This window comes from Cervus elaphus, chromosome 30 (assembly GCF_910594005.1).
Source record: "Cervus elaphus chromosome 30, mCerEla1.1, whole genome shotgun sequence".
Classification (NCBI taxonomy): Eukaryota; Metazoa; Chordata; class Mammalia; order Artiodactyla; family Cervidae; genus Cervus; species Cervus elaphus.
This window is the reverse complement of record NC_057844.1, coordinates 38,148,425-38,220,513: the sequence shown is the minus strand read 5'-3', so window position 1 is coordinate 38,220,513 and position 72,089 is coordinate 38,148,425. Positions and strand designations below refer to the sequence as shown.

The 72,089-nt window shown below is 36.1% G+C and overlaps 1 long non-coding RNA gene across 1 annotated transcript; it reads left to right on the top strand.

Annotated features, from left to right (window-relative positions):
• Nucleotides 1–42,745: 42,745 nt before the first annotated feature.
• On the top strand, nucleotides 42,746–65,565 carry LOC122686862. The gene is made up of 3 exons (XR_006338931.1): nucleotides 42,746–42,821; nucleotides 45,369–45,370; nucleotides 65,484–65,565. It is a non-coding gene; the product is annotated as an uncharacterized LOC122686862 (long non-coding RNA).
• The last annotated feature ends 6,524 nt before the right edge of the window (nucleotides 65,566–72,089 follow it).

Below are 72,089 nucleotides of genomic sequence, written 5' to 3'. Positions count from 1 at the left end.
AATAAATAATTAATGGATCTTACAACTATTCTTTTATAGTATTGTTACACTTTAAAATTGTCATGTTTTGACTTAATAACTAGTAAGTAACTATCATTTTATTTCTAGATAAGATTGCAAGATAAACCAAAGCAAAACTTAATTACTTCAGTTTCATCTTACAATTTCAGGTGAAGCTAAAATAGCCATCATCAATGTAAGTATCTTACCTGCAGTATACTTAAGATTTTCCAGGATATCTGCCTTCTGATAAATTGCATAGATCTTATTTAGAATGATTGTCAGGACACTGTTTCAATGCAATGAATCTTAATGACTCCACCATTGATTAATTGCTTGCCTAATTGTGAAAACTGAATTAAATAAATTAGGAGCAAGAAAAATCAATTTGTCAGCCTCACAGCCCAATTAAGTTATAAAGTTGAAAAATACAGATTCCACGTTTAAGAAAAAAAAATATCTCTTTGTAAACTCTTTTACTTAATTAGGAAGCAAGTTAAATTTCCTTCAGAAAGCAGTAGTCACTATTAAAAAAAATCAACTTGATTCTCCTCTTTTTTTAACATCAAGATCAATCTTTCAAGTTTCTCAGATGTAATCTCTCTCAATTTTTTTTTTTTTCCATTTCTATTCAATTATTCTTTCCCCTGCCCCCTTGACTTTAGTCTTTGAACACTTCAAACTTTCATGCCTACTGTGGCTGACTAGTGATCCAGTGGCTGTCAATTGCCTAACTCTTTAAAGATTATAGTACAGTAACTTTCCAAATATGAGCTTAAATTATGAATGCTAGATTTATCTCATCATTCCTCTATATGTAACTAATGTCATTGCTCACCTGTCAAAATTACTATTTTCCCAAACATGTTGACTACTTCTGCCCTTCTGTTCACCCCATTCACGCTTCTGGGTAATTACATGACATTTCTGTGACTTGCCTGGAAGTCCAGTAGTTAAGAATATGCCTTCCAATGCAAAGGATGCAGTTCCCCGATTAGGAAATTAAGATCCCACTTGCCTCAGAACAAATAAATCCACGTGCAGCAACTACTGAGCCCAAGCACCACAACTACTAGAGGCTGTGTGAAGCAAGGAAGACTCAGTGCAACCAAAAAAAATGACATTACCACAACTAAGGTTTATGTTTTACTTGCTATATTCCAGATACTCTTCCAGGAATTTTACATATAATATTTTATTTAATCCTCATAAATAACCTTCTGAGGTGAGTACAATTATTTTCACTATTTTGTTGATGAGAAAATTGAAGTATAGAGGCTAAAGTTGAACAACTAGAAAAAGGGGGAGCTATGAATTTCATAGGACTTAAGTACTTTTGTTTTCATAAGAACATTCTTTCAAGAAAAAAAATTAAAAATTATGTTTTAGTGCTGCCATGATATAAAGATAAATATGTTGATGTTATATATTAAAACATTTTTTATATAAAAGCCCACTCCCCTTCTACTTTTGCAAGAAATGAAATGTTTTATGTAGTTCTCTAAGATAATTATGGGCCTCAAGTGCTGTGTAATTAATTGTACCTAATCAATGTCATCCCTGACCACCAGTTAAATGCCAAACTGGTCTCCTAAAAGACTATATGTGTTTCCTAGATCTGAAGTTTTAACACAATATTATAGTAATTTTTTTTAATTAATGCAATTTTTGAAAGTTACTTTCCATTTATAGTTATTAAAAAATATTGACTATATTCCCATATTGCACAATACATCCTTCAGCCTATGTTATATCAATAGTTTGTACCTCCCACTCCCACACTCCTCTATTGCCCACACCTGTACCTAGCCTCACTGATAACCACTATTCTGTTCTCTATAAACTGTGAGTCTGCTTCTTTTTTTTTTTTTGCTTTATTCACTAGTTTATTGATTTTTTAAATTCCACATATAATTGATATTATATGCTTATATGTAAATGTCTGATTTAATGGCTTCCAAGTTCCTTTCAAATGGCGAAAATTCATTCCATTTTTATGGCTGACTAATATTCCATTGTGTATATTGCCACATCTTCTTTATTCATTCATGTCTTGATGGACAGATAGGTTGCTTCCATATCTTGGGATTTATAAAGCTGTTATGAATACTGGGTGCATATTTCTTTTTGAATTAGTATTTTTGTCTTTTTTGGACATACATCCATGAGTGGAACTACTGGGTTTTAATGGCAGTCCTATTTGTGATTTTCTGAGGAAACTCCATACTGTTTTCCATAGTCGCTTCTAAAGTTTACATTCCCACAACAGTACACAAAGGTTCCATTTTCACCACATCCTTGTCAATATTTTTTACTCCTTGCCTTTTTGATAATAGACATTGTAACAGGTATAAAGTGATATCTCATTGTGATTTTGATTTGCATTTTCCCAATGATTAACAGTGTTGAACATCTTTTCATGTGCCTCTTGGCCATCTGCATTTGCTGTTTGGAAATATGTCTATTAGGTTTTTCTGTACATTTTTTTGATTGAGTTGTGTTTTTGATAATTGAGTTATATGAGATGTTTACATATGGTGGAAATTAATCCCTACTGGTCATAGCATTTGGAAATAGCTACAATTTTTGCAGTGTTATTATAATTTACCTTTGCTTTTCTTCAATGACATTTATATTGTTTCATGATATAATAGGCTGAATATGCTTTGCTTTCCTTAATAAATTATCAACTTCCTGAGTATAGTAACACTTATGTGTGTGTGTGTGTGCTCAAAATATTTTTGATATCACAGTGCCTAATAGCATCTCACATATATTTCAGTAAATTTCTGTTATATTTTTAACAAAATAGTAAATACTAAATCTTTACTAAGTACTTTACTAGTTCAATACTAATAATTTATGCAAGCATAATTCAACTGATTTATGTATCATTAAATAAGAGTTAATGGCCTGAACTGCCCAGAAATTATTATGTATTCACATTTTTAGTTTGAACACTTTTCCATGCTCTGCATTACAAATTGCATAAATTCAATTTCAAGGAAGCAATAAACAGTTAATACCTTGTATGGATTTATTGGGTCTTCCCTGATGGCTCATATGATAAAAAATCCAAAGTTCCTTGCTGAAATTTTTCAACTTGAATTATCAGACTTAAGTCATTTTTCTTGCATTGGATATGCGAAATAGCACATGCAAATTATTCAGGAAAATGTAGCTCAAATTTTATATGTAAGACTCTCTTTCTATACTAAAATAATAGCATGTTTCTGAATTGTCTTTAAAGATACAGATGTCCCTTTTCTACTTTAAGCATTCCTCAGTCTACTGAATGTTTAACTCATGTCACATTCATACTATATTTTTGTGGGGCCTATCAGTTCAAGTCATACAGAGAGATACAGTTTTTTGATTGTGTGTTTCAATTCATACTGTTCTCACCCATTTTTAGTTTCAGTGGCAAATTTGAAAAAGAATTGCTAAATACCTGATTGTAGGTATTTCCTTCCTCAGATGCATTTACATCTTAGCAGAAAACAACCTAAAAACAGGTAAAACCTTCTGAAAACCCCTTTTCTAATTCTAAGAATGTCTTTATGAGGTTTTTTGAAAGATCTTTGTACATAGAGATGGAAATATATTAACAGTATATTGTCTGCTCATTTTTTTTTTTTTTGCCTTTCACCTGTTTTCCCTGCTTCTATAGTATACCCAGCAAATTTTGTTGCCACTCTTGAAAAGAATATAGTGTAAAATCAAATTTCTATCACAATAGTCAGCATATCACTTAATGGGCAAATTTTTGCTTCAGTGCCAATTAAAAATTTGCTGTAATTTTCTTTTTTTAACATGCATACTCAGATCATATCTCAACTTCCATAAACCACTCATGAAATGCAAGTATTTTCAAACTCAATTAAGTCTTTTTATGCTTCATTAGATATAAATGCATAAGCCAATTCTTGTTAAGCTTTATGGACATTTTTAACTGGCTTAGGCTTTGTTAGTGGTATTTAGAATAGTCTTGCCTACTCTGTGATGAAATATGAGGTAAGAACATTTTTAGTAATGGAAACTTTTTAAAATTTTATTTAAATATATAAATTTAAAATGTTTTACCCTAATGGACATTTATTTTAAGATTTATTGCATTAAATCCTTTAGAGATCAGTAGGTATTGCATGGTTCATGAATTGTTCACTCTTTTGTTTTCTGATTTTGATTTGCCCTATTATAATATTTAATCTGGAGAAGAGTCTATATTTCCAACAAACGGGGTACTATCATATACTGAGACAAATGAAGAATTACTCAGCAATGCTACTTAGTTATGCATTTAAATGTGATAGCAAGACATTTCAAAACATGCTAATTTAAATATGGTCTCATAAGATGATTTCTACCATTGACTGATGAAGATAATCATTCATTAAAGTGTTTGAAACAGAGATTACCAAGCCACACACTTTTCTAAATTAATTCTTTTCTAAAGATGTAACTGAGGGAAAACCATGTTTTTAAATATTTCTTAAGATAATTTTAATGAGATTAGCTTTCTCTTTAATATAAATGATACAAATACTCTCTAAATATGTGTTTTATTCATAGGCAATCACTTTATGCTAAAATAATATTTTAAATGTATAAATGAAGGAAATAAATGACTGCCTAAAATTAAGAAGGAAAAGCCAACAAAAAGAGAAGGAAATTTCAAAGAAAAACAGTTCAGAAGGATCATGGAAGCGAAGTGGAGAAGAAGCTCCAGTAGGAAACCAAAAAAGTATTTATACTTGACAGGAGTAGAGAGAATTTGAGAGTTATAAAACATCTCAGGAATCACCTTAGAATTGATGAACTTTTTGCCAGTTACCTATCAGACACACACACACACACACACACACACACACACACACACACACACACACACTTAACTTAGAGAAGCCAAGACTAAGTAAAAGTCTGAAATTTGAGTTGAAGTTTGTGCTGTTCTAACATGACCTCCATGATGCTTGCTCCTTGGAATAAAAGTTATGACCAACATAGACAGCATATTAAAAAGCAGAGACATTACTTTGCCAACAAAAGTCCATCTAGTCACAGCTACGGTTTTTCCAGTAGTCATGCATGGATATGAGAGTTGGACTTTAAAGAAAGCTGAGTGCCGAAGACTTGATGCTTTTGAACTGTGGTGTTGGAGAAGACTCTTGAGAGCCCCTTGGACAGCAAGGAGATCCAACCAGTTCATCTTAAAGTAGATCAGTCCTGAATATTCATTAGAAGGACTGATGTTGAAGTTGAAACTCCAATACTTTGGCCACCTGATATGAAGAACTGTCTTTATATGAAGACAACAGAGGATGAGATGGTTGGATGGCATCACCGACTCAATGGACATGAGTTTGGGTAAACTCCAGGAGATGGTGTTGGAGAGAGAGGCCTGGCATGCTACAGCCCATGGGGTAACAAAAAGTTGGATACAACTGAATGACTGAACTGATCTGAACTGACCATGACCTCATTAAGATCAATTAGATAAAGATGTTCTTAAGACATTTTGACTCAATATTCTATGCTTATCTTTAAATGCAGGATGGTTTTAATTATTATTTAACCGAAATTCATAATTCCATAGCCTATCTGAAAAAAATTACCATAACAATAATAATTAAATTTCATTTAAGAGTAATTTTTTTTTATAGAACCACTCTTAAAAAAATAGAATTTAAGTAATCATAGATTATTATTACATGGTTCAAAATGGTATTAAGAAAGTGATGTGATTGTATAGAAAAATACCTTAAGGTAATACATAATGTAGTTGTTGGTGTTTAGTTGCTAACTCTTGTCCGGTTCTTTGTGACCCCTTTAACTGCTGCATGCTGGCTTTCCTGTCCTTCACTATATCCCAGAGTTTGTGCCTACTCATGTCCATTGATTCAATAATGCTATCCAACCATTTCACCCTCTGTCACCCCTTTCTCTTCCATCCCTCAATCTTATGCAGCTTCCGAGTCTTTTCCATTGTCAGCTCTTTGCAACAGATGGTCAAAGTATTGGAGCTTCAACTTCTGTTTCAGTCTTTCCAATGAATATTCAAGGTTGATTTCCTTTAGGATTGATTGGTTTGATCGCCTTCCTGTCCAAGGGACTCTCAAGAGTCCTCTCCAACAGCACAATTGGAAAGCACCAATTCTTCAGTGCTCAGCGTTTTTTATAGTCCAACTCTCACATCCATACATGACTATTGGGGAAAAAAACAAAAACAAAAGCTCACAAACACAACTTTGACTATACAAATATTCAAATATTTGTTGGTAAAGTGATGTCTCTGCTTTTGAATATGTTGTCTAGGTTTGTCATTGATTTTCTTACAAGGAACTAATTAATTTTAATTTTAATTTAATTTTAATTTCATGGCTGCAGTCTCCATCCATAAAGATTTTGGAGTCCAAGAAATTAAAGTCTGTCACTGATTCCACTCTGCCCCTTTCTATTTGCCATGGAGTGATGGGACCAGATGCCATGGTCTTGGTTTTTTGAATGTTGAATTTTAAACCAGCTTTTTCACTCACTTCTTTCACTTTCAGCAAGAAGCTCTTTAGTTCCTCTTCCCATTCTGACATTAGTTTGCAATTCTCTGCATATCTGAGGTTTGTATTTCTCCTGGAATATTGATTCCAGCTTGTGATTCATCCAGTCACATTTCACATGATATACTCTGCATTTAAATTAAATAAGCAGGGTGACAGTATACCACCATGACAAACTTCTTTCCCAATTTTGAACTAGTAAATTGTTCCATGTCTGGTTCTAACTGTTGCTTCATAACCTGCATACAGATTTCTCAAGAGATAGGTGGGTAAAAGTGGTCTGATATTCCCATCCTTTAAGAATTTTCCAGTTTGTTGTGATTCACACAGGTAAAGGTTTTAGTGTAGTTAATGAAGCAGAAGTAGATGTTTTTCAGAAATTTCCTTGCTTTCTCTATGATGCAAGGAATGTTGGCAATTTGATCTTTGGTTCCTCTTCCTTTTCTAAATCCAGTTTGTACATCTGGAAGTTCTCGGTTCACATATTCCAGAAGCCTACTTGAAAATTACCCTGCTAGCATATGAAATGAGCACAACTGTGCAGTATTTTGACCATTCCTTGGCATTGTCTTTCTTTGGAATTGGAATGAAAAGTGACCTTTTCCAGTCCTGTGGCCACTGCTCAGTTTTCCAAATTTGCTGGCATATTGATTACAACACTTTGACAGCATCACTTTTGCTCCTATTTCTTTCCTTTATTGTACTTATTCTTGCATGAAATAACCCCTTGAGATCCGCAGTTTTCTTGAAGGGATCTCTAGGGTTTCCCATTTTATCATATTCCACTATTTATTTGCATTGTTCACTAAGAAAACTTTCTTATCTCTCCTTGCTATTCTCTGGAAGTCTTCATTCAGTTAAGTATATTTTCCCTTTCTCCCTTGCCTTTTCTTTCTCTTCTTTCCTCAGCTATTTGTAAGGCCTCCTCAGACCTCCAACTGTGCTTTCTTGCATTTCATTTTCTTTGGGATAGTTTTAGTCCCTGCCTCCTGTACAAGGTTAGAAACTTCTGTCCATATTCTCCAGGTACTCTATCAGATCTAATCCCTTAAACCTACTTGTCACCTCCACTGTCTAATCATAAGGGATTTGATTTAGATCATACCTGAATGGCTTAGTGGTTTTCCCTATTTTCTTCAATTTATTTCTGAATTTTGCAGCAAGGAACTCATGATCTGAGCTAGTCACCTCCAGGTGTTGCTTTTGCTGACTGTATAGAGCTTCTTCATCTTTGACTGCAAAGAATATAATCAATCTGATTTCAGTATTGAACCTCTGGTGATGTCCATATGTAAAGTCATTTTTTATATTCAAATGTGTAGTCTTAACAAAACTCTGTTAGCTTTTTTTGTCCTGCTTCATTTTGTACTTCAAGGCCAAACTTGTCACTCCAGGTATCTCTTGACTTCCTACATTTACATTCCAATCCTATAATGATAATAATATCTTCTTTGGTGTTAATTTTTGAAGATCTTGCAGGTCATCTTAGAACCTTTCACTTTAGTGGTTGGGGCATAAACTTGGATTACTGTGATGTTGAATGGTTTGTTTTGGAAATGAATGGAAATCATTCTGTCATTTTTGAGAGTGCACCCAAGTACAGCATTTCAGACCTCTGTGTCTCTTTTGTTGCCTTGCATATATGATAATCATTACGGTCTTTCTCAATTCCATATATATATATGTGTTAATATACTGTATTGTGCCTCTCTTTCTGACTTACCTCACTCAGTATAATAAACAATAACTTTGATACATGTATATGACATTCAAAAACACTGAAACATGTATAATACATGTAAAACAGATGACCAGTGCAAGTTCAATGCATGGAGCAGGGCACTCAAAGCCGGTGCTCTGGGACAACCCAGGGAGATGGTATTGAAGGAGGTGGGAGGGGTGTTCAGGATGAGAATATTGAAATTTCAAGTATTGCTGTAAATGAAAAAAAAAAAAAAAAAAACAACTATTTTCTTGGAAGATAAATCCTGAAGTATATCTTCCTTTAAAAATTATGTATTTAGGAAACAAAGCCATTTTGTTACAATCAATGTGCTTTTATAATGGTAATATATCAAATAAACTCCAGACTTTGGATATCCAGAGTATTTTTAGTATCAAAAATTATTTTATTTTAAAAATTATAGGACATAATTGCAAGAAGTCTCAGATACTAAAATTTTCAGAACTACCCTTTGCTATTTCTAAAGAAAACAACATCAAGAGTTTACACAAAGGACAGGAAGTCCTTAATACTATTACTTAATATTTAGTTATTTATTACTTAATACTACTCTTATTGAAGAGTACTATAAATGTGAAAAGGCTTTTTTCCTCTATTACTGCTTTTTATTATACTTAGGAGTGGGAAAGATTAGTCAAATTTGTTAATAGAAATAAAGAGTATGTGTATCCCTACATACAGGAGATAGTTCTGCTTCATAGTTCTGTGTATTATAACTACATGAAAGAGGTATGTCCTGTAAACTGATCAGAAGAGAAAAATAGACTATCTCAAAGTAACTATTTCCACAATTGAAACCAGCATATTCTAGTGTTTGTAGTAAGAATACACTCACAGACAATAGGGAACCTATTTTCTAAAAGTAAGAAGAGACTAGGTAATTTTTCTTATTAGATAATATACTCAATGCAGGATGTGTTTAAAGCTTTTAATGCATGTCCAATGGGCCTCAGACTTGGGCATGATAGGTGTATTCAAAATACGTAGTTGTAGGGTAGAGATTTCCATGTACCTACGCTCTATATATTTTCTCGAAGCCCTAGGTTCCTGCTTCTCCCCCACCTTTGTCTCTCTGGAGTAGAGTACCTATCATCAAAGGAACTTTAGATAATCAATTGGATGAGAGCAATTCAACTCTGAAGGGATTCAAAAAATAATTTCTTTGAAGTATTGTTTAAATAATTGTTTGATTGTTTTTCTTCATATCATATCAGACAAACAAGACAGGTATTTGCTCCGGGAAAATTTTCAGTCTGACAATGTTGTTTGTGTATTTTTAAGTGAAAATTTGCTATTAAAGATGCTGCTTGATTCATGTTCATATAGAAAGTTCATTAAAAAATTGAAAGGCTTCAATAATTTTAATCATTCTGTATTGCTCATAGAGATTTAAATATCAGTGCTAATTTTTATTAGCATTTTAATCTGGAAGGTACCAGACTTCTACAAGTTTTAAAATTATTTGAGCATTTCAAATTTTTATAAGCTTTCCAGTAAGGTTGTGGCTGTGATTCTGGGCTTATAAAGCACAATTTAAAGTTAATTTAAATTATTTAAGTGCTGTAGATTTTAGGGGAATTGTTTTGTCTATCAAACTGGAATTCATAATAGATGGTTAGAATAATGTTATAAAGAAAAAACACCCTTCTAATAATATAGTAATAGTTGTTCATTTAGAATGCCATGTATTCATTTTCATCAATTCAAGTTGACTTGCATATGGATAATACTATCATTTTTGCATTGTTAATTTTTAAATAATTTTAATCAGACTGTGTTTCTCAATGATTAGCATCAAGTTAGATTGATATCCCTAGTGACAGATTTCAAATCTCTGTCCTTAGTCCCGTCTTGTTCAACAGTATGATGATAATTTGAATAATGTTCTAGAAAAATGCTTATTTATAGTACTGTATGAGAGAAAGAAGGCAGGGATTAACTGAGTAAGTAAATATATTGCTACTCAGGACCTTATGACAATGGATTTTCTGTAAAAGAATGCATTTTAAGAAAAGTAAATAAAAACACTTTCACTTGAATACAAATACCTAACTGATCAAATCCAAAATTAAGGTTAATAATTAAAACTATTAACATATTTAAGGAAGATTTTTTTTTTTTCCTTTTTGGAGGAAGCTTACCATGAGTCATGGTGAAACAGCAAAAATCCTAGATACAACTATAATCAAGATCATTATATGTATAATTATGTGCATAAAGGAAGTAAAAATTCCTCTCATGTATAGGATAAGACCAGAGAATTAAAATGAGTTGTGATTCTTTCAAATATTTTTGGAATATTGGAATATGCTCATAAGATAAAGAATTTCAAAATACAAGATATAAATCTATCTGAAGAAACCCATCAAGAAAAAAAATTGATGTTTAAGTATTTTTAATAATTGAAAGGCCATGCCATCATGTGTAAGTGGAATTTATTTTGTTGTGTATTTATGTGGAAACAGCAAACCTCATTCTGACAACAATCAAGGGTCAGAATTCAGCTACATGGCAAGATTACCTCACTACAATGAAGGCTAGAAAATAAGAGTCTAGTGGAACTGGGTCTCCATAAGGAAAGGGAGACAAGATTTGTGAACAGCTAAGTACAAGAATTTTAAGTTAGATACTTGAAAATAAGTTGACCACATGACTTTCAAGCTTCTCTCCAACTTTGAGATATAGACCATACATTAAAAGGACTAAAAAACTTATGATTGCTAGTTAAAATGCAATGACTTCTACACTGGCCAATGTATATTTGAGAGCAACCAGATATTAGTAAGATATAACTGCTTAACAATTTACCTGAAATTTAGTAGCTTAGAGCAAGTTACAAAATTACACACTTTGTAGTTAAAAATCTGTGTCTGGTTTATCTATTTGACTCTGGATCAAGTCTCTCATAAAACTGCAATCAGCATCTCACTGGGGGCTATGATTTCATCTACACCTCAAATGGAGATTAATTGTTTAGCTCATTCGTGTTCTTATTTGCAAACTTCAAATCCTCAAGATTTTGTGGACTAAACATCACAGTTCATCTGTAATTTCCCCCCAGAACCTCTCATAGTTCTACATCCTCTATGGAGCAGTCATCACTTGGCAATTGGCTTCATTTAGAGAAAATAAGAAAGCAAACAAAAACATACAGCTAAGACAGAAACCACAGTTCAGTCCAGTTACTCAGTCGTGTCTGACTCTTTGTGACCCCATGAATCGCAGCACACCAGGCCTCCCTATTCATCAACAGTTCCCGAAGTTTACTCAAACTCAGGTCCATCGAGTTGGTGATGCCATCCAGCCATCTCATCCTCTATCATCCCCTTCTCCTCCTGCCCCCAATCCCTCCCAGCATCAGGGTCTTTTCCAATGAGTCAACTCTTCGCATCAGGTGGCAAATGTATTGGAGTTTCAGCTTCAGCATCAGTCCTTCCAATGAACACCCAGGACTGATCTCCTTCAGGATGGACTGGTTGGATCTCCTTGCAGTCCAAGGGACTCTCAAAAGTCTTCTTGAACACCACAGTTCAAAAGCATCAATTATTTGGTGCTCAGTTTTCTTCACAGTCCAACTCTCACATCCATACATGATCACTGGAAAAGCCAAAGCCTTGACTAGACAGACTTTTGTTGGCAAAGTAATGTCTCTGCTTTTAAATGTGCTATCTAGGTTGGTCATAACTTTCCTTCCAAGGAGTAAGCGTCTTTTAATTTCATGGCTGCAGTCACCATCCACAGTGGTTTTGCAGCCCATAAAAATAAAGACTGACACTGTCCCATCTATTTCCCATGAGGTGACGGGACCAGATGCCATTATCTTAGTTTTCTGAATGCTAAGCTTTAAGCCAGCTTTTTCACTCTCCTCTTTCACTTTCATCAAGAGGCTTTTTAGTTTCTCTTCACTCTCTGCCATAAGGGTGGTGTCATCTGCACATCTGAGGTTATTGATATTTCTCCCAGCAACATTGATTCCAGCTTGTGCTTCTTCCAGCCCAGCGTTTTTCATGATGTACTCTGCATAGAAGTTAAATAAGCAGGGTAACAATATACAGCCTTGATGTACTCCTTTTCCTATTTGGAACCAGTCTGTTGTTCCATGCCCAGTTTTAATTGTTGCTTCCTAACCTGCATACAGGTTTCTCAAGAGGCAGGTCAGGTGGTCTGGTATTCCCATCTCTTTCAGAATTTTCCACAGTTTATTGTGATCCACACAGTCATAGGCTTTGATGTAGTCAATAAAGCAGAAATAGATGTTTTTCTGGAACTCTCTTGCTTTTTCGATGATCCAGCAGATGTTGGCTATTTGATCTCTGGTTCCTCTGCCTTTTCTAAAACCAGCTTGAACATCTGGGAGTTCACAGTTCACATATTGCTTAAGCCTGGCTTGGAGAATTTTGAGCATTACTCTACTAGCATGTGAGATGAGTGCAATTGTGCAGTAGTTTGAGCATTCTTTGGGGTTACCTTTCTTAAGGATTGGAATGAAAACTGATCTTTTCCAGTCCTGCGGCCACTGCTGAGTTTTCCAAATTTGCTGGCATACTGAGTACAGCACTTTCACAGCATCATCTTTCAGGATTTGAAATAGCTCAACTGGAGTTCCATCATATCCACTAGCTTTGTTCATAGTGATGCTTTCTAAGGCCCACTTGACTTCACATTCCAAAATTAGGCAGACGCTTTACCCTCTGAGCCACCAGGGAAGTCCCACAGAAAGCACTATCTGTTAGTAATGTTTTCCCAGAAGAGACATCCTTCATTCTTGTCATAGTGTATTCATTAGAGACGAGTTGATAGATCCAGACCAAAACAGAGGTGGGGAGCGACTACACTAGGGCATGGATAGCTGGAGTTTGCATTCATTGGGGGCCATTTTATATGCTGTCTTCTATAAGCAGATACACTAATTTTGTATACTAAGTTTTATTTGTTTTTTTTTTTTTAACAATCAAAGCCAATCTAGATTAAAATATGGAGTAATTTTTTTCCCCTAAGTCACTGCAGATGGTGACTGCAGCCATGAAATTAAAAGATACTTGCTCCTTGGAAGAAAATTCATGACCAACCTAGACAGCATATTAAAAAGCAGAGGCATTACTTTGCCAACAAAGGTCCATCTAGTCACAACTATGGTTTTTCCAGTAGTTATGTATGGATGTGAGAGTTGGACTATAAAGAAAGCTGAGAGCAGAAGAATTGATGCTTTCGAACTGTGGTGTTGGAGAAGACTCTTGAGAGTCCCTTGGACTGCAAGGAGATCCAACCAGTCCATCCTAGAGGAAATCAGTCCTGAATATTCATTGGAAGGACTATGTTGAATTTGAAACTCCAATACTTTGGCCACCTGACGTGAAGAAATGGCTCATTTGAAAAGACCCTGATGCTGGGAATGATTGAAGGCAGAAGGATAAGGGGACGACAGAGGTGAGATGGTTAGATGGCATCACTGACTCAAGGGACATGAGTTTGAGTAAACTCTGGCAGTGGGTTATGGTTAGGGAGGCCTAGCGTGGTGCAATTCATGGGGTCCCTAAGAGTCAGACATGACTGGGCAACTGAAATAATCTCTATACAAATTTTTAAATACCTATAATGTTGTTCAATGACTTTTAAATGGCCTGTGACAAAGACATAAACATTTGCTTCACATTCCCCACCCCCCCCCCCCCGCCCCAGGAACAGTTTCAAAGGCTATTTTGAAAATACTTAGATTGATTCACTTCTCTTCCTCTCTTTTACAATCTTTCTACATGTCAGGGTCAGGACACAGGTTTGAAGCAGCAAATCACTCATTCAGAGCTAGAAAAAAAACTTATATCAGCTTTGTATTTCTCATTACAGCAAATTTTAAGAATACTTATGTTGTATTGAAGCACCTAGTAGAATTATGTATCTGGAAAAACATTATAGAAAAATAACAGGAAGAAAAATAAGTAAAGGAGAGAGGGTTTTCCTTCTTTGTTCAAACCTTAGAATGTTTTGGACATCTACTTTAGCCCTTTATCACTGGAGAAGCTGAGGCTTACCTGCAAAATATTTCAATATATTGTAGAAATAAGGAGATTATTTTGTTATTTAATTGAGTAAAATTTCATATATATGTATGTATATGTATGTTTTATTACATGAACATGATATATAAACATAATGCACATAAGTATAGGTTATATAATACATACTATATATGTGTAATATACATGTGTACATTATGTATATATAATGTATTAATGAACAATGTATATGTATCATGTATATTATTTTACTTTTACTTATTCTTTATATATTTGCAATATTTACAGCTTAGGAATACATGGGGTCACAAAGAGTTGGACACGACTGAGTGACTGAACTGAACTGAATAAACACTACGGTTCTTACTTTAGGAAATTTAAAAGATGTGAATCAACATCCTAAGATTTTTTTTAAACTTTCTACAGTCATACTTAAAAAAAAAAAAAAAAACCTTTATATTTTAGTTTTTGAGTAAATGAAGCCCTAAATTATTTTGTGTAATGTCTACAGATCAACACACTCCTATGTGAAGCTTATCCATCCTTTTCTTATGATTCTATTAATATGGATTAATTGTACACAGTCAAAGGCTTTGGGGTAATCAATAAAGAGGTAGATGCTGTTCTGGAATTCATTTGCTTTTTCTATGATCCAATGAATGTTGGCAATTTGACTCTGGGTCCTCTGTCTTTTCTAAATCCAGCTTGAACATCTGGAAGTTCTCGTTAAACTGTACTGTCGAAGCCTGGCTTGGAGAATTCTAAGCATTACTTTGCTAGCATGTGAGATGATTGCAATTGTGCAGTAGTTTGAACATCCTTTGGTATTGTCCTTATTTGGGATTGGAATGAAGACTGACCTTTTCCAGTCCTGTGGCCACTGCTGAGTTTTCCAAATTTGCTGGCATATTGAGTGCAACACTTTCACAGCATCATCTTTTATGATTTGATATAACTGGAATTCCATCACCTCCACTAGCTTTGTTTGTAGTAATGCTTCCTAAGCCCCACTTGACTTTGCACTCCAGGATGTCTGGCTCTAGTTGAGTGATCACATCATCATGGTTTTCTGAATCATGAAGATCTTCTTTTTGTATAGTTCTGTGTATTCTTGCCCCGTCTTCTTAACATCTTCTGCTTCTGTTAGGTCCATACCATTTCTGTCCTTTATTGAGCCCATCTTTGCATGAAATGTTCCCTTGGTATCTCTAATTTTCTTGAAGAGATCTCTAGTCTTTCCCATTCTATTGTTTTTCTCTATTAGGGACACATACTGTTTAGTAAATGATAGTTTTTAAACTTACTCTTAATACTGTTATTTCCCTCTCCCCTACCCTGTTCCTCCTACACAAATTTAGAATGTCTGGAGGTTAAAGAATAATTAGGTTAATCTTGACCTGAGGTCATTATCTTGTAGACCACCAATTGATAAGTTCTAGATAGGACTCTCAATTCAGAAGTGAACAACTATCTGTCATTCCTGCAGTCTTTCATCTGAGAGGATAATCATGAAGACCACACTTGCCACCTTCAAAATACATATATCATTCAGAAAAACACTCAAAAGTTCACTGAACTTAAAATATGCTACATTTAGTGCTTTCTTCTATCCACAAAAACTGTCATTCTATCATGGATGGAATTTAGATTTATTCATATTTTTCACTACTTGTCCTCCTAAATCCATGATGGTTTTTATTTTGTAATATATGATTTCTTGGAATATGTAAGTTTATTACTTGGCTACCCTTCCCCTAGTTGCTAGCAAATGATACAGATTATAATTTTTAGCATGTGGTCATCTTTAAGTAGTAATATAATTATACAAAGTTAAAGAGTTTCTATTAAAAATATTTCAATTTTTCAATGTGTCAAATTATCCTCTAACACTAATAAGAATCTTTATTCCTAATTTTCCAAATACACATGAGTACAGTCTCATAATGAGGCTCTTTTACTTTATGCTTCAAATTAAAGCAATATATTCACTCACTAATTGTTGGCTAAGTGCCTGCCTTGTGACAGATACTATATTATGCAGCATAGTTACATGGAAAGAAAACCATTTCCTATTTGCAAAGGAATAGACATGTGAAAGAGACAATACTGGTACATATTTATTCAGAATTCCAGACCATCTATAAAGAAAAACTTTGGTATAAGTTCAATTAAAAAATTGCAAGACTACAAATAGGTAGTAATTATTTTGCTAACTTTTATTGGAGTATAATTGATTAACAATGCTGTGTAAGTTTCTGGTATACAGCAAAGTGAATCAGTGAATCTTAGATTATTTTTAACATTGAGTTTTCAAAAGAGATGTTGAAAAAAATAGTAACTTTTAATTTGAGATTTGAAGAAGGATTTTGATAGGCATAAAAAGATAAGAAAGTCTGAACAGAGATGTCACAAAGAATTAAAGTACAGAGTACAAGGTGTATCTGCTTTGTACAGAGTACATTAAGGGTCTTATCTTTATTATATGGCCAGGAAAACTGTGAGGTGTCCATACAAAAACAACAGAAGAATCCCAAATGATAGATAAATTTGGAAGGCTTGAGGAAGTCTTCAAAACTACTTCATATGTAAGAAGCATTATTGGGTTTTGACAGGTGGGTATAAGATGCTTGACAATATCAGTAACCACAGAGAAAATGCAAGATAAATATGGGACAGGGTCTCTTGAGAACTTAATATTGAACAAGTATACACATAAAGGATGAATACATCATAAATGCTGGTGTAAGAATTTTATTGATATATAATTATGTTCTGCATATCCACATTTTTTGTTTGTTTTTTTTTTCCATTAAAGTCTAGATGTTCTTGAGTACTTTAATCTTAAATGAAAACATTTTCCAAATTGATTATTTACTCATAAGTGGTCTTCTACAATAGAAAGTCAGTTATATGATTATAGTTTTAGGAAGGAAATGGTGATATATGAAAGCAAAATGTGTATTTGAACTATATTTGTAGAAGTTTATATTGAGTTCTTTTTGCTATATCTGCCCAACACATGATATCCATTTTATAAAAACTCTCCTGAGAGGGAGAAGTTTGACTCCATTGTTGATTTTATATAAAATTATACTCAACAGATCATAGTTGATCAGAAGAGAAATGAACTGTTAATTTATATTGTGGCTGTCAGTTACTCTTTCCTCCAAATTTGCAAGTGAAGATCAGAAATCAACTTATTTTTTGAGATTTATTTGACCTAAGAATTTGCACAATGTGAGACAGCTTCTTCCCACCATGAACCAGGGAAAATAAAGAAAAATATTTAGACAATTATTCACTACATATTTATAATGAGCTAGACACAAAGATAAAATTGAGAGAATACGTAGGTACAAAAAGATAGACCCAGAATGTATACGCTTTGCTTTCTACCAGCTTTCTAGTTTCTTATTCCAGTCCACTGTTATCCCCCCTGATGTACAGTGTTTTGAATTACCTATGAACCCAGTTATCCTCAAAATATAGGACTACTATTTTAAATACAATAGATCAATACATTTTCCATCATTTGCAGATGAAAGGAAAGCCTCCCTATCTCCAAACAGGCTGAGACTTTTAACACTTATCTCATAGGAACTGGATTATTTAACAAGCACATGCTATTATTTTAATGATCTTACTGATTATTGTCTTACTAATTTTCTTTCTGTTATCCTAAAAGTCTAGTAGTGAAAGCTTTTAATGTAGATTTAAGTAATCTGTGTGAAGATTATGAAAAGAAAAGGGTTTGATGTATATGAGAAAACCGAATAGATAAGGCCATTATAGCTAAATTCTAAAGGGCCAATAGAAGACTAGAAGTTAGATGATACTGGACAGAGGACAGAAGTATATAAAGCATGAACTTTGCAGCTATGGGAAGGACTAACACACTAACTCTTGCCTAAGTCCAAAAATAAGATACTGAAGATTTTAAGTTGAGAGTAGCATGATATATTTTGTTTCATAAAACTCACTCTGGGTGCTAGATAGAGAATATAATACTGTATGGTAGTAATCATAATATGAACTAAGAGCATGTCACTGGATATTAAAATAAATAAATGTAGTTTATATATATTTTGGACATAGAGTTGTGAAGACATGAGGATGGTTCAACTTAACTAGTTTATATATATTTTGGACATAGAGTTGTGAAGACATGAGGATGGTTCAACTTAACTAATGCTGGATTTGAACCACTGAATGAAACCTACTACTATTTGCTGACATGGGGACGTCTGAGAGAAGAACAAGTTAACAAGAGAAAATAAAGATATAATATTGATTACACAACATTGAAATACTATTGGCCTATTGTTGTAGGGCTGTCAAGAAGAAAATCCTATTAGAGAATGTAGATAGATATATATTCTTGAATCACCTATATAGTGTCTGCATAGTATTTAAACACATGTAAATAGAAAAGGAGGAGATTATAGAAACAGAGGATAAGAAGTCTGAAACTAAGGAGCAAGCAATGCAAACTCCAAAATGTTAATTTGGATATGTAAGTTAGAATTAGCAAGAGAGACAGGAAGAAACAATCATAGAGTAGAATGAAAACAAGGATAGACAGGAGAGGCAACTGTTTAAGGGTGAATGATCTACTGCCTCAAATGCTGCTAAGTGGTACAGTAAGATGAAGACTAGATTTTTTAAATGTCTATGCAATTTGGAATTATAAAATTATGATGTCTCAAAATCCATGTTTCTGTTAAATCATACAGCTGGGTACCTGATTGGAGTGTGTTGAATAATGAACAGGACATGCAAAAATAAAGCCAAACTAAGTTGGCAACTAATTATAGAGTTTGGCATGGACAAGTAGCAGAAAAACAGTGGATATATTATGAAGGATAATTTGATGGAAGGATTTGTTTTCTTCTAAAATGAATAATACTGAACACTGGCTTTATGCATATGAAAATGAGAAACTACAAAAAAACTATGGTTTTGTAGCAAAGAGAAGGATAAACTAAAGTAGCAAATCAAGAGATATGGTAGGCAGCTTTCAAGATGGTTTCCCATGATAACTGTCTCCTGGTATTATTTATATATATCCTAATGGAAACCTTTCATATATTTTATCAGGAATGGCCTGAGTGATCAATAAAATATGCAAAAATCATAATATTGTAAAAGTTGGATTGCTGAGTCCGTTATCAGATTTTATAGAAATTAATTTATAAAAATGGGTGCCAGTACGTAAAATTCTTTACAAATTCTCCCAATAGTGCTTTTACATACAAGGAAAGATAATAATTGTTTCTCTATAGAAAATAAATCATTAAAATTCAAGAGAGCAATTAAGTATGTTGCATTGCAACTGTTGCCTCTGCTTGAAATTATTTCTAAAGATTGAATCATATTTTTATCCCAACAAATCAGTTGGTTGTATAAGGACTTAAGTTTCTCCTTTCTGAATATCTTAGACCACACAAAAACCATATGAGATGGTCATAAATTATGCTATCTTTTAATCTGAAGTGTGTATCCTATACACTATACAAGGTTGAATAATTTTTAAAAAACTTAATTTGATAAACTGTACCTTTCAGTTGGATTATTAGCCCATTATCAGTTAATATTATTATTGATATATTTGGATTTATTTATGTCTGCCATCTTTCACTTCGCTTTCTATATGTTCATGTCTTTCTTGTTCCTCTATTTCTGCTTTACTAATTCTTTGTATGAAATATTTTCTAGAGTAGTATTTATTTTGTTTAATGATTTTTTCACTATATTTTCAAATCAGTTGATTAACTCTATGAATTGCCATCTTCAGTTGTCAAATGTTTTGATGTGTGTGTGCTAAGTCATGTCTGATTCTTTGTGACCCCTTGGACTGTAGCCCACAAGGCTCCTCTGTCCATGGAATTTTCTAGTTGAGAATAATGCAGCAGGTTGTCATTTCCTATTCCAGGGATCTACCTGACCCAGGGATCAAACCCACATCTCTCGTGTCTCCTGCATTGGCAGGAGGATTCTTTGCCACTGCGCCAGCTTGGAAAAGCAGTCTACTTCAGATCTAGACTAATTTAATTAGCATAAATGTAATTTAATTTAATTCCAGTGAGATATACATAAACATTATTCCCACATAGCTCTATTTCATTTCTGTCTTCTTTTGTGTGATATTTCCCTTACACCCTACTAGCACGTAATCATATATTTATATTATAAAACAAACATTGCATTGTTACAATTATTTTGTTATGTAATTTTATGCATTTTAAAGAAATTGAGGATAGCGAGAAAGGCAAATATATATTTATAGTTTGTTATAATATTGTAATTTACTGTTCCTGGTTCTTTTGTTTTGTTTTTGTTCCTGTGATTCAAATTATGTCTGAATTTCTGATTCATCTGATGTCATCCCCTCACTTCAATATAGTTTTCTCCCACCACATCCTTTGTGCTGCTGTTGGCAAATATGTTATATTTCTATGTTCCAGGCTTAATAATAAAATTATATACTTTTTTTATTCAATTGCTTAAAAGAAGCGAGAATAAATAGGCACTTGGGTCCTCATTTATAATTGCATTAGTGCCTTTTGCTTTTTTATGTGTATTTAAAATTGCTATATGTTTCTATTTCTTTCAATCTGTAGAATTTCCTTCAGTACTTCTTCTAAGATAAGTTTGCTAGCCACAAATTCCCTCTTCTTTTATTTCCATAAAATTGTTCTGATTTTATCTTTATTTTATAGTTTTTCTGGATATAAAATTCTTTTTTGATTATATTTTTTCTTTTTCTCTGAGCAATTTGAATGTGTCATCTCACTGACTTCTTGCTTCCATGGTTTCCAATAAGAAGTCACCTATTAATCTTATTCTTCTTTTGTAGGATAAAGTTTCTTTGTCTTTTAGTATAATGTATCCAGATGTGGATCTCTTCATGGTTATTCTACCTGGACTTCATCAATCTTTTTTGTTATGTGTGAACCTTCTAAGTTGCTTCAGTGTGTCCTCTTCTTTGTGACCTATGGATTCTAGCCCACCAGGCTCCTTGTCCATGGGGTTCTCCAGGCAAGAATACTGGTGTGGGTTGCCATGTCCCTTCCAGGAGATCTTCCAGACACAAAAATTGAACCTGTGTCTCCTAGGTCTCCTGCATGGGCAGGAAGGTTCTTTACCACTAGTGCCACCTGGGAAGCCCTTTGTTGTATGTATCAATATTTTGAAACAAATGTTGGAAGTTTTCAGCCATTAGCTTTTCTAATATTTTCTGAACATTTTTCTCTCTCTTTCCCTTTTGGTTCTCAAATTTCAAGATGGTGAGCTTAATAGTGTACCATATTTTTGAGTTGCAGCTTCCAATGTTGAACCTCTGCATTTTGAGCAAGGTTGCACATGTGAATTCAGGGCTTCAGGGTTCTCAAAGTTTTGTATTTGAAATAAAGCCTCTGAAGTATGAGTGGTGTTGTGCACAAGAAGGCCCTGACCTGACCATACTCATCATGGATTTAGAGTCTGCAGCTCTAGACAAAATGATGAGAAATGCTGGTGACATTTCACCTACAAGGAAGACACAATTGACCTTGACTAGAAAGCCCTGGATTCTTGAATAGAGCTACCTGGTATTTCCATTATGCTGAACTGTGAGTAGGCAGGAGGGAGTGGGTCTTGTTTCAAACATCACAGACTCTCTTTGTTTTTGTTAGATTATAGCAAAAAGTTTTGAATATTATTTTTTTTCTTTTGAAGAAAGATCCCCAGCAACTTTGAATGTGTATATATATATATATATATATATATATATATATGTTCAACTTATTTCATGAGCACTTCATTTCATTTCTGAGAGAGTCATTTCCTAGGCAGGTTGATAAGAAGTCTAGGGTTCCCCAAGAAGAGAGGGGTATGGAATACTCAAGGAGGAAGAAAGGACAAACTTTTTACTTTTTTTCCTCTACATTCCTTAGGATTATATAACAATGATGCATCCTGCTTGAGGACAGTCTCTGGATTAAACCTTCTGGCTAATCCTGTTATTTTAAAATGTAAATTATGGGAGTAGGTCTGGTGAGGTCTTTACAACCTCAAGACCTTCTTTTGATTCATTGGAGAGTATATAACTCCATTGCTAACACTAGCAAGGGGGCACTCTTTGTGCCCCCTTCTGATATCTATGTCAGAAGCTTTCTCTATCTCCTTTCAGTTCAGTTCAGTTCAGTTGCTCAGTCGTGTCCAAATCTTCGTGATCCCATGAGTCACAGCACACCAGGCCTCCCTATCCATTACCTACTCCCAGAGTTTACTCAAACTCATGTCCATCAAGTCGGTGATGCCATCCAGCCATCTCATCCTCTGTCGTCCCCTTCTCCTCCTGCCCGTGATCCCTCCCAGCATCAGGGTCTTTTCCAATGAGTCAACTATCTCCTTTATACTTTAATAAAACTTTATTACACAAAATCTCTGAGTGATCAAGCCTCGTCTCTGGCCCCAGATTGAATTCTTCTCCTCTGGAGGCCAAGAATCCCAGTGTCTTTGCGTGATTCAGCAACAACCTTTCACTTATACCCCTAACACATATGTATATCTCTGAAATACAAAATCAATTTTCAGTCACAGTACAAATGAAAACTATGAATAGGTGAGAAACATTATCCTTACTGTCACATTTCATGGTAATTATAAATTTATGTCAGTACTTCTTAAGCTATAATTTGCATACTAGTTCCCTAGAGAGACTTATAAAAACCAGCTTATAATTTTTTAAGTGTGAGACTAGGCATAAGACACTGTTTCTAAACAATTTCACAAGTGATACCCTTATGGATAGTCTGCAGGCCATATTTAGGGTAGTATGGTTTGATGTAATTGTATAAAATATATTATTATTACTACTTTTAATTAATTTATTTATTTTTAAATTAAAGGATAGTTGCTTTACAGAATTTTGTTGTTTTCTGTCAAACCTCAACATGAGTCAGCCACAGGTAACATATATCTCCTTCCTTTGGAACCTCTCTCCCATCTCCCTCCCCATCCCACCCATCTAAAGTGATACAGAGCCCCTGTTTGAGTTCCAGATCCATACAGCAAATTCCCTTTGGCTGTCTATTTTACATATGGTAATGTAATTTTTCATGTTATTCATTCCATACATCTTACCTTCTCCTCACCTCTCCCCATGTCCATAAGTCTATTCTCTAAGCCAGTTTCTTCATTGTTGCCCTGTAAATAAATTTGTCAGTACCATTTTTCTAGATTCCATATATATGTGTTAGAATACAGTATTTAACTTTCTCTTTCTGATTCACTTCACTCTGTATGAAAGGTTGTAGATTCATCCACCTCATTAGAACTGACTCATATATGTTCCTTTTCATGGCTGAGTAATATTCCATTGTGTATATATACCGCTACTTCTTTATTAATTCATCTGTTGATGAAAATCCAGGTTGTTTCCATGTTCTAGCTATTGTAAATAGTGCTGCAATGAATAATGGAATGCATGTGTCTTTTTCAGTTTTGGTTTCCTCAGAGTATATGCCTAGAAGTGGGATTGCTGGGTCATAGGATGGTTTTATTCCTAGTATTTTAAGGAATCTCCATACCATCTTCCATAGTGGTTGTATCAATTTACATTCCCACCAAGAGTGCAAGTGTGTTCCGTTTTCTTCACACCCTCTCCAACATTTATTGTTTGTAGACATTTTGATGATGGCCATTCTGACCAGTGTGAGGTGATATCTCATTGACGTTTTGATTTGCCTTTCTCTAATAACGAGCTATGTTGAACATTTTTCATGTTTGTTAACCATCTATATGTCTTCTTTGGAGAAATGTCTGTTTAGGTATTTTTCCCACTTTTTGATTGGATTGTTTGTTTTTTCTGGTATTGAGTTGTATGAGCTGCTTGTATATTTTGGGAATTAATCCTTTGTCAGTTGTTTCATTTGCTATTTTTTCTTTCATTCTAAGTGTTGTCTTTTCACCTTGCTTGTAGTTTCCTTTGCTGTTCAAAAGCTTTTAAGTTTAATCACTTAAACTTGTTTACTTTTTGTTTCTATTTCCATTACTCTAGGAGGTGGGACATAAAGGAACTTGCTTTGATTTATGTCATCGAGTATGTCATTACAGTTTCTGGTCTTACATTTAGGTATTTTATCCATTTAAAGTTTATCTTTGTGCATGGTTTTAGGAGGTGTTCTATGTTCATTCTTTTACATGCAGCTGTGCAGTTTTCCCAGCATCATTTATTGAAGAGGCTGTTTTTGCCCCATTGTTTATTCTTGCATCCTTTATCAAAAATAAGGTACTCATAGGCGCATGGGTTTATTTCTGGTCTTTCTATCTTGTTCCATTGGTCTATATATCTGTTTTCGTGTGTGTGTGTGTGTGTGTGTGTGTGTGTGTGTGTGTGTGTGTGTGTGTGTGTGTGTGTGTGTGTGTGTGTGTGTGTGTGTGTGTGTGTGTGTGTGTGTGTGTGTGTGTGTGTGTGTGTGTGCCAACAAAGCTTTATTTGCAGAAATGGGCCAAATTTGGCATGAGGGCTGCAGTCTGCCAACCCCTGATCTAAACAAGGAATCTCTGCATTCTCCTCAACCTCCTCACCCATGCCTTGCAAGGCAGAGCAAAGGATGAAAAGAGCAAATCAACCTCCAAGAGCAGAGTAAGCCGCCGTAGACTCAGAGAGCTTTCTGACACTTTACAGGTAACCCGCACTGTGTTCTCTCAGCAAACAGAAACAGGAGCATGAGAGCAGGGCGCTCACTTCATCAATGAAGATATGTGTGAACTCCGTCAAGCTCTTGGCACTGACTATCTTCTGCAGCAGGACCCCCGTCGTCATGTAAATTAACTTGGTGTCTTCTGTCGCTATTTTTTCCAACCCTACCTGGTAGCCCACCAATCCACCCAAAACCCAGCCACGCTCCCTACTGATCCAGCGGGCGATGCTGCTGGCCCCGATCTTGCGCGGCTGGGTGACCACGATGTTGCAGTAGTCGGAGCGCTGCAGGGTGTGGTCGAGGACATACTGCGGGAGCTGGTTGCTCTTACCGCTGCCTGTGGCGCCATGTATGATCACCATGGAGTTGCTTTCTATCAAAGAAATCACCTCTTCTTTACATCGGCTTATAGGCAAATCAGGATATTTCTAGGTTGTCTGTGGGATGCATATCACATTGCTTGATTTAGCTAAAGGTGGCCTTGGACCTGAGCCACTGATTAAGTGATCAAGGAAATACAGATAAAATTCTTGTGCTTCAAGTTGTCTGTATTTGTCAACATACTCCATCTCTGCGCTCTTTTCACCCAGGAGCCTCCAGGGTAGTGCCAGCATAACCTGGGCCTGGGCTTGGGCTGGAGCCTGCTCCTGGTTTTGGTCCTGGGCCTCGGCCTGGTCCTGGGCCTTGGCCAGGACTGGAGCCTCAACTGGAGCCTCAGCCTGGCCCTCAGCCTCAGGGTCAGAGCTGGGGGCCGCATCCCTGCGCTGTGCCTCGTCCCGGGCAGCCTCTGCAGGGAAGGCAGGTGGCGAGCCGAGGAGCTCCACGTTGGTCACCGTCTTGCCGATAGTAAACCAATCATTGATTTGGTCGAGGGTGAGCTTGCGCAGCATGTTCGCAGCTGGGCCTCCGCGCCGGCCCAACCTATATATCTGTTTTTGTGTCAGTACCATACTGCCGAGATGACTGTAGCTTTGTAGTATAACCTGAAGTCAGGAAAATTGATTCCTCCAGCTCCATTCTTCTTTCTCAAGACTGCTTTGGTTATTCAGGGTCTTTTGTATTTCCGTATGAAATGTGAATTTTTTTTGTTCTAGTTCTGTGAAAAATGCCATTGATAATTTGATAGGGATATGTAGATTTCATTTAGTAGTATAGATATTTTCACAATATTGATTCTTTCTACCCAGGAACATGGACTATCTCTGCATCTGTTTATATCATCTTTGATTTCTTTCATTAATATCTTATAATTTTCTGTGTACAGTTCTTTTGTCTCCTTAGGTAAGTTTATTTTTAGATATTTTATTCTTTTTGCTGCAATGGTGAATGGGATTAATTACTTAATTTCTCTTTCTGATTTTTCATGTTAGTTTATAGACATGCAAGTGATGTCTGTGTATTGATTTTGTATCCTGCAACTTTACTAAAATCCCTGATTAGCTCTAGTACTTTTCTAATACTATGTTTAGGGTTTTCTACATACAGTATCATGTCATCTGCAAACAGTGAGAGCTTTACTTCTTCTTTTCCAACCTGGATTCTTTTTATTTATTTTTATTCTCTGATTGCTATAGTTAGGACTTTCAGAATTATGTTGAATAATAGTGGTGAAAGTAGACACCCTTGTTTTGTTCATGATCATAGCGGAGATGCTTTCAGTTTTTCACCATTGAGAATAAAGTTTGCTGTAGGATTATCATATATGGCCTTTACTATTTTGAGGTGGGTTCCTTCTATGCCCATTTTTTGATGAGTTTTAATCAGAAATGGGTGTTGAATTCACTCAAAGTCATTTTCTACTTCTATTGAGATGATCATATGTTTTTTATCTTTCAATTTGTTAATAAGCTGTATCACATTGATTTATTTGTGTATATTGAAGAACTCTTGCATCCCTGGAATAAAACTAACTTGATCATGGTGTATGAGCTTTTATATGTGTTGCTGAATTCTGTTTGCTAAAATTTGTTGAGGATTTTTGCATCTATGTTCATCAGTGATATTGGCCTGTAGTTTTCTTTCTTTCTTTCTTTTCTTTTCTTTTCTTTTTTTTTTTTTTGGTGTTTTCTTTGTCTGGTTTTAGTATCAGGGTGATGGTGGCCTTGTAGAATGAGTTTGTAAGTGTTCCTTCCTTGCCAATTTTTTGAAAGAGCTTCAGAAGGATAGACATTATCTCTTCTCTAAATATTTGATAAAAATCTCGTGTAAGGCCATCTGGTCCTGGGCTTTCATTTTTGGGAAGATTTTTGATCACAGCTTCAATTCCAATGCTTTCAATTGAGCTGTTCATAATTTCTATTTCTTCCTGGTTTACTCTTGGAAGATTAAACTTTTCTAAGAATCTGTTCATTTCTTCCAGGTTATCCATGTCATTGCCATATAGTTTTTCATAATAGTCTCATAATCCTTTGTGTTTCTGCATTTTCTGTTGTAACCTCTCCTTTTTCATTTCTAACTTTGTTGATTCGATTCTTCTCTATTTTTTTTATATTTTTCTTGATGAGTCTGGCTAAAGTTTTGTCATTTTTGTTTATCTTCACAACAAAACAGCTTTTTGTTTCATTAATCTTTACTATTGTTTCTTTTCTTTTTCATTTGTTTCTACTCTGATCATAATGATTTATTTGCTTCTCCCCTTTTGGGGACGTTTTTGTTCCTCTTTTTCTAATTGTTTTAGGTGTAAAGTTAAGTTGTCCATTTGATGTTTTTCTTATTTCTTGAGCTAGAATTTTATTGCTATAACTTCCCTCTTAGTACTAGTTTTGCTGCACCCCGTAGGTTTTGAGTTGTCATATTTTCATTGTCATTTGTTTCTAGAAATTTTGATTTCTTCAGTAACTTGTTGGTTATTTAGAAGCATATTGTTTAATCTTCGTATGTTTGTGTTTTTTACAATTTTTTTTCTTGTAATTGATATCTAGTCTCATAGTGTTGTGGTCAGAGAAGATGCTTGATGTGATTTCAATTTTCTTAAATTTACTGAGATTTAATTAGTGACACAAGATGTCGTCTATCCTGTAGAATGTTCCAAGTGCACTTTAGAAGATGCTGTATTCTTCTGCATGTGGATAGGATATCCTGAAGCTATCAATGAGATCCATCTCATCTAATGTATCATTTAAGAACTGTGTATCCTTGTTTTGATGATCTGTCCATTGGTGTGTGGGGGGTGTTAAAGTCTCCTACTATAATTGTGTTACTGTCAATTTCTCATTTTATGTCTGTTAGTGTTTGTCTTATATATTGAGGTACTCCTTTGTTAGGTGCATAGATATTTGCAATTTTTATGTCTTCCTTTTGGATTGATTCCTCAGTCATTATGTAATGTCTTCTCTTATTTTTGTAATCTTCTTTATTTTAAGGTCTAATTGTCTGATATGAAGATTGGTACTCCAGCTTTCTTTTACTTCCCATTTTCATGGAATATATTTTTTCATCCTCTCACTTTCAGTCTATATGTATCATTAGGTCTGAAGTGGCTTTCTTGTAGACAGCATATATATGGGTATCATCCAGCCAATCTGTGTCTTTTGATTGGAGCATTTAATCCATCTTCATTTAAAGTAATTATTGAGGTATATGTTCCTATTGCCATTTTCTTAACTGTTTGGGGTTGATTTTGTAATTCTTTTTCTTATCTTGTATTTCTTGATGATATAAGCCCCTTTAATAATTTTGTGTAAAGCTGGTTTGATGGTACTGAATTCTCTTAACTTTTGTTTGTCTGAAAAACTTTTTTTCCCATTAATTTTGAATGAGATCTTTGCTGGGTATAGTAATCATGGTTGTAGTTTTTTTTTTTTTTTTTTTTTTTTAATTTCAGTACTTTAAATATATCCTGCCATTCCCTTCTGGCCTGCAGAGTTTCTGCTGAAAGATCAGCTGTTAAGCACATGGGGTTTCCCTTGTATGTTACTTGTTGCTTTTCCCTTGTGCTTTTGATATTCTTTCTTTGGGTTTAATCTTTGTTAGTTTCATTAGTATGTGTCTTGGTGTGTTTCTCTTTGGGTTTATCCTGTATGGGACTCTTTGTGCCTCTTGAACTTTATTGGCTATTTCTTTTTCCATGTTGGGGAAATTTTCAACCATAATCTCTTGAAAATTTTTCTCATACACTTTCTTTTTCTCTTCTTTTTCTGTGACCCCTATAATTCAAATGCTGGTGTGTTTGATATTGACCCAGAGGTTTCTGAGACTATGCTCAATTCTTTTCATTCTTTTTACTTTATTGTGCTCTTCAGAAGTTATTTCCACCATTTTATCTTCCAGCTTACTGATTCATTCTTCTGCTTCAGATATTTTGTTTTTGATTCCTTCTAAAGTATTTTTAATTTCAGCTATTGTGTTGTTTGTCTCTGTATGTTTATTCTTTAATTTTTCTAGGTCTTTGTTAATTGAGTCTTGCATTTTCTCCATTCTGTTTTCAAGGTTTCTTTTATCACCTTTGCTAACATCATTCTGAATTGTTTTTCAGTTAGGTTGCCTATTTCCTCTTCATTTATTTGGACTTCTGTGTTTCTAGTTTGTTCCTTCATTTGTGTAGTATTTCTCTCCCTTTTCATTATTTTCTTTTCTTAACTTATTGAGTTTGAGGTCTCCTTTTCCCATGATTCAAATTTGAATTCTTTCTTCCTTTTGTTTTCTGGGCTGGAAGAAGCACAAGCTGGAATCAAGATTGCCGAGAGAAATATCAATAACCTCAGATATGCAGATGACACGACCCTTATGGAAGAAAGTGAAGAGGAACTAAAGAGCCTCTCGATGAAAGTGAAAGAGGAGAGTCAAAAAGTTGGCATAAAGCTTAACATTCAGAAAACTAAGATCATGGCACCTGGACCCATCACCTTATGGGAAATAGATGGGGAGACAATGGAAACAGTGTCAGACTTTATTTTCTTGGGCTCCAAAATCACTGCAGATGGTGACTGCAGCCATGAAATTAAAAGACACTTACTCCTTGAAAGGAAAGTTATGACCAACCTAGATAGCACATTTAAAAGCAGAGACATTACTTTGCCAACAAATGTCCATCTGGTCAAGGCTATGGATTTTCCAGTTGTCATGTGTGGATGTGAGAGTTGGACTGTGAAGAAAGCTGAGCGCTGAAAAATTGGTGCTTTTGGACTGTGGTGTTCAAGAAGACTCTTGAGAGTCCCTTGGACTGCAAGGAGATCCAACCAGACCATTCTAAAGGAGATCAGTCCCGGGTGTTCATTGGAAGGACTGATGCTGAAGCTGAAGCTCCAATACTTTGGCCACCTGATGCGAAGAGGTGACTCATTGGAAAAGACCCTGATGTTGGGAGGGATTGGGGGCAGGAGGAGAAGGGGATGATAGAGGATGAGATGGCTAGATGGCATCACCGACTCAATGGACATGAGTTTGAATAAACTCCGGGAGTTTGTGATGGACAGGGAGGCCTGGCGTGCTGCAATTCATGGGGTTGCAAAGAGTCAGACACGACTGAGTGACTGAACTGAACTGAAGATTGGTTCAATGGTTTGTTTAAGCTTTGCATAGGGTCAGATTTGTGATGAGTTTTTTGTTTGTTTCTTTGCTTTTCCTCTGATGGGCAAGGCTGAGTGAGGTGGCAATCCTGTCTGATGATGATTTGATTTGTATTTTTGTTTGTTTGTTTGTTTGTTGTTTATACAAGGCCTCCAGAACATGGTGGGACTGGTGGTTGGGTGATGCCTCGTATTCAAGTGGTTTTCTTTTTGTGAATTCTCTCTATTTGATACTCCCTAGGGTTAATTCTCTGGTAGTCTAGGGTCTTGGACTGGGTGTTCCTACTCCAGTGGCTCAGGGCTTGAACTCTATGAGTGTTTGAGGAACCCATGCAGAGGCATGGGTCGACAGTGGCGCACCACAGGGACAAGGGAACCTGTAGCAACAGTCCTGGGGAATCGTCTAGTTATAAGTCATTTTGGAGGTTGCCAAACTATATATTGTAGTCATTCTTTTATCTTGAGCTATACACCTTTATTCTTGACAAAAAGAGAAAAAAAAGAAGTGTCTGTTACTTAACTGTATGCCTATAATACCTGTCAGTTTAGCTATTCAAAAGTTTGCTGAGTTTTTTTTTTTTTTATGAACTATTTATTTAGTCCTTTTTAAAATATATATATTTGTTTCAGAATGTGGTTGATTTACAATGTTGCATTAGTTTCAGATGCATAGCAAAGCAAGTCAGTTAAATATAAGTGATAAAGAAATTATAACTATAAAGAACTATAAACTATAACTATACCCATAACTATAAAGAAAGCTCAGCACTGAATAATTGAACTGTGTTGTTGGAGAAGACTCTTGGGAGTCCCCTGGACTGCAAGGAGATCAAACTAGTCAATCCTAAAATAAATCAGTCCTGAATATGCATTGGAAGGGCTGATGCTGAAGCTGAAACCAATACTTTGGCCACCTGATGTGAAGAACTGCCTCATTGGAAAAGACCCTGATGTTGGGCAAGATTGAAGGCAGGAGGTGAAGAGGATGACAGAGGAGGAGATTGTTGGATGGCATCACCGACTAAATGAACATGAATTTGAGCAAGCTCCAAGAATTGATGATGGACAGGGAAGCCTGCCATGCTGCAGTCCATGGGGTCACAAAAAGTTGGACAAGCCTGAGTGACTGAACTGAACTGAACTGATGTATTGTCTATTTTATATATAGTAGCATGTATGTATCTATCCTGTTCTCACAACTTATTCCTCCTTCCTTCCTTTTCCACCTGGTAACTATACGTTTATTTTCTACATCTGCAAATCTATTTCTATTTTCTAAATATGTTCATTTGCACCATTTTTTAGAGCCCATATATAAGTGATATTATATGATATTCATCTTTCTCTGACTGACTTCACTTAGGATGACAATTTCTAGGCTCATCCATGTTGCAGCAAATGGCATAGCTTCATTATTTTTTATGCCTGAGTTTTAATCCTACCAGTTTGATGGTCCTTACTGACTTTTTTGGCAAGAAGCCTCTCTCTGTTTCTGTCTCTATCTTCGTCTGTCTGTCTTGCTCTCTCTCTTTTTCTATCAATTTTAATGGGGTTCACTGGGATGAAGCTGTATCTTTAATTCTAACATCGATAGGGAAGTAAAGAGAACATAGTTTGGTTTTGGTTTGAACAGAATCCTTTAGGAGTTTATTTTTTAAACTCTATTAAATATAATTAAAATAATATGTTGATAATTGGCTATCTTGGTCATAGACTATCAGAAAATTCAGATTCTAATGTTTTTTAACAAAAAAAAATATGGAAGAGAGCTAGAAGTTCTACATTTTAAAAAATCATTTTAAAATAATTTTATTTTAAAAACATGTTCAACAACATGTTATAGGATTAGAATATATCTAAATATTGAAGAACTTTATCTCTAGAACAAATCTGTCATCTAATATATTTTTACATTTGGCAAATATTTTGCAAATGTTAAAATTAATACATCAGATAATTATGCTTTATTTGTGTGTATTTCAAAATATGAGTTTAGATTTAGATTCATAGTAAAATAAATGTCATTTTTGAAGGTAGTTCAATATGTCTGCAACTAGCCCATAGCAAATAATTTGGAAATTATTATTGAAAGAAAATAAATGATTTATTCCTTTCTTCTTCTGTTCCTTTCCTTTGTTATTTGATGGCTATCTTTAGTGTTATGATCGCATCCCAATCTCTTCTTTATGTGAGTATATATTATGGATTTTTGGTTTGTTGTCTTTATGAGGTTTATATACAGTAACATTGTATATGTATGTGTAGATAAAACAGGTAGATATACATATGCTTCCTTCAAGTTGATTGCTTTAAGTTTAAAGATATTCTAAGAAACTTTCATTCCCCACTCCCCAACTATTTTTACCAATTTTGGCATAGTATTTTACATTTTTTATTTGTGTATACCTTGACTACTTATGAATAATATAGATAACATTACTACTTTGTCTTTTAACTATCCTATTAATTCTGTACATAGCTGATCTACTAACTTTACTCCATATTTAGCTTTTGTATATATGTTTAATCACTCAATCATGTCTGAGTCTTTGACATCCTTTGGACCACAGACCGCCAATTTCCTAATTCCATGGGATTCTCCAGGTAAGAATACTGGAATGGGTTGCCATACCCTTCTCCAGGGGATCTTCTTAACCCAGGGATTGAACCTATGTCTTCTATGTCTCCTTCATGGCAGGCAGATTCTTTACTCATGGCACCATTGGATGATCTACTATCTTTACTTCATATTTAAATTTACCAATGGGGTTTTTTATTTTATATATATTTTTTAGATCTTCTCTTTCCTGTTTAGAGAAATTTCTTTGACATTTCTTGCAAAGTCTTTTAGCTTTTGATTATTTATAAAACTTGCTCTCTCTTCCAAATCTGAATGATAGTCTTGCTGGGTAAAGCATTACTGGTTGTAGCTTTTTTTCACTTACCACTTAAAAAATATCATGCCTGTAAAGTTTGTGGCCTGTGAACTTTCTGAAAAGTTAGCTTGGCAGTCCTAAGGAAGTTCACTTGTATGTAACTAGTTTGACCTTTTTGCGTTTAATATTCTCTCTTTATTTTTGTTTTTCTATTTTAATTACATCGTTTTTTGGTGCAGACATTTTTGGGATGATATTGTTTGGGAACCTCTGCTATCTGGAACTGGATATCTGTTTTGCAGATTAGGAAAGTTTATAACTCTATCTCTTTAAATATGTTCTCTTTCCCTTTCTCACCTCTCCTATGGAAGATAATACTATAATGTGAATGTCTATATTTTGATGTTGTCCCAGAGGTCTCTTAAACTGCCCTCATTTTTTAATTAAAAAAATATATATTTTTTTCCTATTTAGCTTGGGAGATTTCCACTACTGTTTCATTTTGCTGACCTGTTCTTCTGTTTTATGTAATCTACTCTTTCTAGTGTATTATCTTTTCTTTCAATTATTGTAAACTTCATCTCTGTTTGATTCTTCTTTATATTTTCTAATTTTTTGTTAAGCCTTTCACTGTATTCATCTATTATTTTCCCAAGTTCAATGAGCTTCTTTATGATCATTACCTTGAGCTCTTTATTGGGAAGATTACTTTTCTCCATTTGGCTTAATTTTTCTGGGATTTTATTTTATTCTTCATTTGGAATATATTTATTTGTTTCTTCATTTTGCCTAATTCTCTGTGCTTATTTGTAAGCATTAGGTGGTTTGGTTATGTTTCCTGATCTTGGAGTAGTGCCTCCATATTGTTGTTCAGTTGCCCCGTCACGTCCAACATTTTGCAAGTCCATGCACTATAGCAAGCCAGGCCTCCCTGTCCCTCACCATATCCCAGAGTTTTCCCAAGTTCATGTTCACTTCACAGGTGATGCCGTCCAGCCATCTCATCCTCTGATGCCCTCCTCTCCTTCTGCCCTTGATCTTTCCCAGCATCAGGAAGTTTTACAACAAGTCTGCTTGTTGTCAGCTTTTTGGTCATCAAATGACCAAAATACTGGAGCTTCAGTTTCATCATCAGTCCTTCCTGTGAGTATTCAGGATTGATCTCCTTTAGGATCAACTAGTTTGATCTCCTTGCTGTCCAAAGTACTTTCAGGAGTCTTCTAAGGCACCATAGTTCAAAGGCATCAATCCTTTGGCATTCTGCCTTCTCTAGGGTCTAGCTCACACAACTGTATTGACTACTGGGAAGACCATAGCCTTGACTATATAGACCTTTGTTGGAGGAGTAATGTCTCTGCTTTTCAACACACCATCTAGGTTTGTCATTGCTTTCCTGCCAAGAAGCAACCACATTCTGATTTCATGGCTGCAGTTTAGCAGCCTTTATGCAAGAGATATTTTATGGAGTCAAACACTATATGCAGGTTAGGAAGCAACAGTTAGAACTGGACATGGAACAATAGACTGGTTCCAAATAGGAAAGGAGTACATTAAGGCTCTCTATTGTCACCCTGCTTGTTTAACTTATATGCAAAGTACATCATGGGAAAGGCTAGGCTGGAAGAAGCACAAGCTGGAATCAATATTGCTGGGAGAAATATCAATAACCTCAGATATTCAGATGACACCACCCTTATGGCAGAAAGTGAAGAGGAACTAAAAAGCCTCTTGGTGAAAGTGAAAGAGGAGAGTGAAAAAGTTGGCTTAAAACTCAACATTCAGAAAACCAAGATCATGGCATCTGGTCCCATCACTTCATGGGAAATGGATGGGGAAACAGTGGCTGACTTATTTTGGGGCTCCAACATCACTGCAGATGGTGATTGCAGCCAAGAAATTAAAAGATGCTTTCTCCTTGTAAGGAAAGTTGTGACTAACCTAGATAGTATATTAAAAAGCAGAGACATTACACTGCCAACAAAGGTCTATCTAGTCAAGGCTATGGTTTTTCCAGTGGTCATGTATGGATGTGAGAGTTGGACTGTAAAGAAAGCTGAGCACTGAAGAATGACCCTGATGCTAGTAGGGATTGGGGGCAGGAGGAGAAGGGGATGATAGAGGATGAGATGGCTGGATGGCATCACCAACTCGATGGACATGAGTTTGAGTAATCTCTGGGAGTTGTTGATGGACAGGGAGTCCTGGCGTGCTGTGATTCATGGGTTCGCATAGTCGGACATGACTGAGCGACTGAACTGAACTGAACTGAACTGAACTGAACTGACTGAATAGCACATTCTTCTCTGGTCACCAGAGCTATATAAACTGGGGTATCACTTATGTGTACTTAGTGGGCCCTTCTGTTGTGGTTAGTCAAAACTATTGTGACTGTGCTAGTAAATAGGCTTTGTCCCTAGCCTTGTTGACTGCTGGCCACCGTGGGCATGACCCAGGCCCTGGTATGGCTGACTTCTTGCCCTGGGAATCCCAGGGCTTATGCCAGCCCACTAGTGAGCAGGGTCAGGAGCTTTGACAGTCCTGTGGCTGGTGCTGGCCTGTGGATGGGCAGTTCTGGTTTCTGGCATAGTTGACTATGAGACTTGGAGGTTTCCAGGACTGATGCCTGCCTGGTGATGGATAAGGATTGGCCCCATGATGGCTAGCTGTGTGTGTCAGGTATCCTGGTGCTATAATTGGTCCACTAGTGGGCCGTGTTGGTCCTGTGGTTGCTTTTCTGAGAAACTGGGAGCTACTGGTATTGACTGGCTAGTTCCCAGTGCTAATAGCCTAGAGGGAAGACTCGAAATGATGCTTTCCAGCTCCAGTGTCCTCATAAAAGAACAAATTCCCCAAAATGACTGCCACCAGCATCTATGTCCCAGGTATGTAATATATGAAATGATACAATGTAAAATTCATTTGTAATGAGACAATGTTTAAATCATCTGTTAAGCCACATCAAACTTAGTGAGTTAAAGCAATGCGCTCTTTTATTTCAGTTTCTGTCAGACATAATTGTTGAACATGGGTTTACTGCAATGCTGAAATTAAAGGAATTTTCTTATTGAGGACTGACTAGGGGCAGATTTACAATCTAATTGCTCAGTCATGTCCAACTCTTTGTGACTTGGTGTATTGTTGACCACCAGGCTCCTCTGTCCATGGTATTTCCCAAACAAGAGTACTGGCTGTTGCTGCTGCTAAGTCGCTTCAGTTGTGATCGACTCTGTGTGACACCATAGACGGCAGTTACACCAGGCTCCCCAGTCCCTGGGATTGTTAAGGCAAGAATACTGGAGTGGATTGCCATTTCCTTCTCCAGGGGATCTTTCCAAACCAGGAATCGAACCCACGTCTCCTGCATTGCAGGCAGATTCTTTACCGACTGAGCTATGAGGGAAGCCTAGATCCCATCCTAATCTTTTTGTTTTGTTTTGTTTTTTAATTACTTTTTACTGAATTTGTATGAAATGGGGTGCAGCTATTAGTATTTTTAAAAACTCCCAAGTAACTGTAAAGATCATCCAGGTTTGGGGATCACTAAATTATATGGTGAAACTTTTCCCTTCTGGAAGTGCCAGTCCATTCTTGAATTGCCATATCCTTACTTTGCAACTTGAACAGGAACTCAGTTATTCGTCTCCCAATTTAATATGTCAACATCCCAAGGAAGAAACTGTGGTCTTATTTTTTGAAGATACCTGATAATTCCACATTGTCAGAAAGTTATGCTGCATCTGACACCAGCTGCTAGGTTTTCTTTACCAAAGATTTCTTAGAAAAAACCCATGCATGCAATGCACAATAGTATTAGAGTCACTGAGCTCCAGGTATCCGGGATCATGTGTCTGAGTGTAAACCTCAACCACAGATTATGTACATCAAGAGATCTAATTTCCATTTCTAAGAGGATTCTCAAACTCACTTTACTCACTCCCACTTCTTGAGAGATTATCTGGTAGAAAAACTCACATTATAACATTATTTTATTAACAGTTATTTCACTGTTTAGTTGACTATTCATTGACAGTATCCTCAAGCTTCTGCTCATGTGATACTTATACGTGTATGTGCATTCAGGATTAATTACAATGAATAAACAAACAACAATTAATCTAATCAGCAATGGTCAGAAGAGCCTCCCAGGAATATTGCTATTCTAACCTCTCACATCTCAAGTGGTCTCTTACCAGGCTGCTAAATGTATGTGGTCACAGAATGTATTGTGGGGTTTGTTTAGTGCTGTGATAGGCAGAATCAAAAAATGACCCCCAAAGTTTCCACACCCTGATGTACATGCCTTGTATAATCTCCTCCCCTTGAGTATGTGGGATCTGTGACTATAATTGGATGCCATGCCTGTGATTATCTCATATGTCAAATATGAGAGGATTTATAGATATATTTAAGTTTAATAATCAGTTGGTTTCAATCGATGTAAGGTTACTTTGGGTGTGTCTGACCTAATCAGGTGCTTTGTATAAGGCTCTTGACGCCTCACCCACAGGAATTGGCAGTTGTTTTAAGATGCCAAAGTTGTAGGATTTGTTGCTGAATTAAGAAAAAAAAAAAGGCTAATATAGATGTCCATTTTTGTATCATGAAGAAAGGCATGGATTAGAAAAGATAGCACATATCTATCTAAGTATTAATACCTAGAACTCAGACAATTTTGCCACTTCTTATCATCCAAATTCATATCAGCACTTGTAATGTTTCCTTTGTAGATCTAAAGTCAATGATTGCACAGGATAAAGTCGGTTTTATAGCATTCCACAGACATGGAGATGTGAAGTTTTCTTATTGAGTATTAGCTATATAATAAAAACTGAAAAAAAAAATAAATAAAACCTGGATTCTGAGAAACATCTGGCAAAACTTTCAGAAAAATGACATTTCTCTTAGAAATTAAAATATACATACACAGACAGACAGACATGCACACACACACAGACACTCAACTAGCCTGCTATCAGATGTTATGGATTTCCCAGTTGTGTGGGTATAGCCAAATGATACATCTGTTTTATGTGATATCTGGCTTGGAAAATCCATGACTTTTTTTTTTTTTTTAACCCATATCTTTGAAAAAAAATTTTGGATACTGTAGTAATAATATTTAACTATGTGCATTAATATCACAAAGCTAAACCCTGATATGTAAACAGATATGTCAAATTAGACAGAATTTCTTACTTTGACATTCTAGTTTCTCATAGCCATTTCTCCAAGAAGAAAACATTGCAAGAATCACCCAGATTTTAATAGAAATTGTGTGAAGGTTGATGTCCTACTATTATTCTGCTTTATTGCAACCACTAAGACTCTGCTGGCTGTCTAAAATCATGCAGAAAGTCTTTCTAATATTCCATAGCCAACCCACTTCTTGAATGAGGATGTGGACTGTCCAGTGATAGATGGCAGAATAGGCAAGTTAGTAACTTAAGAAATCTTTGTAAATGTGTTAAAGAGATTCACTCCAATTCACATAAAAATTGCAATGGATTTTAAAAAATAAATTAACAAACCAATTCTAAAATTTATGTAGAAAATGAATTATTTACAATAACCAAAATATTCTTGAAAATTTCAATACTATCAATATACTTTTAAAAAAAGATGGCAAGTATAGAGCTGCAGAAGAAAATGTAAAATAATGAAGTGATCTTTTCTCATCATTCTTCTAGGAAATTTCAATAATTTCTTTTACTATTATTTTAGTATCCTTGACATAATAACTGATAAAGGCAATAAATAATTATCTGACTGATGGAATAGCAAGATATTTCAAGTATAAGAAGCAGCTCATTGATTCTACTGTGCTTTTTAAATTTATATAATGTCCAATTGACCACTACATTGCAAGGTAAAATTTTTTTGTATTAAAATGCAAGTATTTTTTTTAATATTACTAAAAGAGAACAAAGTCATTGAAATAGATATCTAGAAAGAGTTTTGGCTTCTCAAAAATGAACTCAAAGCTTTTAACTGAGGTCAGCAGACAATGAAATGGTTTGTATTCTAACGCTGATAAATTCTGCAAAAGTTACAATCTAAACAATGCCTTATGTTCAAGATTGTATTTTTTTTTAATTTTTATTTTATAAATAATACATTTTTTATTGAAGGATGATTACTTTACAGAATTTTGCTGTTTTCTGTCAAACCTCAACATGAATCAGCCTATATCCCTCCCTTTTGATACTCCCACCCATCTCCCTCCCTATCCCACTCCCTCTAGGTTGATAAAGAGACACTGTTTGAGTTTCCTGAGCCATACAGCAAATTCCCCATTGGCTATCTATTTTGCATATGGTAATGTAAATTTTCATGTTGCTCATTCCATCCATCTCACCCTCTCCTCCCCTTTCCCTGTGTCCCTAAGCCTATTCTCTATGCCAGCTTCTCCACTGTTGCCCTGTAAATAAATACTTCACTACCATTTTTCTAGATTCCATATATATGTGTTCATTTCAGTTCAGTTCAGTCACTCAGTTGTGTCCGACTATTTGTGACCCTATGAGCCGCAGCACGCCAGGCCTCCCTGTCCATCAACAACTCCCATAGTCTACCCAAACCCATGTCCATTGAGTCGGTGATGCCATCTAACCATCTCATCCTTTGTCGTCCCCTTCTCCTCCTGCCCTCAATCTTTCCCAGCATCAGGGTCTTTACAAATGAGTCAGCTCTTCACATCAGGTGGCCAAAGTATTGGAGTTTCCACTTCAACATCAATCCTTCCAATGAACACCCATGACTGATCTGCTTTAGGACGGACTGGTTGGATCTCCTTGCAGTCGAAGGGACCCTCAAGAGTCTTCTCAAACACCACCATTCAAAAGCATCAATTCTTTGGTGCTCAGCTTTCTTTATATTCCAAATTTCACATCCATACATGACCACTGGAAAAACCATAGCCTTGATAGAATACTGTATTTAACTTTCTCTTTCTGACACACTTCACTCCGTATAAAAGGTTGTAGGTTCATCCAACTCATTAGAACTGACTCATATGTGTTCTTTTTAATGACTGAGTAATATTCCATTGTGTATATATACCACACCTTCTTTATCAATTCATCTGTTGATTAACATCCAGGTTGCGTCCATGTTCTAGCTATTGTAAATAGTGCTGCAATGAACAGTGGGATGCATGTGCTCTTTCAATTTTGGTTTCCTCAGTGTATATGCCTAGGAGTGGGATTGCTGGGTCATAGGGTAGTTTTATTAGTTTTTTTAAGGAATCTCCATACCATCTTCCATAGTGATTGTATAAATTTACATTTCCACCAACAGTGCAAAAGTGTTCCCTTTTTTCCACACCCTTTCCAGCATTTATTGTTTGTAGACATTTTGGTGATGGCTATTCTGCCTGGTGTGAGGTGATATCTCATTGTAGTTTTGATTTGTGTTTCTCTAGTGAGTGATGTTGAATATATTTTCATGTGTTGGTTAACCATCTATATGTCTTCTTTGGAGACATGTCTGTTTAGGTCTTTTTCCCACTTTTTGATTCGGTTGTATGTTTTTCTGGTATTGAGTTGTATGAGCTGCTTGTATATTTTGGAAATTAATCCTTTGTCAGTTGTTTCATTTACTATTATTTTCTCACATTCTGAGGGTTGTCTTTTCACCCTTCTTATAGTTTCCCTTGCTGTGCAAAAGCTGTTAAGTTTAATCAGGTTCTACTTGTTTACTTTTGTTTTTATTTCCATTACTCTAGCAGATGAATCATAGAGAATCTTGCTTTGACTTATGTCACTGAGTGTTCTGCCTATGTTTTCCTCTAAGAGTTTCACAGTTTCTGGTCTTACATTTAGGTCTTTTATCCATTCAAAGTTTATCTTTGTGTATGGTGTTAGAAAGTGTTCTAAGTTCATTCTTCTACATGTAGCTGTCCAGTTTTTCCAGCAACATTTATTGAAGAGGCTGTCTTTGCCCCATTGTATATTTTTGCCTCCTTTGTCAAAAATAAGGTACTCATAGGTGCATGGGTTTATTTCTGGACTTTCTATCTTATTCCATTGGTCTATATTATTGTTTGTGTGCCAGTATTATACTCTCTTGATGACTGTAGCTTTGTAGTGTAATCTGAAGTCAGGAAAGTTGATTCCTCCAGCTCCATTCTTCTTTCTCAAGACTGCTTTGGCTATACAGGGTCTTTTATGTTTCCATATGAATTGTGAATTTTTTTGTTCTAGTTCTGTGAAAACTGCCATTGGTAACTTGATAGGGATTACATTAAATCTGTAGATTTCATTTGGTAGTATAGTCATTTTCACAATATTGATTCTTCTTACCCAGGAAAATTGAATATCTTTCCATTTATTTATGCAATCTTTGATTAAGTTTGTGTGTAGAGTTCCATCATCTCCTTAGGAAAATTTCTAAATACTTTATCCTTTTTGTTTCAATGCTGAATGGGATTGATTCCTTAATTATTCTTTCTGAATTTTTATTGTTATTATATAAAACTGCAAGTGAAGTCTGTGTGTTGATTTTGTATCCTGCAACTTTGCTAAATTCACTGATTAGCTCTAGTAATTTTCCAATACTATCTTTAGGGTTTTCTATGTACTCACACACTAGTAAAGTAATGCTCAAAATTCTCCAAGTTAGGCTTTAGCAATACATGAACTGTGAACTTCCAGATGTTCAAGCTGGTTTTAGAAAAGGCAGAGGAACCAGAGATCAAATTGCCAACATCCCTTGGATCATCAAAAAAGCAAGAGAGTTCCAGAAAAACATCTATTTCTTCTTTATTGACTATGCTAAAGCCTTCGACTGTGTGGATCGCAATACACTGTGGAAAATTCTAAAAGAGATGAGAATACCAGACCACCTGACCTGCCTTTTGAGAAACCTATATGCAGGTCAGGAAGCAACAGTTAGAACTGGACATGGAAACACAGACTGGTTCCAAGTAGGAAAAGGAGTACATCAAGGCTGTATATTGTCACCCTGCTTATTTAATTTCTATGCAAGGTACATCATGAGAAACGTTGGGCTGGAAGAAGCACAAGCTGGAATCAAGATCACTGGGAGAAATATCAATAACCTCAGATATGCAGATGACACCACCTTTATGGCAGAAAGTGAAGAGGAACTAAAAAGCCTCTTGATGAAAGTAAGAGAGTGAAAAAGTTGGCTTAAATCTCAACATTCGGAAAACTAAGATCATGGCATCTGGTCCCATCACTTCATGGGAAATAGATGAACAAACAGTGAAAACAGTGTCAGACTTTATTTTTGGGCTCCAAAATCACTGCAGATGGTGACGGCAGCCATGAAATTAAAAGATGCTTACTCCTTGAAAGGAAAGTTATGACCAACCTAGATAGCATATTAAAAAACAGAGACATTACACTGCCAACAAAGGTCCATCTAGTCAAGGCTATGGTTTTTCCAGTGGTCATGTATGGATGTGAGAGTTGGACTGTGAAGAAAGCTGAGAGCCAAAGAATTGATGCTTTTGAACTGTGGTGTTGGAGAAGACTCTTGAGAGTGCCTTGGATTGCAAGGAGATCCAACCAGTCCATCCTACATGAGATCAGTCCTGGGCGTTCATTGGAAGGAGTGATGCTGAAGCTGAAACTTCAATACTTTGGCCACCTCATGAGAAGAGTTGATTCACTAGAAAAGACTCTGATGCTTGGAAGGATTGGGGGCAGGAGGAGAAGGGGACGACAGAGGATGAGATGGCTGGATGGCACCACTGACTCGATGGACATGAGTTTAAGTAACCTCCAGGAGCTGTTGATGGACAGGGAGACCTGGCATGCTGCGATTCATGGGGTCGCAAAGAGTCAGACACGACTCAGCGACTGAACTGAACTGAACTGAACTGAACTGAATGTACAGTATCATGATCTGGATTCCTTTTCTTTCTTTTTATTCTCTGAGTGTTGTAGCTATGACTTCCAAAACTATATTGAATAATAGTGGTGAAAGTGGAAATCCTTGTCTTGTTCCTGATCTTACGGGGAATGCTTTTAGTCTTTCACCACTGAAAATAATGTTTGTTGTAGGCTTATCATATATGGCCTTTACTATATTGAGGTAGGTTCCTTCTACGCCCATCCTCCCCCCCCCCACCAGTAGAGTTTTATTGATAAATATGTGCTGAATTGTGTCAAAGGCTTTTTCTGCATCTATTGAGATGATCATATGGTCTTTATCTTTCAGTTTGTTAATACGGTGTATCACATTGATTTATTTGTGTACACTGAAGAATTCTTGCATCCCTGGAATAAACCCAACTTGACCACGGTGTATGAGCTTTTTGATGGGTTTCTGAATTCTGTTTGCTAAAATTTTATTGAGGATTTTTGCATATATGTTCATCAGTGATATTGGCCTGTAGTTTTCTTTATTAGTGATGTCTTTGTCTGGTTTTGTATCAGGGTGATGGTGGCCTCGTAGAATGAGTTTGGAAGTGTTCCTTCCTCTGCAATTTTTCAAAACAGTTTTAGAAGGATAGGCATTAGCTCTTCTCTAAATGTTTGATAGAATTCTCCTGTGAAGCCATATGGTCCTAGGCTGTTGTTTTTTGGGAGATTTTTTTATCACAGCTTCAATTTCAGTGCTTGTAATTGGGTTGTTCATAATTTCTATTTCTTCCTGGTTCAGTCTTGGAAGATTGAACTTTTCTAAGAATCTGTCCATTTATTCCAGGTTATCTATTTTATTGCCATATACTTGTTCATAATAGTCTCTGATAATCCTTTGTATTTCTGCATTGTTTGTTGTAACCTTTCCTTTTTCATTTCTAATTTTGTTGATTTAATTTTTCTCTCTTTTTTTCTTGATGAATCTGGCTAAGGGTTTGTCAATTATGTTTACCTTCTCAAAGAACCAGGTTTTAGTTTTAGTAATCTTTACTATTGTTTCTTTAATTTTTTTCATTTCTTTCTGCATGGATCTTTATGATTTCTTTCCCTCTAGTAATTCTGCTTGTTTTTCTTCTTCTCCTTCTCCTCCTTCTCCTTCTTCTCCTTCTTCTCCTCCTCCTTCTCCTCCTTCTCCTCCTCCTCCTTCTCCTTCTTTCTTCTTCTTCTTCTTCTTCTTTCTTCTTCCAATCACTTTAGGTGTAAAGTTAGGTTGCCTATTTGACATTTTTTCTTGTTTCCTGAGGTAGGATTGTATTGCTATAAACTGCTTGTATTGCTCTTAGAACAGCTAAAATTTATATATGTTAAAAATTAACTGCAAGGAGGAAAGAACAGTTGGAAAAGCAACCAAAGGAATAAATGTAGAAAAACAATAGTAGGTCTAAAAAGTTAAAGCTTAAATTTAAAAAGAAAAAAGGGGAGGGTGGGGGAAGAAGAAGAAGAAAACTCCACAGAACTGCAAAAGCCCAATGTAGAGGCAGAGGTTTATGACAACAATAAACAATGTGACTGAGGAAAATGAAACAAACAAACAAAAAAAACTTAAAAGCTTAATTGGATTTCTTAGTGCCAGTAAAATTGACAACTACAACAGAGGGGAGAAAAAAGAGAAAAAAATCCAAAAGAATCTATTAGAACATGTTAAAAAATAAGAATTATAAATGCTTTTCTTGAGTCACTGCTGTCAGAGTCTTTCCCGTGCTGGGAATCACAGTCCACCTTACCTCCCTAGGATGCCCTCCAACACTGTACAGATCTCTGGACCTGCTGTGGGGGCTGCTCAGATTCTAACCTGGCCCTACTCCTGTGTGTTCTTGCCTCCAATGTCCACAGCTACCAGAGCTAGCACGTTTTCTTTTGTGGGAGCTCTCAATGACCTTTTATATGTTCCATAGCCAAAAAGTCTGCTTAGCTGATAGTGTGGATTTAATCTGCAGCTTGTACAGCTGGTGGGAAGGTTTTGGGTCTTCTTCCTTAGCCAAACTGCCCCTGGGTTTTAATTGTGGTTTTAGTTCCTCCTCTACATGTGGGTTGTCCACTGGAGTTGAGCTTCTGAGGCTGCCTTGAAGGGCTTGAGTTTGCCCGTGAGGGCCAGATGTGGAAGTGATGCAGCTGCTTGGGTTGCAGGGCTTCTGGCAGCACCAGGTACTCAGGGGAGTTGTCGGCTAGGCTATTAGGACATAAAGTGCTCTACAAGGGCATGGCAACCAGTATTGGCCAATCCCTCCAGTATTCTTGCCTGGAGAAGTCCCTCTCTGACAGAGGATCCTGGCAGTCTACAGGGTTGCAAAGAGTCATACAGGACTGAAGTGACCATGCGTGCATAAACACAAGACTTTTTTTTTTTTTTTTTGCCTGTGGCAGCTCTGCCCCAGTGACAGATAAATGTGAGGGTGGTGCAGATGCTTGGCTTGCGGGGAGCCTGGCGGCATCAAGTGTTCAGGGGCACAGACTGCCTCCACGGCAGGAGTTATGGCCCTATCAGAGTCTTTTTCCAGCTTCTATTAGCTGGCAATCAGAAGGCCTCTTTGGCCAATCTTTTTTCTGTAGCTCCACCCATCCAGGCACTTAGAGGAATCCCTCGCTGGGGTTCCTGTCTGTTGTTTGGCACATCAGGTACATAGAGGGGTCCCCCTGGCTGGGGTCCTACTCTGTAGATCAGCACATCAGGCACTTAAAAGGGTACTCTGGTTGGGGTCCTATTCTGTAGTTTGGTGTATTAGTCACTGAAAGTAGCACCCTGGATGGCATCCTACTCTGTAGTTTGGTATGCCAGGCGTTTGATGGGTCATCCTCTCTATTGTTCAGCTGCCAATGCTGGCATGTGGAGAGAGGCTATGGTGATGGATCCACCCCCTATGCATGACGCAGCAGTATCGCCTTGCTTCCATGCCTGCCTGGCTTCCCTCCACAGGCATTTACCACCAAGATCTCCTCCCTCACATTTTGATCTGTCTCTCTGCAGTCAATAGCAGCTTTCGCACTGGGATTGCTCCACAGTCCCTAAACTCCAGCTCCCAGCCACTGCCCCTTCCAGGAGAGTATGGCTGTGTCAAGGATTGTCTGATTCTCATTCCATTTACTGCCACAGATCAACTGTTTCACTATCAGCCTTAAAAGTTTTTCCTCTGACTCAGACAATTGCCCCGCTGTGGCGAACGGACCCCTGTTTCAGTTCCCTAACCCGCCGAATCCAGTCCTACTAACACTCCTATTTTTCCCCCTAGTTCCTTCATCCTACCGAGTTTTGCATTGCTCTATATATTCTTTTCACTGGTCAGGTCCTCCTGTCTGTGCTCAGCTAGTGTTCTGCATGCACTTCTGTGTCTGAAGGTGTATTCCTCATGTATCCATGTCCACTTACTTCTCTCCCATCTTGTTCTCAAAAAGATTGTATTTTTATATTATATAAAATGTTGATACCAAATGGTCAAAAAAAATGCTCAAATAAATAAGTCAATAAATGCAAAATCAATAAAAAAATGCCTAAGGTCATAAAACCTACTGAAGTATTACTTAAGGATAGTCATACATTAAAGATGGCTATCCAAAATAAATATGATGGATATATTGAGCAGCATAACAGAAAGTCTACCAGTTTCATAACAGATGTGATTAATATCTGGAATTATAAATTGGAAAAGACATTTATTTTCATAATAGAAAGTGTAATTTGGGTGTCTAGCAATTAATATAAAGCTTCATGTCTTTCTACAGCTTTATTTGCTAGGCTAAAAAGTTAGATCAATTATTACAAATTTATTGCATAAACAGATGATCAAACGTCTTATGGAAAATGTTTTGCAAATGACTTACAAACTCTAGGTAAAAATATATAGTTATAAATGGTTTTAAAGTCATAATTAATTTCCTGACTGCATAATAATCAGTGATAAGTGGTCTTCATGTTAAATTGATTAGAGGTTTATAATTTTCCACCATGTTAACCCCAAGAATTCAAGTACTGCATTGTTTCATCACTAAATCCTCAGTACCTGGAAAATAGCAGGTGCTTCAAAGTCATGTGTTTGTTTAATAAATAATTAAATAAGTAATGGAAAAACAGCTGAACTTATTTTCTGAAAGGCAAATTATTCTTTCTCTTTTGCCCACTGAATGACAAAGATTTATGTTTTTGCAGGTACAAGAGGGAAATATAGTGAAGAACCTGGAATTTAATGCACCAGGAATATGAAAAAGAGAATATATGCCTAATTTAGAAAGGAAAAAAAAAACAACTTATATGTTTATATATTGTAAATAAAATAGTGAGGAGTTTTCCTTGCAAGTATGCATACATTTTTACATTCATCAAAATCAAGAATAATTAGGGCAAAATATAATACAGAAGAATTTGAGATAGATTCTCTATATACTACTCAGCTAAAAGCTGCTGCTGCTGCTGCTAAGTCGCTTCAGCTGTGTTCGACTCTGTGCGACCCCATAGATGGCAGCCCACCAGGCTCCCCTGTCCCCGGGATTTTCCAGGCAAGACTATTGGAGTGGGTTGCCATTTCCTTCTCCAATGCATGAAAGTGAAAAGTGAAGTCGCTCAGTCGCTCAGTAGTGTCCGACTCTTAGCGACCCCATGGACTGCAGCCTACCAGGCTTCTCCAACCATGGGCTTTTCAAGGCAAGAGTACTGGAGTGGGGTGCCTTTGCCTTCTCCATAGCTAAAAGCTAGAATTATTTAATTTGGATATACTTATGTTGACATGAAATTAGTTAAATCAGTCAAATTTCTGAAATGCATTATCATACTAATTAAACATTCTTGTTTCTATATTCGGGCACCAATTCATTTCTATCTGTTGTTCCTAAATATTTTCAAGGGACACATTAATATTGCTTATTCCAGAGTCTGAAAACATTTACCCACATCTTGAATCTAAAAGCAATTTTCTTGAAGCAACCTCCTAGAAACCTACAAAAAAGAAATGATTACTTTTTGTGATTATTTTATCAAAGATTAAGAAAATGAACTTCATAAATTATAATTTATGAAACTTACAGACATTTAAGACTAACAATGATTCTCTGAATCTCTTCTTTCTATATTAAAAAAAATTCAGACATTTATCACCCTGTCCTCCTATAAAATTTAATTAAAAGAAAATGAGAAAGTCACATTAGGGTGTTTTACTAAATTAAATGAGCTTCCCTGGTGGCTCAGATGGTAAAGAATCTGCCAGCAATGTGGAGACCAGAGTTCAATCCCTGGGTTGGGAAAATCCCCTGGAGAAAGGAATGGCTACCCACTCCAGTGTTCTCGCCTATAGAATTCCTGGTAGGTTACAGTCCATGGAGTCACAGTGAACCTTAGATTCGAAAACAAAAATCAAATGTCTCTTCTAAATAAAGAGCTTCAAAAAGTGCTAAAAATTGAACTATAGTTTTGTTTTCCTTTTTCCCCCACAAACCTTAAGAATTCTAGTTATCTAATATTCATTTTACTTGAGTGAGGAAGGGAAAAGGCCACCATTCTATATTTAGTAAGTATTCAATAAGCAAACATAATATAATCCTTCTGAATTTTTAAACAAAATATACCATCTTTTTTTTCATATTCAACTGAGAAAAACTTTCATTTACGTAATTGCTGAAAAGATCTATTCTTACATCAAATAAACTTTGTCATCTTTTAAAAATAAAAGTGACCTTTGATTTTTGGCTATAAGCAAAAAAATGTTTAAATTTCTTAATATATTTAATGATTACTTTTTAAAATTGGAAAATAATATGAAAAATGTGTCATCAATATACTAAATAATTGTTGGAAACATATATTAGTCAGATATATAAAAATGCACTGTAGAAACAGAATCATTGTTATATGAAGACAAATATTTAGTTAACCAATTCAATAAGCTCTAGTTACTTAGACTCATATTTAGGTGCTTTCAAGGTAAGAATGGAAAGCTAAAACAAGAATCTTGAGCTTTTTAAGGCAAACAAGCCATTTTTGAAGCAAGAATACCAAAAGAATTGAAACAATTAAATCATTGTATTAAATAAAGTGAAATCCTTTATATCTCATCTAGTGTTTATTGGTGATGTAGTAGTAATAAGAACAAGCTTATTGATTTAGACATATGAAATGAATAATATATTTCAACTATGCATATATAATCACAGTTTGGTTGGTAACTATGTATTTTCACAATAGTATTGTCTTGTTCAATTTTCACACTTTGAAAAGACAAAGGTTATACTCACAGAAGCCAAAAAAACTTAATATTAAAGAGTCAGTTGAGCATAATCCCAGAAGTATTTCATATTACAATTTGAAAGTGATTTTCTATTCTTGTCTCATCCATTTCCTTTAGATCTCAAACGTATTTTACAACTTAATTTTTTTTTTTTAGTAAAGTCTTACAAACACAAAATTTTTAGTGGCAAAAAGCGTATCAATTTTTTTATATCAATTTTTTGAAGTAGTTTTTCCTATGACACAAATGCAAAAGAAATACTTGAGTTTTTTTTTTTTTAATAAAAATATTACTGATATAAGTTGGGGTTTATTAGAGCATTTTCAGTTCAGTCGCTCAGTTGTGTCTGACTCTTTGTGACTGCACGTACTGCAGTAGCCAGATTTCCCTGTCCATCACCAACTCCCAGAGTTTACTCAAACTCATGTCCATTGAGTCGGTGATGCCATCCAACCATCTCATTCTCTGTCATGCCCTTCTCCTCCAGCCTTCAATCCTTCCCAGCATCAGGGTCATTTCTAAGGAGTCAGTTCTTTGCATCAGGTGACCAAAGTTGGAGTTTCAACTTCAGCACCAGAACTTCCAACGAATATTCAGGACTGATTTCCTTTAGAATAGATCTTCTTGCAGTCCAAGGGACTCTCAAGAGTCTTCTCTGACACCACAGTTCAAAAGCATCAACTCTTCAGCACTCAGCTTTCTTTATATTCCAACTTTCACATCCATACATGACTACTGGAAAACCATAGCTTTGATGAGATGGACCTTTGTTGGCAAAGTAATGGCTCTGGTTTAATATGATGCCTAGGTTGGTCATAGCTTTTCTTCCAAGGAGCAAGTGTCTTTTAATTTCATGGCTGCAGTCACCATCTGCAGTGATTTTGGAGCCCCCAAAACTATCTCACTGTTTCCATTGTCTCCTTATCAATTTGCCATGAAGTGATGGGACCAGATGTCATGATCTTAATTTTCTGAATGTTGAGTTTTAAGCCAGCTTTTTCACTCTCTTCTTTTACTTTCATTAAGAGGCTCTTTAGTTCTTCTTTGCTGTCTGCCATCAAGGTGGTGTTGTTTGCATATCTGAGGTTATTGATATTTCTCCTGGCAATCTTGATTCCAGCTTGTACTTCCTCCAGCCAGGCATTTCACATGATGTACTCTGTGCCTAAGTTAAATAATCAGGGTGACAATACGGAGCCTTGAAGTACTCCTCTTCCTGTTTGGAACCAGTATGCTGTTCCCATGTCCAGTTCTAACTGTTGCTCCTTGACCTGCATACAGATTTTTCAGGAAGCAGATCAGGTAGTCTGGTATTCCCTTCTCTTTGAGAATTTTCCACAGTTTATTGTGATCCACACAGTCAAAGGCTTTGGCATAGCCAATGAAGTAGAAGTAGATGCTTTTCCAGAACACTCTTGCTTTTCCGGTGATCCAACAGATGTTGACAATTTGATCTCTGGTTCCTCTGCTGTTTATAAACCCAACTTGGAAATCCAGAACATTTTATTTTAGATATACTTACATTTATGAACATTAAAAAAATTCAAGAATATAAAAGCATTTTCTATATCATCACATACATTTTATAAAAATGTTCAGTAGCTGTATGACATTCTTTTGAATTTTTTAAAACAAATTGCTCAGTTTTAGATATACATTACATTTTCAACACATTTTGATTCTGTTGTTATTGATTCAAGCATTTTTTTGGTGTATTTGGTGTGAAGATTTTATGTAATATAAAAATAGTGTATGCTGTCAGATTGATAGCCTGCCATATTGTTCTCCTATTCACATATTTCCTTAGTTTTTTTTTTTTTTTCACTTGCCTGTGATTTACTGTAATCTGTGGTAGAGTGACCTAAATCTTAATAAACCTTAGCTGCTTACACTTATGTACCTTGAGGGGAGATAGCTACTATATATAAAATCTGACTTATTGGATATGGATATGCTGAGAATCCCAATATGATCATGTTTTAGGAGTATTTGAAGGAAATTTGAGGACCCTGAGTATAGTAACTTCAGCAAAACGTCCCACTGGCAACAATTTTCCAATCATCTTTATATGGGACATTTCCTCAGAAATGTTGAGGACAATTACTTCCTGGAAAGTCAGCAAAAGACCAATTTTGGTGAACTTAATAAAGTAAAACTTCATCAAAATCTATAGATGTCACAGAAGAAACCTGGTGGAGGAAACTTGAGGGGGTTGAGTTCTTAACATCAGGATAAAGAGAATAATAGAAGCTTTAAAAAGGTTAATCATGTATTATCAATGGTATTTCTACATAGACATTGTATGACATCTTGTTGCTAATATCATGTAGTTGAGGGAATTTTTTGTTTTAATTAACATCTCTTGCTACATCTATGCAAATAAGCTAAAACATGGGGAAATTTTCAATTATTTGTGACCAATAGTAACCTTCAGAAGTTATTTATACTTTAAATGGGGAGATTGTTAAGAAAATATATTATCATTTTGTTATATATTTGAAAGTGTTAATCCCTGAGTCCTGTCCAACTCTGTGACCCCATGGACTGTAGCCATCCAGGTTCCTCTGTCCATGGGATTCTCCAGGCAAGAATACTGGAGTGGTTACCATTCCCTTCTCCAGGGGATCTTCCCAACCCAGGGATTAAACCCAGGTATTTCTCATTGCATACAAATTTTTTACCATCTGAGATACCAGTGGACCTGACTTTTGCATATAATAAGTACATTTAAACTTATTAGGTGAAAGGTCCGTCACATATCATTTCAATGCTACACTGGAGTGCTGTTTAACAATTCACAGGGTGAATTGTGTTTAACAATTCACAGAGTGTCCATTATTTACCTTGTGAAATATATGCTATATAAAATATATCTTCCTGTTGAGAAATACATATGTCAGAATGTAATTGAATGTTTCTGATAAGAAAATGGGCCCTAAGGCCATTCTAGCTATATTTATATCCCATGTCTTCTAGCATCTGTTTAACTAAAAGCTTATTCTATAAATTAATATTCATTTAAGCAAGACTTACTCATTAACACAATTTAGAGAAGGAAGAAAAATTAGGAAAACATCCTGTTTCCCTTGAACAGAAATGTTAAGCTTTTTGTTTTTGTTTTTGTTTTTAAACACCTTCACTGAACATTGGGATACATGTGTCTCTTTCAGTTCTGGTTTCCTCAGTGTGTATGTTCATTGCAGCACTGTTTATAATAGCCAGGCCATGGAAGCAACCTAGATGCCCATCAGCAGATGAATGGATAAGAAAGCTGTGGTACATATACACAATGGAATATTACTCAGCCTTTAAAAAGAATTCATTTGAATCACTTCTAATGAGATGGATGAAACTGGAGCCCATTATGCAGAGTGAAGTAAGCCAGAAAGATAAAAACCAATACAGTATACTAACACATATATATGGAATTTAGAAAGATGGTAACGATAACCCTATATGCAAGATAGACAAAGAGACACAAATGTATAGAACAGAATTTTGGACTCTATGCGAGAAGGGGAGGGAGGGATGATATGAGAAAACAGCATCAAAACCTGTATATTATCAAGTGTGAAACAGATCGCCAGTCCAGGTTGGAGGCATGAGACAAGTGCTCGGGGCTGGTGCACTGGGATGACCCAGAGGGATGGGATGGGGAGGGAGGTGGGAGGGGGTTCAGGATGGGAAACACATGTAAATCTATGGCTGATTCATGTCAATGTATGGCAAAAAGCATTACAATATTGTAAAGTAATTCGCCTCCAACTAATAAAAATAAATGAGAATAAATAAACACCTTCACTTCCCACCTTACAACACCAACTTTACACTTATGTCTCACTGATTAGAATTGGATATATCACCACTCTAAACAACCACAACAACAACAACAACCACCACCACCACAACAAAAACAGTGGGGAAGCATTGTTTATATAGTGACATGATGGACTATATCACTCTGTGACCTATTTTCTTAATCTGGATCCAGTATCATTCATAACAACAACAACAACAACAAAAAAAAAAAACAAATAGGATTTTCTTAATGAAGAAGAATGACAATATTTAATGAATAGGCAATTAACAATGTCTATAGGATTCTGTCTCTGCTTTTTAACATGCTATCTAGGTTGGTCATAACTTTCATTCCAAGGACTAAGTGCCTTTTAATTTCATGGTTGCAGTCACCATCTGCAGTGATTTTTAGCCCCCCAAAAATAAAGCCTGACACTGTTTCCACTGTTTCCCCATTTATTTCCCATGAAGTGATGGGGCCAGATGCCACGATCTTGGTTTTATGAATGTTGAGCTTTAAGCTCTCCTTCTTCACTTTCATCAAGAGGCTTTTTAGTTCCTCTTCACTTTCTGCCATAAGGGTGGTGTCATCTACACAGAGACACTGCTTTGCCAATAAAGGTCCATCTAGTCAAGGCTATGGTTTTTCCAGTGGTCATGTATGGGTGTGAGAGTTGGACTGTGAAGAAAGCTGAGAGTCAAAGAATTGATGCTTTTGAACTGTGGTGTTGGAGAAGACTTTTGAGAGTCCCTTGGACTGCAAGGAGATCCAACCAGTCCATCCTGAAGGAGATCAGTCCTGGGTGTTCATTGGAAGGACTGATGCTGAAGCTGAAATTCCAATACTTTGGCCACCTGATGTGAAGAGTTGACCATTGGAAAAGACCCTGATGCTGGGAGGGATTGGGGGCAGGAGGAGAAGGGGATGACAGAGGAAGAGATGGCTGGATGGTATCACTGACTCAATGGACTTGGATTTGAATAAACTCTGGGAATTGGTGATGAACAGGGAGGCCCTGGCGTGCTGTGATTCATGGAGTCACAAAGAGTCAGACACGACTGAGTGACTAAACTGAACTGATAGGATTCTATACTTCATTCTTCCCATAGTACATAAACATAGCAGTTTTGTTGGCTTGTTTGTTTGCAGGAAATGTATTTTTTTTCCACCTCCAAATCAAACTAAGTCTCATCCAGTTTTTGTTTGAGTTCTAATATTTCCAGGGAGGACTACATCAAATCCAAAAGTGTCTCCATGTATTATTCACTCTAGCCAAAAAGACATGGAACCTTCCCTAAATATGGGGAGATGGGGCATGATAGCTACAATAAAATTACCCATTTGGAGTAGAGAATTAAAAAAAAAAAAAAAAACTAGGATCACAGAGAGTGGCCAAGATGGTAGAGTCAGAAGACCTTGAGCTCACCTCCTCTCATGGCCCACCAAAATTACAACTACTTATGGGGCCACTAATGATAAGAAACACTAAAAGACTAGCAGAAATGATCTTCTACAACTCAAGATATAAAGAAGAACCCACAATGAGACAGAAAGGAGAGGTGAAGAAATGACATAGTCAAGACCCATACTTCAGAGTTACTGACTCACAGACAAAAGAATGATTACAATTGCAGAAGTTCTCTGCAAGGAAAGAGGAATCTACACCTTACATTGGGCTCCCCAGCTTGGGAGGGCCTGCACTAAAAAGACCAGCCCCCACCTACAAAAGTGTCCCACTTAGTGTTAAAAGACACTAGATCCAGGACCCCTGACCCTGCCAGATCCTGTTAGCCATCTCCGAACATGGGGAAACACTGAACACCAGAAGATCCTAGGGCCCCATAGCCAACTGCTGCAATTTACAGCCTTGCCCATCAATCACCTGCAGCCTCAGCACAAGGCAGGGTCTGGCAACCAACCAGGCAGGAACCACCCATGTCTATCAGACTGCACAGTTGTAAATTTGCCACAACAAAAAGACCCATACACCCAATATAAGGGGCACTCCTAGATATAGCTCTGGTGACCAGAAGGGCATGCATTACTGTGACACATAGGATGTATCCTACAAAAGGCCATTTCTCCAGATTAGGAACCATGACCAACACATAGAAATAAAAACAGCAAATTAAGCAAAATGAAGCAACAAAATAAATATGTTCTAAACAAAGGAACACAGTAACACACCAAAGGAATTAAGTGAAATGCAGATAATCAACCAACTGAATCAAAAGTTCAAAGCAATGGTAGTAAAGATGTTCAAAGAATTTGGGAGATGATTGGATGAACAAAATGAAACACTAGAAGTTTTTAGCAAAGACTATATAAAAACAGACATGAAAAGTACAATAATGAAATAAAAAATATGCTAGAGTGAATCAACAGTAGATTAGATGATACAGAGGAATGGATCAGTGAACTAGAAGACAGAGAAGTGGAAATTTCTCCACGTAAGTAGAAAAAATAAAATTGTTTTTTGTTTGTTTGTTTGCTTTTGTTTTTTAAGTAATAAGGAAAGTTAAAGAGTCCTCTGAGATCAAGCATGGTAACGTTCACATTATAAGAGTCACAGAAAGATAAGAGAAAGAACAAAGCAGAGAATATATCTGAAGACTTAACATGTTCTTAACATGGGATAGGAAACAGACACCCAGGTCCAGCAAGCACAGAGAGTCCCAAACATAACCAATACAAAAAGAACCACACTAAAATACATTGTAATTGAAAGGGTAAAAATCAAAGATAAAGAGAGCATATAAAACAGGAAGAGAAAAGCAACACCTTCCATACACCTTCCATAAATCTTCCAACTGACTTTTCAGCAGAAATTCTTCAAGTCACAGAAAGTGGTACAGTACATTTAAAGTGATGATAGGGGAAAATCTAGACTACCTGGAAATGATGACATTCTGATTTGACAGAAAGAGTAAAATTTCTACAGACAACTGAAAGATAGAAGACCTCAGCACCACTAAAGTAGCTTATAAGAAATTTTAAAGTCACTTCACTAAGTAAGAAGAAAAAAAAAAAAATACAACTAGATATAAGAAAATTTGAGGAGGAAAATTCTGACTGGCAGAAGCAAATATGCGATAAATGTGGTTGTCAACCACATATAAAGACAATGGGAACATTAAAAGACAAAATTGGCAAATTTATTAAAATCAACAATAAGTAGTTGAAGAATACACAAAGCCAAAGATGTAAAATATGATGTCAAAAGAATAAACATGATTGGATGAAATAAAATTACACGGCTATTAAAATACTTTTGAACTTAAGAGATGAGAAACTAAAAACAATCACACATATAGAGAAAATACTTTATATACATGGTAATCAAAATCCAAAATTCTATAATAGATACATAAAGAAAAAAAGAAAGGAATCCAAACATCAGCAATAAATAATCAAATGACAAGGAAATAAATTAAAAAAAAAAAAAGAGAAAGGAACAGAAATAATACAAAACAACCCCAAAATAATTAACAGGATAACAATGTTATCAATACTCGCTTTAAATTTAAATAGAATAAATGCTCAAATAAAATGACATAGAGTGGCTGAATGGATTAAAAAAAAAATTAGATATTTGCTGCCTACAAGAGACTCACTTGAGATCTAAAAACACACAGACTGAAAATATAAGGACGAAAAAATGTATTTCATGCAGACAGAAATTAAGAAATCCAGAGCATCAATAATTATATTAGAAATATAGAATTTAAAACAAAGACTGCAAGAAGAGATAAAGAATGGCATAACATGATGATTCAGTGATTAATCCAAGAAGATATAACAACTCTGAATATGTATACACCCTACATAGGAGCACCAAAAGCATAAGGCAATTAGTAACAGATATTAAGGGAGAAAAAACAGCAAAACAACAATAGTAAAGGATTTGGGGGAAGACAAGATGGCAGAGGAGTAGTTGGACATGGAGTATATCTCTCTCCATGGATGCATCAGGAAAACATCTCAGATACAGAAGACATTGCAGAACAACAGCTGAGATTGGGCAGGAGTCCCTGACCACTGGAAAGAAATATATAAATCCAGGCAAAACTCGGTAGGATGAAAGTAGAGAGGGAAAAAGAGGAGGAGAGTGAGAAGGACTGGACTGTCACTCAGTGGGTCGGGGAACTGAAGCAGCTTCAGATCAGGGGAACATTTGAGGCTGTTGGAGAGTGCAGCAGCTGATTTATGACAGTCTGAATGGAGTGAGAACCACACAGACAATCCTTGATAAAGCTTTAAGTACCTTGGACAGAGATGCAAGTTTCCTGGAATGCAAGGCAGCGGAGAGCTGTTGCATAAGGATTGGAGAGCAATTCCAGGGTGAAATCTCCTGTTGACTACGGGGAGATGGCCTGAGGGAATGTGAGGGAGGTGATCATGGCAGGAAATACCTTTGGAGGAAAGCTAGGCAGCCATGGAAGCAAGGTGGTACTGCTGAGTCACACGCAGGAGGTGGGGACATCACTGTGGCCTCTTTCACCACACTCTGGCACCAGTAGCTGACTAATAGAGAAAGACCCTTTCTAATAGAGAGACGGTGGCCTTTTAAGTGTCTGATGCACCTGGCAATAAAGACCCCATTCAGGGGAGCCTTTGAGTGCCTGCTGCACCAAGCAACAGAAAAGGACCAGCCAGAGAGGTCCTTTGAAAGCCAGCTGTCAGAAACTAGGGAAAAAAAAAAAAAAAGCTCTAATACTTCTACAATTCCTGTGCCTGAGGCCACCGGCATTCTCGCACATTTGGTACTGCCAGTGTCCCTACAATCACAGCATTACACCACCTCCACACTTGATCGTTACTGGGGCAGGTCTGCCAGAGGCTAGGGAAAACCCTTAATAGTGCCATAGTTACTGTGGCCATGACCACCAACCACCTTGCATACCTGGCACTGCCAGAGTCCCCATGATCCAAGCAACCATGCCACCTCCACACTTGATCCCCTGTGGGTCAGAGTTTCCAGATCCTAGACAAAACCCTTATGGCCACTGGCTACCCTGTCTACCTGGCACTGCAAATGTCTGTACATACAAGCAGCTGTATAACCTCCACACCCAGTCCTCAGTGGGGTAGACCCAAGTACTTCAGGGCAGCCTCAGGAGTAAACTCTTATGGATGACCCACATGCAGAGGCAGGATAAAACCTCAGGGGCAGTGTGGCTAAAGAAGAGGATTGAAAACCTACCCATAAGCTGTTCAAGCTGCTGATTAAATCACATGATCAGCTAGGCAGACTCTGTGTCTTTGGAATATATGAAAGGACAAGGAGAGTTCCCACAAAAGAAAATACACTAACTGTGGCAACTGTGGACATTGGAGGCTAGAACATGCAGGAGTAGAATCAAATTAGAGTCTGAGCTGTCCCCACTGGAGGCCCAGAGATCAGTCCAGTATTGGAGGGCATCATATGGAGGCAGAGGTGGGCTGTGACGCAGACTGAGGGAATGGCGGCTGACAGCTGAGAACAAAGAAAAAGCAGTTATTGTCATTCTTATATTTTGATTTCTACTATAGTTGGTTCTGGATATTTTTCTTCTTTTTCTCTGTTGTGGATAGTAATTTTATTTTTACTATTAACTGCAGTTACACTTTTGAAAAAAAATTAATCATAGTTTTCATTTCCTTTGTATAACTCTATGTATGCATTGGCTTTTTTGATTCTGTGTGTTTTTGTTTGCTTGTTTTTATTTATTTTTGTTTTTTTCTTGTTGTCTTTTTCCTTCTTTAGGTATTCTTTATATATATATATGTGCATTTCTATTTAACCTTGCTTTTCTATTTGTTTCTTTTCTTACTTTTCTTTATTTTACCATGTTTGTTTTTTTTGTTTTCTTTGATTTATTTCTCAGTTGGCACTCTACTTTGGTTTTGTTTTCCAGCTTGTGTTTTAGTTACTCTTTTTTTTCATTTATTTTTATTAGTTGGAGGCTAATTACTTTACAATATTGTAGTGGTTTTTGTCATATATTGACATGAATTAGCCATGGATTTACATGCACTGGGAGGGGGTTCGGGATGGGGAATACTTTTGTTTTTAATTGGTCAATATCATTTTTGTTTCCTTTGTTCACTGGGAAACTCACTTGTACTTTATTTTCTTTGGCCTGTTGGATTCTGTACATGTGTGTGTACGTGTGTGTGTGTTTCTTTGTTTTTGCTATTATTTTTCTGATTTTGTGTTTACCATTTGTCTGTGGTTTGTCTTTTTTGTTTTTAGTAGGTTTTTTTGTTTGTTTGTTTGAATCCCCTTTAATGCCATAAAAAAAATGGCTTGTGGAATCTGGGTACCTCGGCCAAAGATAAAGCCTGAGACTTTGGAATGGGAATGTTGAGTCCAGGACTGTAGACTACCAGAGAACTCCTGACCCCAGGGAGTGTTAATTAGTGAGAACCCTAACTGGTATTCAAGACTCAGGATCACAAAACTACCAGTAGCATCCAATACAGGATAACTTACACAAATAACAAGCAAGACAAAAATACAAACCCCATCATTAGCAGACAGGCCTCACACAAACACTTCAGAACATACCACTTCACACATTCCTGCCCATTAGAAGGAAAAAAAAAAAAATCACCTCTTCCCATCAGAACAAAAGCATAGGTCCCCACCCACCCTCCCCACCTGCCATGAGGTTGGAACACAAACCTATTTAAACCACTCAACCAATTCACCCACCAAAGACAGAAGCCAAAGGGAAAAAGGAATGGGAAAAAGATACCTCAACAGCAGCAGCTTGGGAAAAGGGTACCTCAAACATAGTAAGTTAGAAAAAAATGAAAAGACAAAAATATTGTGCAAATGAAGGAAAAAGGTAAAACCTCAAAATACCAAATAAATGAAAAGGAAATAGGTAAACTACCTGAAAAATAATTCAGAGTAATGATAGAAAGATGATCCAAGATCTCAGAAATAGAACAGAGAACATAAAAGAATTAATTAACACATTTAACAAAGACCTAAAAGAAACAGAGGATAAAAAGAGAGAGAGAGAGAGAGATGAACATCATAATTACTGAAATTAAAAACAATCTAGAAAGAACTGATCTCAGAATGACTGAGGCAGAAAAATAAATAAATGATCTATAGAATGATAGAAATAAATAGTGAAGAATAGAATAAAGGAAAAAGAATGAAAAGAATTGAGGACAGTCTCATAGACTTCTGGGACAATATTAAACACACTGACATTTGAATAATAGGAGTCCCAGAAGAGGAAAAGGAAAAGAAAGGGTCTTAGAATTTTTTTTTGAAGAGACTATAGTTGAAAACTTCCTTAACGTGGGAAAGGAAATAGTCAACAAAGTCAAAGAAGCTCAGAAAGTTGTATATAGGGTAAATCCAAGGATAAACATGCTGAGGCACATAATAATCAAACTAATAAAGAATAAACACAAAGAAAGAATATTAAAAGTAAGAAGTGAAAAGTAATAAGTAACATAAAAGGAAAAACCCATCTGATTAACAGCTGATCTTTCAGCAGAAATTCTTCAGGCCAGAAGGGAATGACAGCATATATTTAAAGTACTAAAAGGAAAAATCCCACAATGTAGATTACTCTGTCCATCAAGGATCTCATTCAAAATAGATAAAGAAATCAAAAGCTTTATACACAAGCTAAATATAAGAGAATTTAGCATAACCAAATGAACTTTACAACAAATGTTAAAGGGACTTCTATAGGGAGGAAACACAAGAAAAGACATACAAAGACAAACCTAAAACAATTAAGAAAATTCAAATAGGCATCAATGCATACTTTAAATGCAAATTGATTAAAATGATCTACCAAAATGACATAGACTGTTTAATGGATATAAAAACAAGATACACATATCTATACATGCTGCCTACAATAGATCCACTTCATGCCTAGAGACACATACAGTCTGAGAGTGAGAGTATGGTAAAATATATTCCCTGCAATGGAAATCAAAAGAAAATTCAGAATAATAATTCTCACATCAAACAAAATGGGTCTTAAAAGATATACAAGGGATAAGGAAGGACACTACATAATGATCAAGGGGTCAATCCAAGAAGACATAACAAGTGTAAATATTTATGCACCCAACATAGGAGTACCTCTATACATAAGGCAAAAACTAGCAGATAAGAGAGGAAATTGACAACAACACAAGGATAGTAAAGGATATTAACATCCCACTTACACCAATTGACAGATCATCAAAACAGAAAATTAAAAAGGAAACACAAACCCTTAAAATGACAAACCATACCAAATGGACCTAATTGACTTCTTTAGGACGCTCCATTCAAATGTGCAAGAATACACATTCTTCTCAAGAGCATGTAGGACATTCTCCATGACAGACTAAATCTTCAGTCACAAATCAAGCCTTAGCAAATTTAATAAAATTGAAATTGTATCAAGCATCTTTTCTGACCAAAACAGTATGAGACTTGATACCAATTACAGGAAAAACAAAAACAAAAACAAACAAACAAAAAAAACAAAAAACTTCAAAAAACACAAATGCATGTACAATACAATTCTAAATAATTAACACGTTCAGTTCAATTAAGTCTCTCAGTCATGTCCAACATTTTGTGACCTCATGGACTACAGCACTTTCTTGTCCATCACCAACTCCTGCAGCCTACTGAAACCCATGTCCATCGAGTCAGTGATGCCATCCAACCACCTCATCCACATTATTGTAGAAATAAAAAGGATATAATTTTTAAAATGCCTAGAAAAAAATGACAATGAAAACACAATGATCCAAAACCTATTGTTTTTCAGAGAAGTGGTGCCCTACTCTTTGCAATCCTATGAATTACAACCTACTAGGCTTCCCTGTCCTTCAACATCTCTGGAAGCTTCCTCAGACTCATGCTCATTGACTCAGTGATGTCATCCAACCATTTCATCCTCTGTTGCCTCCTTCTCCTCTTTTCCTCAATCTTTCCTACCATCAGGGTCATTCTCAATGAGTCTTTACATCAGGTGGCAAAATATTGGAGCTTTATCTACAGCATCAGTCCTTCAACTAAATATTCAGGTTTGATTTCCTTTAGGACTGATTGTGTTGATCTCCTTGCTGTCCAAGGAATACTCAACAGTCTTCTCCAACAAAACAATTGGAAAGTATCAATTTTTCTGTGCTCAGCCTTCTTTCCAGTTGAACACTCACATCTGTACATGACTACTGGAAAAACAAGAGCAGTGACTATATGGATCTTTGTCACCAAATTTATGTTTCTGTTTTTTAATATGCTGCCTAGTTTGGTCATAGCTTTTTATGCAAGGAGCAAATGCATTTTAATTTTGCAAAGACAGTCACCATCTGCAGTGATTTTAGAGCCCCCCAAAATAAAATATATCACTGTTTCAACTTTTTCTCCATTTATTTGCTGTGAAGAGTGGGACAAGATGCCATGGTCTTAGGTTTATGAATGTTGAACTTTAAGACAGCATTTTCACTCTCCTCTTTTACATTCATAAAGAGACTCTTTAGATATTCTTAATTTTCTGCCATTAGAGTGGTATCATTTGCATATCTGAGTTTGTTGATATTTCTCCTAGCAAATCTGGTTTCTGCTTGTGATTCATTCGGTCTGGCATTTTGCATACTTTACTCTGCATATAAGTTAAATAAGAAAAGTGACAGCCTTGAAACTCTTTTCCCAATTTTGAACCAGTCCCTTGTTTCATGTTTGGTTTTATTACTTCTTGAAATACATACAGGTTTCTCAGGAAGCTAGTAAGGTGGTCTGATACTATACGCTCTTTAAGAATTTTCCACAGTTTTTCATGATCTATGCAGTCAATGATTTTAGCCTAGTCAATTAAGTAGAAATATATATTTTTTGGAGTTCCCTTGCATTCTCTATAATCCAACCAATTTTGGCAATTTGCTCTCTGGTTCTTCTGCGTTTTCTAAATCCAGGTTATATGTCTGGAAACTTTTGGTTCATGTACTATTGAAGCCTAGCTTGAAGGATTTTGAGCATTACTTTGCTAGCACTTGAAATGAAGATAGCTGTATCATAGTTGGAACCTTCTTTGGCATTGCTTTCATTTGGGACTAGAATGAAAAATGAGTTTTTACAGTTCTGTAGCCACCACTGAGTTTTCCAAATTTGCTAGCATATTGAGACAAGCACTTAAACAGCATCATTTTTTAAGATTTGAAATAGCTCAGCTGGAATTCCATTACCTCTACTAGCTTTGTCTGTAGTAATGCTTCCACAACTCCTGCATAAAATGGTGCTTTCTCTCAAGACAAAGAAAACCTGTATATAGGAGATTTCTGACCATTTTCCTTTCCGTCTACAAAAAGGTGTAGTTGGAGGAATGTATTATAATTAAGTGAGCCCTCAGGGGGTCATTTTTCACCATCAGATAGATCATACTGAGGCCATGCCTCGGTTCAGAAAAAGATCATAAGCTTCTTTAACAAGGTCTGAAGGTCAAATGTCCTCCAGTTCTTCAGTACACAAGCCAAAAGCATCCCCTTTGAGCCAGGAATGGGACTTGAAGAGGTTGGTCCCATCTGAAAGAGAGAAGACCAGGACAGTTGTCAGAAGGTGCCTTACAAATACCTGAGAAAAGAAGAGAAGTGAAAGGCAAAGAAGAAAGGTAAAGATATATCCATCTAAATGCAAAGCTCCAAAAAATAGCAAGGAGAAATAAGAAAGCCTTCCTAAGTGATCCGCCTGCTGCTGCTGCTAAGTCACTTCTATCATGTCCAACTCTGTGCAACCCTGTGGACAGAACCCACCGGGCTCTTCCACCCACAGGATGCTCTAAGCAAGAAGACTGGAGTGGGTTGCCATTTCCTTCTCCATCCTGAGTGATCAATGCAAAGGAATAGAGGAAAACAATAAAAGGGGAAAGACTAGAGATCTCTAGAAGAAAATTGGAGATATCAAGGGAACACTTCATGCAAAGATAGGTACAATAAAGGAAAGAAATGATGTGGACCTAATAGAAACAGGAGATATCAAGAAGAGGTGTAAAGAAAACACAGAAGAACTATACAAAAAAGATCTAAATGACCCACATAGCTATGGATGTGTGATCACTCACCTGGAGCCAGACATCCTGGAGATCAAGGTCAGCTGAGCCTTGGGAAGCATCACTATGAACAAAGCTAGTGAAGGTTGTGAAACTCCAGTTGAACTATGTCAAATCCTAAAAGATGCTGGTATGGAAGTGCTGCACTCAATATGCCAGCAAATTTGGAAAACTCAGCAGTGGCCACAGGACTGGAAAAGTTCAATTTTTCATTTAATCCTAAAGAAAGGCAATGCCAACGAGTGTTAAAACTACTGCAAAATTGCACTCATCTCACACACTAGCAAAATAATGCTCAAAATTCCCCAAGTCAGCCTTAAACAGTACATGAACCATGAACTTCCAGATGTTCAAGCTGGATTTAGAAAGGGCAGAGGAACCAGAGATCGAATTGCCAACATCCATTGGATTATACCAAAAGAAGAAAATTCCTCCCTTCCCCCACAAAAAAATATCACTTTTGCTTCATTGACTACACAAACCTTTGACTATGTGGGCCACAACAAACTGTGCAAAATTCTTCAAGAGATGGGAATGACACCTTACCTTCCTCCTGAGAAACCCATATGCAAGTAAAGAAGCAACAGTTAGAACCCGACACGGGGCAAGAGACTGTTTAAAAATTGGGAAAAGAGTAAGTCAAGGATGTATATTGTCACCCTACTTATTTAACTTTTATGCATAGTACATCATGAGAAATGCTGGGCTGGATGAAGCACAAGTTGGAATCAAAATTTTGGGGAAAAAAATCAATAACACCAGGTATATAAATGACACCACCCTTAAGTCAGAAAGTGAAGAGGAATTAAAGCATTTCCTAATAAAAGTGAAAGAGGAGAGTGAAAAAGATGGTGTAAAACTCAACAGTCAAAAAACAAAGACGACGTCATCCAATCCCATCACTTCATAGCAATTAGATGGGGCAACAATGGAAACAGTGAAAGACTATTTTCCTGGGCTCAAAAGTCACTGCAGATGGTGATTTCAGCCATGAATTTAAAAGATGCTTGTTCCTTGAAAGAAAAACTATGACAAACTTAGCATATGAAGAAGCAGAGGCATTACTTTGCTGACAAAGTTCTGTATATTTAAAGCTTGTTTTCACTAGTAGTCATGTATGGATGTGAAAGTTGGACAAGAAAGAAAGTGGAGCACTGAAAGTTTATGCTTTTGAACTGTGGTGTTGGAAAAGTCTTGAGAGTCCCTTGTTCTGCAAGGAGACATGAAATCAAACATGACAGAGCGGCTGAACTGAACTGAATGCTCCTGATAGCACAATTGACTTCATACTCCAGGATGTCTGGCACTTAGTTCAGTTTCAGTTCAGTCACTGAGTCGTGTCTGACTCTGCGACTCCATGGACTGCAGCACGCCAGGTCTCCCTGTCCATCACCAACTCCCAGAGTTTACTCAAACTCATGTCCGTTGAGTTGGTGATGCCATCCAATCATCTCATCCTCTGCCATCCCCTTCTCCTCCCACATTCAATCTTCCCCAGCATCAGAATCTCTTCCAATGAGTCACTTCACATTGGTGACCAAAGTATTGGAGTTTCAGCTTCAGCATCAGTACTTCAAAGAATATTTAGGACTGATTTCCCATAGGATAAACTGGTTGGATCTCCTTGTGGTCCAAGGAACTCTCAAGAGTTTTCTTCAACATCACAGTTCAAAAGCATCAATTCTTCGGCTCAGATTTCTTTACAGTCCAACTCTCACATCCACACAACTACTGGAAAAACCTTAGCTTTGACAAGATGGACTTTTGTTGGCAAAGTAATGTCTCTGCTTTTTAATATACTTTCTAGTTTGGTCATAACTTTCCTTCCAAGCAGTAAGCGTCTTTTAAATTCATGGCTGCAGTCACCATCTGCAGTGATTTTGGAGCTCAAAAAAATAAAGTCTGACACTGCTTCCACTGTCTCTCCATCTATTTCCCATGAGGTGATGGGACCAGATGCCATGATCTTAGTTTTCTGAATGTTGAACTTTTTTTTTTTTTTTTTAATTTTTTTATTAGTTGGAGGCTAATTACTTCACAACATTTCAGTGGGTTTTGTCATACATTGATATGAATCAGCCATAGATTTACACTTATTCCCAATCCCGATCCCCCCTCCCATCTCCCTCTCCACCCGATTCCTCTGGGTCTTCCCAGTGCACCAGGCCCAAGCACTTGTCTCATGCATCCCACCTGGGCTGGTGATCTTTCACCATAGATAGTATACATGCTGTTCTTTTGAAACATCCCACCCTCACCTTCTCCCACAGAGTTCAAAAGTCTGTTCTGTATTTCTGTGTCTCTTTTTCTGTTTTGCATATAGGGTTATCATTACCATCTTTCTAAATTCCATATATATGTGTTAGTATGCTGTAATGTTCTTTATCTTTCTGGCTTACTTCACTCTGTATAAGGGGCTCCAGTTTCATCCATCTCATTAGGACTGGTTCAAATGAATTCTTTTTAATGGCTGAGTAATATTCCATGGTGTATATGTACCACAGCTTCCTTATCCATTCATCTGCTGATGGGCATCTAGGTTGCTTCCATGTCCTGGCTATTATAAACAGTGCTGCGATGAACATTGGGGTGCACGTGTCTCTTTCAGATCTGGTTTCCTCAGTGTGTATGCCCAGAAGTGGGATTGCTGGGTCATATGGCAGTTCTATTTCCAGTTTTTTAAGAAATCTCCACACTGTTTTCCATAGTGGCTGTACTAGTTTGCATTCCCACCAACAGTGTAAGAGGGTTCCCTTTTCTCCACACCCTCTCCAGCATTTATTGCTTGTAGACTTTTGGATAGCAGCCATCCTGACTGGTGTGTAATGGTACCTCATTGTGGTTTTGATTTGCATTTCTCTAATAATGAGTGATGTTGAGCACCTTTTCATGTGTTTGTTAGCCATCTGTATGTCTTCTTTGGAGAAATGTCTGTTTAGTTCTCTGGCCCATTTTTTGATTGGGTCATTTATTTTTCTGGAATTGAGCTTCAGGAGTTGCTTGTATATTTTTGAGATTAATCCTTTGTCTGTTTCTTCATTTGCTATTATTTTCTCCCAATCTGACGGCTGTCTTTTCACCTTACTTATAGTTTCTTTTGTAGTGCAAAAGCTTTTAAGTTTCATTAGATCCCATTTGTTTAGTTTTGCTTTTATTTCCAATATTCTGGGAGGTGGGTCATAGAGGATCTTGCTGTGATTTATGTCGGAGAGTGTTTTGCCTATGTTCTCCTCTAGGAGTTTTATAGTTTCTGGTCTTACATTTAGATCTTTAATCCATTTTGAGTTTATTTTTGTGTATGGTGTTAGAAAGTGTTCTAGTTTCATTCTTTTGCAAGTGGTTGACCAGTTTTCCCAGCACCACTTGTTAAAGAGGTTGTCTTTTTTCCATTGTATATCCTTGCCTCCTTTGTCAAAGATAAGGTGTCCATAGGTCCGTGGATTTATCTCTGGGCTTTCTATTCTGTTCCATTGGTCTATATTTCTGTCTTTGTGCCAGTACCACACTGTCTTGATGACTGTGGCTTTGTAGTAGAGTCTGAAGTCAGGCAGGTTGATTCCTCCAGTTCCATTCTTCTTTTTCAAGATTACTTTGGCTATTCGAGGTTTTTTGTATTTCCATACAAATTGTGAAATTCTTTGGTCTAGTTCTGTGAAAAATACCGTTGGTAGCTTGATAGGGATTGCATTGAATCTATAGATTGCTTTGGGTAGAATAGCCATTTTGACAATATTGATTCTTCCAATCCATGAACACGGTATGTTTCACTTTAAGCCAACTTTTTCACTCTCCTCTCTCACTTTCATCAAGAGGCTTTTTAGTTCCTCTTCACTTTCTGCCGTAAGGGTGGTGTCATCTTCATATCTGAGGTTATTGATATTTCTCCTGGCAATCTTGATTCCAGCTTGTGTTTCTTCCAGCCCAGTGTTTCTCATGATGTACTCTGCATATAAGTTAAATAAGCAGGATGACAATATACAGCCTTGACCTACTCCTTTTCCTATCTGGAACCAGTCTGTCAAATGCTTAGAAAGGAGGTAATGCTTATTCTTCTGAAAGTCTTTCAAAGAATTGTAGAGGAAGGAGCACTTCCAAAGTCATTCTGTGAACAAAACTAGAAAAATATATTGCAATAAAAGAAAACTACAGGCCAGTATCACTGATGAACCAGATGCAAATGTGTCAAAAAAAAAAAAAAAAAAGAAAGAAAAAACACCTAGCAAACAGAAATTAACAACACATTAAAAATATAATATACCATGATCAAGTCACATTTATCCCAGGGATGCAAGTGTTCTTTAGTATACAGGAATTAACAATTGTGAAATACCATACTAACACCTGAAAAATAAAAACCATGTGATAATCCTAATAAATCCAGAAAGAGCTCTTGACAAATTCCCACATCCATTTATAATAAAACCTCTTCAATAAATGGACATGGAAGGAATTTTTCTTAACATAACAAAGGGCGCGTGTGACAAACCCACAATAAGCATTGTTCTGAAACAAGGAAAAGAAAGCAATTTCTCTAAGATAAGCAACAAGACAAGAGGACCCACTCTCACCACAATTATTCAACATAGTTTTGGAAGTTCCAGCTCTGTAAATCAGAGAAGAAACAGAAATAAAAGGGATTAGGTTTGAAAAAGAAGTAACATTCTCACTGCTTGCAGATGACATGATATAATGCATAGAAAACTCTAAAGATACTATCAGAAAATTGCAAGAGCTAATCAGTAAATTTATTATAGTCACAGGATACAAAATCAATACAGAGTAATTGCTTGCATTTCTATACACCAACATAAAAAATCAGAAATATAAATTACATAACAAATTATATTTATCTTTGCAACAAAAAGATTAAAATACCAGGAATAAAACTACCTACGCAGACAAAGGTGCTATACAGAAAGCTGTAAGAAACTGACAAAAGAAACCAAAGACATAAATAGATGGAGACATACTCCATGTTCTTGGGTAGGAAGAATCAATATTGTAAAAAATACTATACTACCAAATGAAATCTATAGATTCAATGAAATCCATATCAAATTACCAATAACATTTTTCACAAAACTAGAAAAACAACAACAAAAATCACAGTTCTTATTGTGATTGAAATTGACCCCGACTATTCAAAGTAATCTTGAAAAAGAAGAATGGAGCTGGAGGAATAAACCTCCCTGACTTCAGACTATACTGCAAAACTATAGTCATCAAGATAGCATGATACTGACACAAAAAGAAAAATAAGATCACCTACTTTTGACAAGGGATGCAAGAATATACAATAGAGAAAAGATAGTCTATTTAACAAGTGGTGCTGTGTAAACTGGACAGCTACAGGTAAAAGAATGAAATCAGAACAATTCCCAACACAATACACAATGGAAAACTCAAAATGGATTAAAGACCTAAATGTAAGGCCAGAAAGTATAAAACTCTACGAGGAAAACGTAGGCAGAACACTCTATAATATAAATCACACCAAGATCCTCTACGACTCACCTACTAGAGTAATGGAAATAAAACAAAGGTTAACAAGCGGGACCTAATTTAACCTAAAACTTTGCACAGCAAAGGAAAGTATAAACAAGGTGAAAGGACAGCCCTCAGAACAGGAGGAAATGATAGCAAGTGAAACAACTGATAAAGGATTGATTTCCAAAATACACAGGTAGCTCATGAAGTTCATACCAGAAAAACAAACAACCCAATTAAAAAGCGGGCAAAAGACCTAAACACACATTTCTCCAAAGAAGACATAAAGATGGCTAATAAACATAAGATTTTCTCAATATTACTCATTATTAGATAAATGCAAATCATAGACCACAATGAAATATTACCTCACACTGGTCAGAATGACCATCATCAAAAAATGTTCAAACAATAAATGCTGGAGAAGGTGTGAAGAAAAGGGAATGTTTTGGACTGTTGGTGGAAATGTAATTGATTTAATCACTATGGAAAATATTATAGAGACTCCTTGAAAATTATGAATAAATCCACCACATGACCCGAGAATCCCACTACCAGACATTGACCCTGTGAAAAGCGTAATTCAAAAATTCACATGTACTGCAGTGTTCATTCATTGCAGCACTATGTACGATAGCTAGGACATAGAAGAAACCTAGATGTCCACTGACGGATGAATGGATATAGAAGCTGTGATACATGTATGTAATAGAATATTACTCAGTCATAACAAGAACACACTTGAGGTTTTTTTTTTTTTTTTTTTTCACAATTGAGTTTTAATGAGGCAGATGAACCTAGAGTCTATTATACAGAGTGAAGTAAATCAGAAAGAAAAAAAATAAATATTGTATTTTAATGCATTTATATGGAGCCTAGAGAGATGATACTGAGGGTACTAAAGCAGCAATGGAGATAAAGATATGGAGGACAGAGGTATGGTTATGGAGTAGGAGAAAGGAGAGGGTGCAATGAATAGACAGAGTAGCATGAAAGCATATATACTGCTATATGCAAAATAGATAGCCAGTGTGAATTTGCTGTATGAATCAGGATGCTCAAATTGGGGGTTCTGTGACAACCTAGGGGAACGGGGTCAGGTGGGAGGTGTAAGGGAGTTTCAAGAGGAAAAGGATATATATATATATATGTGCACCTATGGCTGATTCATGTTGGTGTATGGCAGAGGGCAATACAATATTGTAAAGAAATTATCCTTCAGGTGAAAATAAATAAATTTTAAAAGATAAAAGTGGAATAAGTGTAAATCTATGGCTGATTCATATCAATGTATGACAAAACCCACTGAAATGTTGTGAAGTAATTAGCCTCCAACTAATAAAAAAATTAAAAAAAAAAAAAAAGATAAAAGTGGCAGTGCATTCTATCAGTCCACTTACACCAATAAACAGGCCATCTGGAAGAAAATACACACTCACCTTAAATGACACAGTAAACCAAATTAACACTTTATGCACACACACACACGCACACAAACACACAAACACACAAACATATTCCTCTCAAGTGTACAAGAAATAGTCTTCACAATAGATCAGAAGGCAAGCAACAAAAGACATCTCAGTAAATTTGAGAAAGGTGACAGAATATAAAGTATATTTTCTGGCCACAATTCAATTAGGCTAGAAATTAACTACAAGAAATAAAACTGCATAAAGCACAAATATATGTAGGTAAGAAATATACTACTAAACAACAAATGGATCACTGAAGAAATCAAAAAAGAAATAAAAAAAAAATACATGGAAGCTCCTGAAAGCAGATGAAAACAAAAGCACAGTAATCCAACGCAGAAAAAGCAGTTCTAAGAGGGACGGTAATAGCACTACATGCCTACCAAGCAGTACATGCCTAGAAAACAATAAATCTCAAATAAGCAACCTAACCTTATGCCTATAGGAACTACAAAATGAAGAACAAATAAATAACAAAATTAGTAGAATAAAATAAATTATAAATATTAGGACAGAAATAACTGAAATTGAGACTAAAAAAAAAATACAAAAGATCAGTGAAACAAAGAGCTGCTTCTGTGAAACAAACAAAATAGATAAACTTTTAACCACAGTCATCAGAAACAAACAAACAAACAAAAAAGAACCCAAAACAATAGAGTGAGATATGAAAAATGGGACATTACAGCATATACCATGAAAACACCAAGAATATATTAATAAAATGTGGATGAACAGGATGGATTCTTAGAAATGTACAATATCTTAAGACTGAAATATAAG